General features: G+C 34.6%; 2 pseudogenes; both read right to left on the bottom strand.

The window, feature by feature from the left end:
- Positions 1 to 1,809, bottom strand: part of LOC149207926 (uncharacterized) — a 13,846-nt pseudogene extending 12,037 nt beyond the window's left edge.
- Positions 1,810 to 31,049: 29,240 nt separating this feature from the next.
- Positions 31,050 to 32,563, bottom strand: LOC149207925 (protein ASPARTIC PROTEASE IN GUARD CELL 2 pseudogene; annotated as a pseudogene).
- Positions 32,564 to 72,089: the final 39,526 nt, after the last annotated feature.

The raw sequence follows: 72,089 nt of genomic DNA, 5'->3' as shown, positions 1-72,089 counted from the left end.
CGCCCATTTTTTATCAAAATTCATGTTATAAGTGATTTTCCCTTTATACAAGGAAAAGAGCCATTTTCTCAGGATTGCTATTCGGCGCCCATGCGTAACTCCAGAACAAAGTCAGCAGGCATTCTCCAATCATTTCTTGATCGCTCCAGCCCGAGTAGGCTCCCGACAGCTTTATTTCAGCCTCAGCACAGTCTTGTGCTTCCATTCCTCCCTTTTATGCAACATTTCTTAAGATTTAGCACTGATTTGATCGGCCAGGCGCCGAGACTCCTCCAAGGCCTCTAGGAGCCCGTAGAAAGCCAAATCAATGTTTTTTTTTTGTGCCAAATATGGCAGGCAAGGGCGATTTTGTAGCGGCAAAGTGCATCAGCGGAAGGAAAAGGCCCAGATTCAGTTTAAAAGTGTATCAATGAAGCGGCAAAGAGTAGCAGATAAAGAATATTAGTGGGGAACTTAATGCCAAAGCAAATGAACATTAAAGAGCCTCCATCCAATTCAAAGAAGCAGTAAAAGTCATTTAAAGCTCATCAGAACATATCAATGCGGTATCAAAGCCACATGAGAACAACGCTTCAAGTTCCAAAGCACAGTTATGGCAAGATGGCCAGCGCAGAGCTCAAAGGACACCATATTTACTCATTTTGAATGCGGCTGCCTCCAGCGCAACATTAGATAGATATTTTTTGCATTTATTGCAGGATAAGTTAGGTTAATCAGAGTGATTGCTCGAGATCTTTTATCAGATCTGCTTTGTAGATATTTTTCCTATATATACCACCCTGTGCAATGTTTAAAGGGTTGGTTGGTTGATAACTCCTCACCAGACTTGCGTTGTATTCTTTGAGAGCCTCTATAATCAAAGATTGCTGGAATGCTTGGATGATGAACTGTTTGTTGTGTTTTTAAGGGCTGAAGAGTGAACTATGGAATTCTTGTGCTTCTACATGGCCCAATAAGTGTTTCTTACCTCTGTTTACAGTTTATATGTGTTTATGCCACCATTGTGTCACCATCTAAATAGCAGGAAAGAAGAATAGCTTAGACTTTGCTTAGCAGCACTCTATGCTCAATTTCTGTTATTTCTACATGTTTTCCGCAGAAATAGTTATGAATATGCATACTTAAATGATCATGTTTACACTGTTTCTCTCATTTATGAATGATTGTTTAGGAATCCTTGACTGCTCCTAGATAAAGTTCATTCACCTTCCCTCTGTTAGCTGATGAAAGATTCTTAGTTGCCTTTCATCTCTGACCTTCATTCCATCTTTATTCCAGCTTGATATTGTTCCATGTGTAGCTATCCTGCTCTGTATTCCTCTTGTGACCAAGAAAACGCACCAGCAGCCCTTATCCTTGACTCCATGCCCAATGGTTTGAACTTCTCACACTTTGCAGTCCAATTCCGTTTGAAAGCATCAGCCTTCCCACCAAAACTCAAACAAAACCCAAAGAACACCATAACTAGCCTAAAATCACCCTTAAACAAAGCTATATTATAAAGAGAGAGCCCTCTCTGATTGCAGGTAGGCTAGGACCTGCAATCCAAAGATTGGTTTGTGGTTACCTCGGCCGTATCCCTTAAGGAGCCAAGGGACAACCTGAGTGATAACAACGTCGAAACCTCTTCTTTTGTACCGTAGTTGTCACGATTTCAAGTTGATATTCGAGGTTTTACAGTTCATTCAGAGACAAAGACTCCAAATCCTCTCCCGTCATATGTCTGATAAGCCTACATAACCCTACAAGCTCAATGTCATCCTTGAGAACACAACCACCCGTAAATGAATTAATTTGATCATCTGCCATTCATATATTTCTCAATCCTCTTTATTTCTATCTTACACATGTATTGAGGAATAGTCAAATGGATATTTATGGAATAGTCAAACATATAAACATATGTAGAGATTGGATATATATGGAATAGTCAAAGTTTATAGATGGAATTGGATGTAAGAATCGGTGACAACCTGGAGGGCGTTACAATCAATTATCGAACACAAATCATCATGTATTCGCCTCTGGACCCTGGACTGAATAAGCTTTACAGCTAGTTGCAATTGCAATTTGCATGGCTTCAGGTGCCCAATTTAAATGGAAAGGGTGAAATAATTATGGACCAACAAGACTTTTAAGGTTTACATGGCAAGACTTTTAATGTTTACATGGCTAAGTTAATAGAGATCTCTTTTTTGACCACCTCAAAATTCTCATGGCTTGAGGGATTATATATGAACCTTCCATTTTAAACAAATAGTTATGATACCCGCTGCCAAACATAGACTTCTTCTATTTGAAGGAAGAGAACATTCCAATGATTTGTCAATTCAATAATAAATGAATATCCATAAAAATTGCTGCCGAGTCAAGGACGTTTGTTTCTACCTTTGGATCCGACAAGTTACTATATTGGAAAAACAGTTCTAACTAGAAAGAGAATTTACTGTTGTGGATGCATGGCTGGCCTATCCCAGGCTGTGGTTAACTCCAGACTTTGCATGTGAATGTTGTTCATGCCTCTAATTCCCAAACCTTCAAACTGCTCAACTGCTCTCTAATTTTCTGAATAAGAGTGTTTCTCTTTTTACTATTTTTATTTTCTGAATAAGAGTGTTTCTCTTTTTACTATTTTTAAAGATCAAGAGGTGATTAATTTAATTAAAATTGTTTTTTTTTTTTTTTAAATAAGTCAATTGTTTAAATTTGGGATATATTGGGTAAGATTGGAAGCTTCTCTATTTACCAACCAGTCTAGATCCATCACTCGAGTTGGATGGTGAATAGAATTTGAAAAACTCATATAAAACAGGGAAAAATAGATATTAAACGTCATGCGATGGGCAGTTTAAAAACAAAACAATAAAAAACAATTTATTGATGAGCAGGGGGACTCGTCAAATTTAACCCCTGCTCGGGAGTCGTAGACTGGAACAGTGTATTGTGAGACTATTGCCATTTTTTACTGGTTGGTGGCGTATTGAATCAAGCGTAATGAAAATCTGCTCAGCGGTGCTGAAGATCTACTCAGGGTACCCGCAATATATATATATATATATATATATATAGATAGATAGATATATATATATATATATATATATATATATATAGATATAGATATATATATATATATATATATATATATATATATATATATATATATCTATATCTATATCTATATCTATATCTATATCTATATATATAGATATATAGATATATATATATATATATATATATATATATATAGATATAGATATAGATATAGATATAGATATAGATATAGATATATATATATATATATATATATATATATATATATATATATATATATATATATATATATATATATATATATATATATATACATATACATATACGCGCCAGTCATTATTACAGCTTTTTAAGTTATTAGCAAGCGTGTTAATTTTTGAAATAACCTGTATTTAACGGCCAAAAACAATGAAAACGTGTAAACAGACGTTAATTTTAAAGCCTTATAGCTAGCATTGCGACGGTCTTTGTGGTGGCGGTGGCGGCGGCGATCAAGGCGGAAGGGGCAGAAAATTCCTCCGTATTGCGATGCCCATCCATGGTGCCTCGGTATGATGACTGATGCATGCGGCTACATTTAGATGGCCATCAATATCAAAAGGAGACAAAGGATGGGTACTATCATGTTACTTAGTCTATAGCATGGTAAATATTGCTTGCCTTGAAATTCCAAACCTGATGGGATCCACCTGCGAGTAGCACTCGCTGCACGGTTAGCACTGGATCTAGACCACGTCACTACCCATGTCGAGCACCATGAATTGCTCCCTTGTCGGCGTCCCAACACCTATGCGAGTAAAGTACTCTCCGCTCCCCTACGTCATCCCCGACGCGACCTCGCTCCTGAACTCGGCAGTGACCTCAGCCACGTTCTCATAACTCCCTGTCGGGTTCTTCTTCAATCTGAGTTTTCTCTCTATCCGTTACTCAAGCGCACGGACCCGTCTAGCATCCCGCCTTAGTTTTTCCTCCAACCGGCGCTCGTAGGATGCTGTAGCATTGGCAGCGTCCTTGACCAAAAGACTATCCCTGTGCATCACTTGCACACTCCAGGCTATCCTTCTCGGCTTCGTCTCTCCTTTTTCATATTCAACTTCGACCGGCGCGGGCTGTTAGGATTATGACAGTGATTCTATATGCGCAATAAAAACTTAAAGAATCGTAAAACTGGAATAAACTTTTATGCCCAGTAAAAATGCAAACACAAATATGATTCTTTACATTCAGAATTAATTTCTTTAAAGAATCAAAATGAAGGTTTAATGCCCAGTAAAAATAAATTACCTCCAGCCATTGATAACGCTCTTGCTGCAAACCAAAACTTTCCTATTACGCTTCCACAATCCACTTGCTTTCTTGACTGAAAACAGCGCTCCAGCTTCAATCCAAAGTCATTCAAATGAGGAGCAGCAATTGCTGCCTTGTTTTATCCACGCCTAAAAATATCGTAACACAATCTTCATCCAAGAAAAAAGAATACAGAAAGTCTGAAGGCACTTCCAAGCTCTGCTCTCTCAACTTGATGGTGTAAAAACTGAAGGGAATTGAGATGCTAGCTTGGGGACCAAAAAGATAAATTTATAGCCAAGCTTCCATCAAGCTTCTGATGGCTATGTGTCAGGTGTTCCACAGATCAAGGTAGAGAACTCTAGATGGAGTAATGGACCACTTCAGAAGCTCCCAACAAGAAAATTAATTAAATGCAGTTGATTTCCTTAATTTAAGGAAATTACTGCAGTTGGTTTCCAGAAATTAAGGAAAGACTGCAGTTGGCTTCCATAATTGTAGGCAGCAGTTGGTAAAAAAAATTAAAGGAGCTTAACATTCTCCCACTTGGTCCATACTTCCAAACTTAATGTCTCAACTTAAAACCCATTGATAATCTGTATTAAGTAATAGATACATGAATCATGGCGATAAGTCCTCTAATGACGAGTGTTATCTTCCATGTATTACTATGTAGTTATTCTTATTATAATTTATGTGGCAACAATTTCTTAATGAATAAACCTTATGTTTATTCTTGGTCCTTCTTAAATGAATTTTCTCAAATCAACTTAAGGTGCACATAAATATGAGAAAAAACATCACAATAATTAAGAATTTCATTAAAATAACATTGTCCATACAATGAGAAACTACATAATGGAACCAAGTCCCATATTCATTACATGATCCTTGAATTTAAACGGTGGCATGCCCTTAGTCAAAGGATCGACGATCATCAACTCAGTGCTAACATGCTCAATGACCACTTTCTTTTCTTGAACACGTTCCCTTATAGCTAAATACTTAATGTCGATGTGTTTATTTCGACTCCCACTTTTGTTGTTTTTAGCCATAAAACAACAGCTGAATTGTCGCAATATATTCTCAATGGCTTAGAAATAGAATCCATAATTCTAAGCCCAGAAATGAAACTCTTAAGCCATAAACCATGTAAAGTAGCCTCAAAACAGGAGACGAATTCGGCTTCCACAGTGGAAGTGGCAATCAAGGTCTGCTTGGCACTCCTCCATGATACAGCGCCACCGGCCATCATAAAAATGTAACCTGATGTTGATTTGCGTGAATCAACACATCCAGCAAAGTCAGAATCTGAGTAATTCCAAGTTTTCCGTCCGTCTATACATAAGCATGTAGTCTTTGGTTCCTTGAAGGTACCTCATTACTTTATTTTCAGCTCTCCAGTGGTCTAAACCTGGATTACTCTGATATCGTCCCAACATTCCCACAACAAATGCAATGTCAGGTCTTATGCAGACTTGAGCATGCATTAGGCTTCCGACAGCAGAAGCATATGGAATGTTCTTCATTTGTTCCCTTTCAAAGTCGTTCTTCGGGCATTGGTTCAAATTGAACCTATCACCCTTCACAATGGGAGCTACACTTGGTGAACAATCCTTCATCTGAAATCTCTCTAAAATTTTATTAATATAGGTTTCTTGTGACAGACCCAAGATGCCTCGAAATCTGTCTCTATGGATCTTAATGCCAATGACATAAGATGCCTCACCCATATCCTTCATATCAAAATTTTTAGAGAGGAATTGTTTCACCTCATGTAGCAAACCCTTATCATTGGTTGCTAGCAAAATGTCATCCACATATAAAACAAGAAAACAAATTTTACTCCCACTAACTTTCAGGTATATACATTGATCCATAATGTTTTCTACAAAACCGAAAGAAGAAATTACATTATGGAATTTCAAATACCATTGGCGGGATGCTTGTTTTAAACCATATAATGAATTCTTGAGCTTGCAAACCAATTGCTCACCATCACTAGAGGGGAATCCTTCAGGTTGTTTCATGTAAACCTCCTCCTCTAGATCTCCATTAAGAAAAGCCATTTTCACATCCATTTGTTGCAACTCCAAGTCAAAATGGGCTACTAATGCCATAATAACGTGCAAGGAATCTTTCTTAGATACAGGAGAAAAAGTCTCCGTGTAGTCAATTCCTTCTTTCTGAGTGAATCCCTTAGTAACAAGTCTTGCCTTGTATCTCTCAATGTTGCCCAATGAGTCTTTCTTTGTCTTAAAGACCCATTTACATCCAATGGCTTTTGCACCATCAGGCAACTCAACAAGATCCTAGACTTTGTTACTCTTTATGGAATTCATCTCTTCCTTCATGGCATTGTACCATAGTTCTGATTCTTTGCAACTCATGGCTTGTGAAAATGACTCAGGATCATTTTCGACTCCAATGTTGTAGTCAGATTCTTGTAGATACACAACATAATCATTAGGAATTGCTGATCTCTTTGGTCTAGTAGATCTTCTTAATGTTGTACCATCATCTTCCTGAGAAGTATGTGGTTCAACTTGTTGTTCAAAAGTTCTTGGCGACTTTTGAACTCCTTGATCCACTGGAATATTGTCAGCAGCTTGTGGAATTTCAACAATTGGTTGTTCAACACCAGTTTGTACTTGAGGGGTGCTATGAAAAATAACCAATCTATCACTTGAAGTGGAAGGTTGAGATTCTGAATGATCCTTCTCAGAAACTATGTTTCTGGTTTGATCGCTCCCACTGATCAAGTCATTTTCAAGAAACTTTGCATTTCTTGATTCCACAATCCTAGTGCTGTGAGATGGACAATAAAATTTGTAACCTTTAGACCTTTTAGCATATCCAGTGAAATACTCTCTAATGGTCCTTGGGTTCAGCTTCTTCTCTTGTGGATTATAAATTCTCACTTCAGACAGGCATCCCCAAACGCACATATGTCGCAAACTCGGTTTCCAACCTTTCCATAATTCAAATGGCGTTTTAGGAACCGCCTTGGTTGGAACTCGGTTTAATATATACACTGCAGTCTTAAGTGCTTCAGTCCACAAGGATTTAGGAAGATTGGAGCTGCTAAGCATACTCCGCACCAGGTCCAATAAAGTTTGGTTTCTTCTTTCTGCTACACCATTCTGGTCGGGTGAACCAGGCATGGTGTATTGGGCAACAATCCCATGCTCTTGAAGAAATTTAGCGAATGGCCCAGGTGCTTGTCCATCTTCTGTGTATCTACCATAATATTCTTCACCTCTATCTGATCTCACGATCTTAATTTGCTTGCCGCATTGTTTCTCTACTTCAACCTTAAAGATCTTAAAGGAATCTAATGCTTCGCTCTTTTTATGAAGCATGTAGAGATACATATATTGTGAGTAATCATCTATAAAGGAGATGAAATATCTCTGACCATGTGAGTCCATGTGTGGACTACATATATCAGTATGTATGATCTCTTATATGTCCGAACTCATATTGGCACCTTTCTTTGACTTGTTGGTCTGATTTCCCTTTATGCAGTCCACACAAGTCTCAAAATCAGTAAAATCCAAAGTATTAAGTACCCCTTCATTTACCAATCTTTTAATTCTTTCTATGGAGATATGACCTAGTCTCCGGTGCCATAATTTAGATGAATCTTCATTAATAACACATCTTTATTGCCAGTGTGAACATACATTGAATCATAAGTGACATTGTTTTGTAAATTAATGCAGTAGAGACCATTAGACAAAATACCATTCCCAACATAATCAGATTTATAAAATACACCGAAAGATTTTTCTAAAAAGTTTAAGGAATATCCAAAAGGTACAAGCCTTGAAACTGAAATCAAGTTTCTAGAAAAACTTGGAACATAAAAGGTCTTCTCTAATTCTAAAACAAAGCCACTACTTAAAGTTAAATAACATGTTCCTATAGCTTCCACATGCGAGCCCATTTTGTTTCCTGATAAGATGCTTTGCTCACTTCCCACTGGCTTCCTTAGGTTTTGCAAACCCTGCAAGGAATTCGAAATGTGAATTGTTGATCCAGAATCAATCCACCATGTGTTAATATTAACATTAACCATATTAGATTCATAACAAACAAATGAGATCAAATTACCTTTGTCCGCAAGCCATTTCTGAAATTTGGCGCATTCCTTCTTCATGTGTCCCTTCTTTTTACAGAAGAAGCACTTGGAATCCTTCTTGATATTGGCTTGGGGAGGTACTTTACCTTTCCCTTTCCGATTGACTTGAGATTTGCCCTTTCCACGCGTTGCCAGCATTGCACTTTCTCCCAGTTCCATCACCAGTCTCTCTTCCTCTTGAACACACATGGTCATGAGTTCATTAATTGACCATTTATCCTTATGTGTGTTGTATGAGATTTTGAAAGGTCCATATTGGTGTGGAAGGGTGTTCAGGATGTAGTGCACTAGGAAAGACTATGATATTTCAACCTCGAGTTTCTTCAATTGAGCCACAGTGTCCCTCATCTGCATGATGTGCTCACGCACACCTTTCACACTGGTGAGCCTTAGGGATGAGAACTTCATGATTAGGGTGCTTGCTAGTGTCTTGTCTGAAGTGACGAATTGATCATCAATGGCTTTCAACAAGTCTCAGACCTTTTCATGCTGATCAATGGAACCACGAATACCAGCTGAAATTTTAGTCTTAATGAACATCATGCTTAGACGATTGGATCGCTCCCATCATTCATAAAGCATGATGTCCACTGCAGTGCTAGTATTAGTGAGTGTCGGTGGTTCATCTTTCCTAATAGCATAGTCTATGTCCATCCACCCCAAATGAAGGAGAATCCTCTCCTTCCAAACCTTATAGTTATCTCCCTTAAGTTCAGGGATATCACAACGAATTTCAGAGAAATTTGCAGGTTGTACAACTGCATCAAAATTAAAAATCACATGCTTATGTTAAAATTTAGGCTTAATAAAATTTCATGTTTTACCAATGTAAATCATTCTCAAAATTGAATCTAATGACACAAAAATTGCCTGTGAGCTAAATTTTTAATTCAAGCAGATTTAATTATTCATAGTTTTGAACTTTATGATAAAACTATTAATTCATAATTCCTGTGGGTAAATTATGAAATTTTATCCTAATTAATTACATAAATATAATAAAAATTCTTGTGGGATAAAATTTATTATATTTAGTATAATTAATTACAATTTAATGTCTAAATAATCTTTATGTGATCCTAACCAAACATAATATATAATTTTATTTAATTAGAGATGTTGTGGCTATTCTCTAATTAATTAAAATTATATGGATCACTAGACATTATTTCTTATAAATTGCATAAACAAAAATATACACAATAATTCACATTTCATACTAAGTGAAATCACATATACACATTTTAATATGAAGCAATTTAAAAAATGTGAAAAGCCAAAACAATTACCGCGCTCATGAAACACTTAAAAATTTACTTATAAAATTATAAACAAATCTTTAACCAGAGTAAAAATAATGTTTCGTGAAAAGAATAAGTCAAAACGATATTTTTAAATAAACTCCATATTACTCTATACTAATATAACCAGAACTATAGCCCCAAGGGATAGGTCAAATGGTCGAGTTCCCGTTGCTAAAGCACTTTCCTAGTTTGGGAGGTCACGGGGTCAAATCTCCTCGACGCCCTCGGGATTAGGCCTGTTAAGATTGGCCGACGGGCAGATCCCTTCGGGTGGATCTGCCCCGATATTTTCTCGTGGATGTAGCGGCCACTCAGTGACCGTGAACCACAGCTTTAAAAAAAAAATATAACCAGAACTATAAGTGACATTCCTTCTTGTTAGCCTAAAGTCTAGAAAGTTTTATGCATGAATGAATAATTTTTATTTCTATTTTTTAAATATTACTGTCAGACGTTTAAACCGTCCATCCAATGGGGAGAAGAAAGTCCCACGGTTTCCATCACATGTCGACTTGCGTTATATTGACCCAAACAAAATGAAGGTCGGGGTTAACGTAACCTCAGCTACTTTATTGAAATAATTGTAATCCAATTGAGTTTATAACCCAAATAGATGGTCCTCAAAATTTAATGTTGTAAGGGGATGTCAAATACCATCTTGTTTTGACAATAATCAGTTTTCTGATCCACATATTGTAATATGCTAAAAAGCTTAAAAAATTGTCGATTCCATTAACTATCAGTTTTACTGTAAATTAAGGCAATAAATCCTCACAAGATTAAATTTGCATACAAGAGAACTATATGAGTAAAACTGCGATAAATATTAGTATTACTCCAAATGACAGCAAGAATTCCTTTCTAAAATAAATAAACCTTAAATTCCTTTTTAATGAAAACCATTAAAATAGTTGATATTTTGGGGAAACGTATTGTTCTTAGTCCACATAAACTTCATGGAGACCAAAAAAACTAATGCGAAAATTAAAATATGCACTAATTTATCCCCAAACTCATTGTCGAGGGTTACACACTGTAACTAACCACAGCAACTGTCTTTGTTTTTTATTTGAGAAATAAACTATTTCTATGCCAAGAATATCTTCTTTAAATAGTGCTGGTGCAATGCTTGGGGATAAGAATCAATGAACCTCACAAATTCCAGCCCATTCACAGTACACATATTGTTCAAACTTCAACCCCAACACGAAAGACAGATGTAAGGAATGAAGCAATCTAAAAACGTAGCATGCGCAGCGTTTTTTTTTTTTTTGTTCACTAGTTTGAATCTAATTACATGGGCTCCAGCATTAACAACAAGCATAAGGCGCGCAAAAACTTGAGGATGAATCCTAAACTACACAACACTGAAAAATCCCACAATTTCCTTTCGTTATTTTCAGTTTAGCACACAGCAGAGTAGACATACCATCAGAAACCAGGCGCTACTCACATACAGACACCCTGCTGCTTACATGTAGCACTAAGCTGGCCCAAAAAGGGATTGTACGTCATGGTCAGCAATGCCAACAGTGTAAAAGACCATAACAAGCCACGTTGCCACATTAAAAAGAACATCACGGAAAAATATTTTTGAGCATGGACTGTGATTTCCGTTATCATAACAACATAATTTTGGTAAGCAGAACACACCAAGGCAGAGATAAATGTTACACTCCGATACCAATGTTAGGATTATGACAGTGATTCTATATGCGGAATAAAAACTTAAAGAATCACAAAACTGGAATAAACTTTTATGCCCAGTAAAAATGCAAACACAAATACGATTCTTTACATTCGGAATTAATTTCTTTAAAGAATCAAAATGAAGGTTTAATGTCCAGTAAAAATAAATTACCTCCAGCCATTGATAATGCTCTTGCTGCAAACCAAAACTTTCCTATTACACTTCCACAGTCCACTTGCTTTCTTGACTGAAAACAACGCTCCAGCTTCAATCCAAAGTCATTCAAATGAGGAGCGGCAACTGCTGCCTTGTTTTATCCACGCCTAAAAATATCATAACACAATCTTCATCCAAGCAAAAAGAATACAGAAAGTCTGAAGGCACTTCCAAGTTCTGCTCTCTCAGCTTGATGGTGTAAAAACTAAAGGGAATTGAGATGCTAGCTTGGGGACCAAACAGATAAATTTATAGCCAAGCTTCCATCAAGCTTCTGATGGCTATGTGTCAGGTGTTCCACAGATAGAGGTAGAGAACTCCAGATGGAGTAATGGACCACTTCAGAAGCTTCCAACAAGAAAATTAATTAACTGCAGTTGATTTCCTTAATTTAAGGAAATTACTGCAGTTGGTTTCCAGAAATTAAGGAAAGATTGCAGTTGGCTTCAATAATTATATTGTAGGCAGCAGTTGGTAAAAAAAATTAATGGAGCTTAACACGGGCTCCATATTGGTCTCAACGAGCCAAAGCTGCGACATCCAGAGAATGATATTCCGACAGCTCTGGGGCAGAAATCGGTCTCGACTCTACAGATTGGAGGAACAAAAGCAACTGTATACACAACAGGGAAAAATACAGAAGTAAAGGGACTGGGAGTCGAGGCAACTCCATCTCCTTGTCATTTGTATGCGCGATAATGTAAGAATGGAAAGCTGTAAGAGTGAAGATAACTGAGCGTGAGCGAGTGTGTCAGATCTGTGACAGGTGAATAAACGAATTACAAGACTGCGGTGATCATAGACCCGAGATATGAGGAATTACGTTAGAAACACTTCAATTACAATTCCTTTCTTCACCCTCCCACTTCAATTACATTATAATACTAATGGGTGTAGTTTACATGCTCAAATTTTATAGGGAGTTTGCATCTAACTGTTGAATTGAGGCTTCGGTATTAATATTTGAATTGAGCTTCTGTGATGCATAATATTTGAAAAAATAAATTCGGTGAAAATCACATGTAGACAGACATTTGTTGACGCGTTTCGAACCAACTAATGTGGTTCATCGTCAGGACAAGTTGAAGAAACAGATCCAGCTTAGCATGATAAATAGTTTGAACTTAACATGATAAATAGTCTGAGCAGAGTCTCCAACGGCTAAATTGGAGTCTAGCCATTAGTCAATTTAGCCTTTGAGACTCTGCTCAGACTATTTATCATGCTAAGCTGGATCTGTTTCTTCAACTTGTCCTGACGATGAACCACACTAGTTGATTCGAAACGCGTCGACAAATGTCTATCTACATGTGATTTTCGTCGAAGTTATTCTTTCAAACATCAGTATAAAAAAAAATTTGAGTAATTTAAATTTAAAATAAATATTATTTAAAAGAAAGATTCATGAATCAATATATTATATTTTTTCACTATTTTATAATAATTCTTTTTCACTATTTTATACTAAAGAATTATTGAATTCCATGTTTTTTATGCCTAAAATTATTGGAATTTTTGAATTCCATGTTTTTAATGCCTAAAATTATTGAGTTACCAAAAGTTACTGTTAAAAAAAATATAATATTGTAAATGAACATTAATTTTAACTGTAATATTGAAAAGTGCGTCATTTTTTTTTAATATATTGTTATATAAATAAACTATAATAATATTTAGAAAAAAATGTATACATTAATATAAATATGATAAGATTTATTACTGACTCGACAATTTTGGGAAAAGCTATTATTAAAAGGAAATTTATTAGAGTATGGGAAATGTATATTAATTGTAATATTAGTGTTAGGAGCAAAGTTATATTTTTCAAATATTTTCTAATATTTGTATGGAAAAAGTATATTAATTTTTAAAAGAAAAATATATATTGATATTAACATAGTAAAATTAATTGTTTTATTTTATTTTATTTTTATTGTGAATATTATTATTATTTTTTTAAATTATTGAAATTTTTCATAAGAAATTTGGATATTTCATTCCCATTGTTATTAACCAAACCAAATTAGGATACTTAGATTTATGAAAAAATAATCTTTTTATTAATTATGATGTTAATGTCTTTGTAAAGATGTGGTCTTCGATTCAAATGTCATTTAAACTGAAATCAGAGTGTCACAAAGATAATTGTAGGTGGTTAGAAATCTGATTATGCTCTCCAAAATAAGTATAAAAATGAACAACATCCTAAGATATGAAAATATCTATTTCAATATATTATTTATGATTCTTATATTTTGTATGGTTGTCAAATTTGAGGTTGTAATATTGTTTATGAGATTAAAAATACGATGAAGGAGAAAACATTTCAAAAATTATTATTTTGAATTAAAATTTAATTCTCTTTATCTCATTTCTTTAATTAAAAATGGATATATTTTCATAATGTGTAAAATTATAATTAAATATTTAAATTATAAATATAAATTTCTCTAATTCAACAATGACGAGGTGGATATTAGTTCTATCATATATTTAATAGTAAGCGGAACTATTTTTTCAACATCATAATATTTTCAAAATGAAATATATTTAATATAAAAACTATTGGTAATTAATAAACTTATTTGTGATATAGGAGAGGTTGTTAAGGAAAATAATTTTTTTTTAATTTTTATTGAAACTTACTCAATATCATAAATTAAATGATTTTAAATATCTTCTCACTTATAAAAATCTAAATATCTAAATAGCTTCACTAATATTATGATTTTATTATTGAAAAATATTAATGATCTACTAATATTGCCATTACTTAATAATATTTGTTTTTCATATATTAATAAATTAATATCATAATTTAAATATTTTGTTCAAATATAGCTATTACTTGGAAATTATGTCTCTACATTGCTCTCTATTTAAGCCTTTGCCATGGTCTGCCTCTTCATCTGGTCCTAATGATGAACCACACTTGTTGGTTCGAAATGTGTAGGCCAAAAATTTCTCTTATGTGATTTCTACGGAAAGGCTTTGCTTAATTGATCTAATCATAATTAAAATGAATCTTAATAATTGTGATACTTTCATTTTCTTTGTTAAATCCATAGTTGCAGTGTAAACTCTCCTAAAGAAAAACTAATTGGTTTTTCCATTGTAAAGACTATGGGATTTCTAGTGTTTTTCCATTGTAAAGAGCATGGGAGGTGGAATGAAATATTCTAAATTGTAGTGATATAGTCCTAGGAGCATGGGAAATGGAAAAATCATTAGCTGGGGATGAATCTCCTAAAGTGGAACCTTGTACAAGCTCCCTCAATCACTACTAAACTTCCACATGCCACATATTCCCAAGTCTATAGTGATAAAAAAATAGATTTTATTATTATTATAAAAAGAAAATTAAAACCAAAAAAGATAACCTACATATAAATTTGACCTACCATGGATAACATACCATTAAATTATTTTGTTATGTTTGATGACCCACATTATGTGAGTGAGTCTCGGTAAGTACAAGCTCCCTCAATCACTACTAAACTTCCACATGCCACATATTCCCAAGTCTATAGTGATAAAAAAATAGATTTTATTATTATTATTATTATTATAAAAGGAAAATTAAAACCAAAAAAGATAACCTACATATAAATTTGACCTACCATGGATAACATACCATTAAATTATTTTGTTATGTTTGATGACCCACATTATGTGAGTGAGTCTCAGTAAGTGTGAGGGGTGGCGTTCTATGTTGAGAAGTGATTTATAGGTAAGCTTATAATCTCATTTTGACTAGAGGGGTACATAGAAAGGTTATTATGTATTTTCAATAATGTGCATTCACTTATTATGATTAATTTTATTTCTTATTTTTATAATTTATTATTATTATTATTATTATTATTATTATTTTAATTTGGTTTATTGTATTTTTCTATTATGTTATAAATTTATTTGGTGATTATAGGTGCCACAAAAAATACATAAATAAATATAAATAGTTATTATTTTCATTTTTCAAAATTGAATTTGGGTAGGGAGGATAACAATCATTCCTCCCAAGAAACATAGTTATAATTAGATTTATTTTATTTGAATCATTCATATCACATGTTATATATAAGCACTCTACATGTATATTATTCATTTCTTGTAAAAATATATATAGATTTCAATTTAGGAATTTTTGATAGTGTACATCCATCTTTAATGTTAAAAAAATATTGTTATGATGGGCAACTTTATTTTTCATTCTCATAAATCTCAATTCTTTCAATAAAGTTTCTTTTCGATTTCTATTATGTTGTAAATGCATTTGGTTACTATAGGTGTGATCAAAGATGCATAAGTAAATATAGTTAATTATCATTTTCATTTGTCAAAGATAAAATTGTATAGGGAGGATAACAATGATTCCTCTCAATAAGCATAGTTATAATTGGACTTTTTTATTTAAATAATTCAAAGCACATGATATATTTAAGGATTTTACATGTTTATTTTTCTTTTTTTTGGTGAAAAGATCTAGATATGGGCTTCTAATATCTTGTTTTTTCTTAATTCTAATAAGTTCAAGGTTGTAGTTTGGTTGTGGTTTCTCAATAAGGTTGAGGTGATAATCGTGTTGTGGTTTGATATACTCCTTTCCATTTATGAGAGGGTTGTTTAACATAAATTAGACCTCAAGAGAATTTCAGCCTTTTGGACCTCCATTGTATCAATTATAATAAGTATTTTGTCCAAAATTAAGAAGGTAAATCTCCAATTTCTAAGGCCAGTTTCACACAATATAAAAATTAATTTAGTTAATTGGAGTCAGGTGTCTACTCCAAAATTGTAGTAGGGTTGGCGCAAAAAAAATATCTTTCTTTTTGTGAAGGTGTTGGTAGCTAGAAGTCTCTGGAGACTCACACATAATGAAGTGCTCTCAAGAAGAGTGATAAAACCAAACTATTCACAAAATTGGTGAATTGAATATTGGTATAAGTGTTCTAGGAAGTACTTGAAAGCTTCTATCAAGTGGGAGGATTTGGTTGAACCATTTCCTCTTATTGGTGACTAGGTGTTTTGGAGAATTGGTAATGGCCAAAAAGTTAAGATTACAAAAGACCCTTTGATAGGAGTTAAGGAAAACCTCAATCTCTTTTGGGCTTTGATCTACCTTTTAAATGAAAACGAGATTTATTTTTTAGAATATGTTAATGCCTAGTCCCCTCATGTGAGTGGTCATGCAGGTTAGAAGTTGGTGGACATCCTTGGCCTAATGGAAATTGAAGCAAATGAGTGGAATCAATATGTTGACATGCTAGATTCAAAATTTATTACCTTAAAGGAAGATGAGTTCGATATTATTCTTGGATCTACCTTGGTGCAAATCATAGTTCTTTGATGATGTGTAGTAGTAGTGGAGCTCTCTTTGGAAGTTGCATGCTCCATTGAAATGCAACCTATGTTTATGGATTTATTTGAACAACAATTTTCTAGCCTAGGACAATGGTCTAAAAAGGGGATGGTTTGGTTCTATTCATTACGCATTGTACAAGTTCCATGAGGATTCCTCCTCTCATCTCTTTAGTTCATTTCCTTACACTGTTAAAGTGTTTTTTTTGTGGGAGTTCAAGCAAAATTCCTTTCACTCTTAGTGAGTGCATGTGGGAATGTATTCTAGATGAGTTTGTTTCTCTAGTTGAAGGTTTCCTAGGAAGTTTTCTGTTTTTCATTTGATGGGATATGAACACTAGCATTTTTGTAAGTTCTAAAATTCCTCTAGAAGTTACAACGGGTTATGATTATTATATTAGTTATGGAACATATGGTTGATCCAAAAAGTAAGATGCCATGGTTCCATGTCATACTTACTTAGGTGGAGGAAATCCCCTAGGAACTTTTTTATGGTTTGAACTAGGGTTGTCCTCCAATTTGGAGGGTAAGAGTGATCCTATTTCTCTCTCACTCTCACTATTTTCACATAATATATGCTCTGGGTAAGGAATCTTAAAAAAAGGTTAAAATTTTGGACTTTTGGACTTTTCTTGAACTTACCATGATAAAGGAATAAAAAAAATTCAAGTTCTTGGTGGCTTTTAGTTTGCTATTTAATAGGATTATAAGAGCATTTCAATGGAAAATTTTCTTCGTGTCTCTTTGTTGCAGATCATACCATAACCTTTCATTTTATTTTTTATTTCTTTTCTTTCAAGCATATATACAAGGAATTAACCCTGAAGGTTGATGAGCTTTCTAAAAACAACTTTTTCACTTCCTTAGGCTCGGTAATTGATGGAGAATTCCACATGTTTGTGAGCCTCAAGTTATAGCCATTTCTTTTTTCTTTAATTTTCGTAATGGTTGTAAAGTCAAATTTTTATTTGAAGCTAATTGATAAATTTTTCCCACCATAATTAAGGGGATGATATTATAAGTGGCTTTGTTTTATCGTATGGCCGGCTTTTAGTTTTTTTCTAAGGGATTATGGGCTAGTTTTTTTACTACGAGTAATCAACATGACATTATTTGAAAGTTATAAGTCCTAGCTACTCATTTCTAGACTATAACATACATATTCATCTTTTAAATATAATAATTTCTTCCATGGAAGAAATAATTTATAAAATAATTTATATTAAAATATAATATATTATATCAATTTATTAATAAATTCAAATTAATTAATAAAAGTTAATGATATGGGAAGAAATTTTTCACATTTTCTAATTATTAATTATTATTAAAGAAATTAAGTAAAAGAATAAATTACATATATTAATAAAAAATGTAATGATGATGACGATATTAATGATTAATGTTTAAAATTGAATGTGATTTATGGAAGATATTACTTGAATTTTTTTTATAGATTAATTATTATTAAAAATATTAAGTACAATAATACATTAAATATATTAATAAAAAATGTAATGGTAAATTATGATGATAGTAATGAATAATGTCTAAAATTGAATATGGTTTATCATAAGAGATTACTTGGAATATTTTAGAATTTTATTTTTATGCTAAAATATTATTAAAAAAAACATTCCAAATTTACCAAGTTGAGTTAAAAGATTAAGAAATATGATAATATGACATATATTTTGAAATTTAAATTTAATATAAGTATAAATTAAATAATTTTAAAAAGTATACTTTTAATTTTCTATCTTTATAAAATCACAAAAATAACAAATTCCATCCTAAAACAATACTATAAAACCATTAAAATTAAATAAATTAACCATAATAATAATTTTTAAATAAAAATAAATTAACCATAATAATAATTTTTAAATAAAATAATTATAACTAAATTTTTAAATGAAACCGTATAAAGTATCTATGTTTTAATATTATCATCATAATTAATATCACGGTCAATTGAACACAGAATTAATTCTTACTTATAAAAACATATTTAAGGATTGTTAGTAAATTTTCTTCATTTTTATATTTATTAATTTACAATAGTCCCAATAAGTGCATTTTCATCGTTGTCATGTGTATAAATTTACAGAAGTGCGAATGTCACAATTTATTGAGTTGCTTCCATCATGGAGACCGATGATTTGTCATTGTCATTTTATATTGCACTTTCCGTCGATCGTTTTATATTGAAATTAACTAAATTAATAGGCACTTTACATCGATCGTTTTCTATTGAAATTAATTAAATTAAAATTTTAATATATTGGCAAAGGACGGCATCAAACGCAAACAAATCCGCAAACATGAATCTCATCAGACGCAATTCTCTGTTTCATGTAAAAGATTGAACTTTGAAACATTGTCAAAAAAATCAAAATATTAATCCATCAAATTCTTTTAGAGCAAAGAAAGAGCAAAGAAACACGCAGAACTCCCAAACCTGAAAAAAGATTGTTAATATTCGATTATTAAGTGATTTCATGCAACGCTATATGTTAAGTCATTGGTTCAATTCTTAGCCCTTGATGTAACCTCACCAATATTATATATATTACTTCTAATTATAATAGAGACAAGAAAAAATAAAATATATATTAATAGTAATTAAAAAAAATTAAAACATTAGAGTTTAAATCCAATGTTATTTTAAAAAAAGTTTGTATAATAAAATTATAAATTTCCAAGTTAATATATATTTTGTACTTAAATAAATATGAAAATTAAATTAAAAATTGTTTTTTTAATAATATTTATATTTCATAATTTGAACTATTTTTTTTCTTTAGTATTCCATCTTTTTTCCATTCAGCTTGGGCGATAATGATGGTTTTTCCAGTGGCCAGCAATATTCCTAAATTCTTTTGGTTTTTCCAGTGGCCAACAATCTTCCTAAATTCTTTTATATCCATCTGCCATCGGGGTATATGAGGAGAATGAATAGCTTTCCAATGACAAAGATCAGGATTGACCACATGCCTCATCTTCATTTGGATAGAAGGGTTTTCCATAAACAGGTTGTTTCTCTTAGTTCTAGATCCATATCCAAATCTAAACCGAGCGGCATACCCTTCCCTTCACACAATTCCATCAGTTTAAGTAGCACCCAAGCTGGCAATGTCAAATACACCTACGTTTGCACTTATTCATTGCAGTGAAGCTCTCAAAACGTCAAAAATCGGTTGCAGTGAAGCTCCCGAAAAGATCCAAAGTACCTATTAAAGCTCCCAACGATTTTGGAACGTTTCCAATCAACTCCCAAGTCAAAAATCGGTTGCAGTGAAGCTCCTGAAAAGATCCAAAGTACCTATTAAAGCTCCCAACGATTTTGGAACGTTTCCAATCAACTCCCAAGCTCCCAAGAACAAGAAAGATTCGAATACGTACTCTCCAATGCCCAGGAACAGTACCCGTGTAACTATGCTTTAACCGCATCGGAATTACAAACTAGAACATTGTGACCACCCTTTAATATCTATGCCTAGATATCTTTCCCACATAACGTGTTCAACACAATTGTTACTCTCTCCCGTCACTGCTAAAAAATTAAATTGTCCATAGCTTCTCTCCTAATTGTCCATAGTTTTAATTATATTAATGTTTCTTTCTTGTGAGACGGATTGTTTCAATTAAGAAATGAAATCTAGGGGGCTTTTAAAAGTTATTATAGAAAGGTGAACCATTTTAAAATATCTTAAAGCATTTGTGGAGGAGGAAGTTGTGTGAAGGTTGTTGTGGAGAGGAAGTTTCCATTGAATAAGCATAAGCAGAGGAAGCATGTAAAGGTGGTTATGCAGAGATACATATGTGGAGAAAAATGTATGCAAAAGACATTGTGTGAAGGAAGCATTTGCCCAATGCAAATACAAACGCTTAATCAATTAATTAACTATACCCATAAAAGTATAAACTATACTGCATTATAGCAAACACTTAATCAATTAATTAACCATAACCGTAACCGTAGAAGCGTGAACTGCTCTGCATTACAACGATTATTATACTTAATTGGAAAAAAAATAAATTACATTTATTATTTCTCTGATGGCAAGAACTCTTTTTAAATCTAAATTAAGTACATGAACATCATTAATTATAATTAATTCCTAATCTTATTTTATATGCAATAAGGAATTAGCTACAATTTTATATAATATTCTTAAGATTTCGACTAGGAAAAGCTCTTTGATGTCTCATCAATGAAGCTAGACTTTTTATTCTAATTTATCTTACTTTTGGGCCTTATTACATTACATACAACTATCTTTTCACATAGCTTATAAGTACATGGAACTAGAAAAACATAAATAACTGTACGAATCCATATATCAAAATAAATTCTTCTTCAAACGAAGATATTTTACACGGGGTGGTGCCAAAAAAATATTATTACCCAAAATAAAGCATTACCGAAACAAAAATAAAAAAGCAAAAATGTAAATAACCATGAAATGACATGTGGCTTTATGGATTTATTCCATTAAAAGACAAAAGAGGACCACACACATAGGCACAAGTTATTTAAATTTACATTGCAAAGATATAGGCACAAGCTATATAAATTTCGCACCACGTGGCTTTTCACCTTATCTCTTCCACGCCCACGGTTCCATCGACCACATATGACCTAGACCTAAGCCTTGTCCCGAGCCCCCTTTTCCTCAAGCGCTTACCTTACACCTTTGCTTTGTTTCTATGGAAGGTTCCAGAACCTTGGGTAGGGGGTAAGCATAAGCCCTCAGCTCCCTTTCGCTTGTGGTCTTGTAGGTGTAAGGTGACTAGGGGCCAGGGGCGTAGCCCCGACCCCATTCCCCAATGGTCAAACATTGAAAGTTTAAATAGAGTTGGTGAGCTATAGAGGTTAAGAAACACCCGCAACACGTTGGTAAGGCACTCCTCTGTTTGGAAATAGGTCTCATTTTTTATCGCCACGAAGGTCAGTTCGGGCTATAACAAAATTTTAGTCAACCCCCGAGGTGCCACGTGGCAGCCCGTGATTGGACCACATGGCACCCTATAATGGGTCTGACACAATGAACCTTCAACCAATCATGAACTGATAATTCAAACCAATCCAGTGAGGCCACTTGGCAGCCTTCCATTGGCTTAGAAAATAAAGCCATCTTTCCCAGTCAGTACTCCTGCACTTCAACCTGCCAAAATTTTGCCTGTTTGGGAAAACGACCAGAATGTGATATCTGGAGCATATGGTATCAATTTTGATCAATTCAAGTTGCGTTGGATTTAGGTCGAAGAGATCTATGTTTTGGCGCTAGTTTTGAGCACTTTTAAGCACTTTCATTTTTTAGCACTTTACTGATCCCTTGGATCACTCCTCCCCACTGGAAGCTTTTGGACTTCCGAAAGCCTATTTTCAATCAAAAAAAAGATGAGGGTACAGTTCCCTCACTGTTCCAATCTCAATCCATTAGGATTTGGTTGAATTTGTACCTTTGATCCCCACACGAAGGTACTCCACGTTCCCTGTTCTTGAAGTTCTTGTTATTTTGTCAAGGATAGTATCTTGCTGTAATTATTCAAGATATTCAAGAGATAAAAATTCTATTGCAAGAATCTGAACATTCTCTCCTTGATCTTCAATCAAAGGAGGCTTATCCAATTTCAAGTTCTCTTCACTTTGAAACTCTTCTTTGCTGATGCAAAGCCTTACTTCATCTCCAACCTAAAAAATCTGGTCAACACGATGCTTATCATGTCTAGCCTTGTACTTGGCTTAACTCTTCACAAAATTTTATTGTACCAACTGATTCACCAACTGAATTTGTAATGGTTGATTAAGATCTAACACAAAAATTGATATTGTAATGATTTTACCTTTCACTACATTGAAGGCTTTGTGCTGCTTGCCTCCCCATTGAGAGACATGCTTCACCCTTGTCAAAGCATGCAATGAAGCTAGCTTTGTCTTAGAAGTGGTTTTCCATGTATCACCTTCAGCAAGTCTTATTTGATGGAAACAACTTCGCAAGTTCAACTTAGTGAAATAAACAACATTCTTTAACTGATTAAACAAATAATCAGTGTGAGGAAGAGGATAACATTTCTTCACCATGATTTTGTTCAAAGCTCCAAAATCCACACACTGTGATCGTCATCGCCATGTACCATCCTTCTTTAGAGCCAACACATTAGGAGACCCACAAGGATGTGTACTAGACCTAATGTCCCCTTTTTCAGGTAGCTCTTGCATCTGCTTCTTGATATCTGCATTCTCTAACACTGGCATTTTGTTCATACCAATGTTCAAAAGTGATGCATCCTACTGCAGTTGAACTTCATGTTGTTTTCCTCTTTCATGGGGCAACATGCTAGACTCCTGAAACATCTTATCACGTGTTAACAACCTCAACTAAATCATGTTTGAATTTTACACCACATACTTGGAAAGCTTCAGATTCATCAACATCTTTGTGTTTGATCATTAATAATGCAAAATTTTGACTATCATTTACAAGCTTCTTCATTTGTCCAACATTCACAAATTCAACTTCTTGTGATGTGCTCTAACAATATACTCAATCCCATTTTTAAACAAATGGGACTTGTTCTCATGGTGATGAAAGATGGATTTCCTATCATATATATATGGGCTTCGCAAAACAATCTCACATATGTCAAGTGTTACTACATTAAGTTCTACCTCATCATTAAAATTTGTAGTGATAGTGAACTTAAGTATGCATTTTATTGTCACTTGCAATTTGGCATTGTCACATACCCAACCCAAACAATAAGGTTTAGGATGAGGAATGGTTTCCAAATTTAGTTTATTGACAATAGCCTCTGAAATAAGATTGGCTTGGGATCCATTATCAAAGATAGTATCTACTTTATTATGTTTTGTTATGACCCTAATATGGAAAAGCTCAATTCTTTCTTTTTAATTTTGAGTTTCAATGGGCTTTCTAGAAGAACTAGTACTTGTAATAGAATCCTTACCTCTCAATCCCATGGCTGTGATTTTTGTCTCATCTCCAAAATCAAATCCTAGATCTTGTTGAGTTATTGCAACAATATTTTCCTTCTCATTGTTGTTAAAAATTTTGGATCTCAACTTGGGCTAAAGTTTCCAACAATGGTCTTCATCATGGCATTCTTTTGAACATTGTGTACATGTGATTTTTTCTCCTTCTTTCTTGATTGAAGCATTCTTTTTATCCTTGCCTTTCAATGTCTCCTATCCTTTGTCTCCAAAATTAAATGGATTCTCACTAGTCTCCTGAGGAACATTTTTCCCTCTTGCTTCTAAATGAGTTGCCTGTACAAATACTTCATCTATCTTTGTAGGGTTAAACATAAGAATTGTATGCTTCAAGTAACTATGTAAACCACCTATGTATTTAAGGAGTGTGTCTTGAGAGGATAAAGCTACACCCAAAATAAGAGCTCTTCTTCTAAACTCTTGGGTATAACTTTGAACACTCATACCTTCTGCTTGTCTAAAATTTTTCCAGTCCATTATTGCTTTTTTGCATGTATGATAATGGATAAAATTGTCTTCTTAATGCAATGAAAAAATAATTCCAAGAGGAAATAATATTACCACTTTTCTTGAGATCCTCTTGAGTTTTGGCCTCCCACCAAATGAGTGTTGCACTTTCCAACCTTAAAGAATCAAGCTGAAATTTAGTGGAATCATCATCAATTTGTTGAATCCTGCAATAGAATTCAAGATGATGAACCCAATTATCCAATTTCTCAGCATCTACTTCCCCTTTGTACATAGGCAATTCAAATTTTACATAAAGATTTACCAAAAGAGTTTTACCATGTCCCTTTGGAGTTCCTTGAGGAGTATATGAAGGGGTTGAAGTAGTAGAAGATGAGGGTGAAGATGGTGGTGAAGAAAAAGGTGGAGGTGGAGGTTTGTCACCATATCCTCCATTACCTTTTGGAGGGTTTGAGCTCTCTCCTTGCAACCTTGTATTCCTCTCTTCATATAGAACTTTCACCATTTCCGAAAATTCAAAGAAAGATATTCTAAAATTTCTCTCATCCTCAGACATCCCTTCATGACCTTCTTCATGTGCCATGATTGGTGAAGCTTGAGATATGTGTGGCTTCCTTGAACCCACTTGAGGATTTGGCTCTACAAGCACTCCTTGTCCTCTTTTTAGCTTCAAACTTGTAAGCATTAGAAAACAATTGCAAACAAAATAAAACCTTCAAAATAACCTTGAGCTTTGATACCAAACTGATTTGTATTACAAACTTGAAGGTTTATTGAAAATTTGCAAGTAAATTTTATGTCTTTTAGGAAATGGATCAATTTGCAAAAGTACATAAATTAATGGTTTTTAAACTCAGTTTTCAACATAAAAACAGAGAAAAATATACCATACACAACAACACAAGACAACAAAATGATAAAGGAGTTCACCCCTCCTGGGCTACATCTCCTGATTCAGCTTCCAATGTTTGGCCTCTTTCATTAAGTGCTCAAATATGTGATCTCATGGATTTACAATACTCAGAATGTAAAAATAATGTCTCAAATGGCTCCAGAACAGTAAAAAACCCAAATTTGGGCTCTTGTTGGGCTCAATTTGGCTAAAATATGAGAAAGTTATGCTCTAGAGAAGTTTTGCTGCTGACTGCCCTACAAACTGGAATTTCCTGCTAACTGTTCTACGAATTCTGCCTTTTCAAGAACCACTAAGCGACATTTTCGCATTGTTTCGGGTGCAACATGTTGAATGCTTTAAAAGCCCAATTACCCCTATGGCAGAAAATTTGGGCCCCATGGGCCATACACCCGAGGATTGCGTCCAACCGCCCGCCCTCGTTGGCATAACTCCCGATAGGGGCAGGCGGTTGGTCCCATATATTTTTATATGCAAGCATTATTTTCTAATATTCCTACATTTTAATTTATATTATTGCTTTGCAAACCTTTTCTTAACAAAATAATATTCTTGTCATGTTTTATTTAATAAATAATTTTAATCCTTGAAATTCTTCATTTAATTTTTAGTTATTTAACTCATCTTTTTCAATTAAATAATTTAATGATGGATCCTCTTTATCTAATTTTTAGTTTATTTTATTTTATTTTATTTCTTTATAGTTTTTTATTGTTACAAATATGCTTTTGTAACATGAACATGTTTTTTTATATATTTTGAAATTTGCTAGCAACTTTTAAGTAGGTTCATTATTTGAATGGAGATTTTGTTTTTATTAGTATTTGCTAGAATTTATGAACTTTCTTGATTTGCATGCAAATTTTCTATATATTTTCCTTCTCCATAAGCATTTTTTTTTTCCCTTTTCATGTATGGACTACTTAATTTAATTTAATTTGCAAGCAATTTTTAATTTTCTTTAGATGTAAAAGAATTTTCTCATCATTAAAGTGTTTCTATGAAAAACATTTATTGTTTGTAGTTTGCTACATATGGTAAATTTTATATGGATGATATATCTAGCAAAACAGGTTTCTTTAGACCACGGGGGGCTTCATTGACAAAGCAATACCATATCATGTGCATTCATATTGGGGCATAAAAAATGAAGAAAAAGTGAAATAATATATTGAGCATATAATAGGGGGGTAAAGGGTTTTTATATGTTGTATGACAATATGTGCATTATAAGGTATTGTTTATAGAATACATTGGGCACGCAGAGGAAAAAAACAAGTGGGTTGGAGAAATAGAGGTTCAGGAGTGTTGTGGGAGTATCGAGAGTGGGAAGGAGAAAGAAAAAACTATGGTAATATTAGGTCCGTAGTAGATTAATATTAAAACCTATGGCCCTAGTGTTGACATGCAATTCATGGTAATGTTAAATTCTTAAAATTAAAAGTGACATTCTCCTTTATTTTTCATTTTCATAATTTTACTTAAATTTTTAACATTACCATAAATGACTCACGGTGTTTGAGAGTGGTTCAGACCTCATTAGATTTCATATGGATAAAGTAGAATTTTATATCTCACTCAAAATCCAATAGACTTATTAGTTTTTCAAGATTTCAGGATTGGGGGGCATTGAAATGTTTCCATTAGATTTTGTCATGTACTAGGGTATGGAACTTTTATTTATTCAAGAGAACCAAGGCCTCTGTTTACCTTGATGTTAGTGAAATTAGTTGTCAAATTCCTCTATCATGACCCTACTAAAAATGTACCCGTCACTCAAACAAAATCTTGACTTGACATGCTACATTTTTTCTATCTTATGTTAATTCTTAGAGGGTGATATTAATGACAAAGATCTCAAGATAGGAAATGATTTTGATGATATGTAGGTATTTATTGTAGCATGAAATTTTTGAATGTTAGAGGCCATCGAGAGCCTATTTTTTGATGTATTTTTGGTTCAGAGATGGATTGCACTCTATGTTATTTTGGTTATGTGCACCCTTACATGCTATATATATGAGAACTTGTAATTTGTGGACTTATGGTTGATGAAGATTATAACTACTAGATGAATGATGTTATATGGTTTAGTCCATGTTTTTATGTTTTTTTATCACAAATTCATCATTCTACATGCTTTTGTTGACATATATGCATCAAAATATATATTATATAAAATTTACTCCCAAAATCACTCCCATCCTGGGAGCTTTTGAAACTCTCACTCCCGCTCCTGCTTTAACTCCCACTTCTCGTTTCTACTCCCACTTTCTACTCCCACTCCTTCTCCAAGTAGCCTTGCTCTAGAATAAACATGCATCACATTACTAACACCTCTATGATCTATGCCTAATGTGTGTTTTAATATTTTTGACCTATTGCTCAGTTATTGATGCTCCCAATGATGAGGCAATAGAGAAGACAACAAATAAGGCACCTTCACCCTTTCCTTAGATTAGTGATGAATAAGTTGAATGAAAGTGAAGGAGATAGTGATACCGCCTAGTGCTTGGTAGAGGGTACATGCATGCCACAGGATATAGTGAAATAAACTATTGTTTGGAATAGGGTGCATGCATGCTAAGGGCACACATGTCACACATTCAATTAATTCCAGTTTAGATGTTGTTTCAAATTTAGTAATTTCAGTTTTGGATAGAGTTTTTCTATTATTAGAGATTTTATTTTGTTATTTTTAGCATGCATGATCTATTCTTACTAAGAGGGTGCAGATCCTTAGTCAATTAGAATACTTATGCATGAGAAATTCCCATCTTAGGTAGAAGACATAAATCTCAAGGAAGGGATGCATGCTTGCATGCTCCAGTTCGTCTTTTGATGGATACACACTTACTTGGCACTATTACCATGCAACTATGGTACACTATGTGATCATATTAGGGATATGATTTGACAAAGTCCAAGTAGATAGGATTTTGCATGTGTCCATATTCATTGTATTTTCTCTCCTCTTCTTATTCTATAAGTGAGATGAAAGGTGTGCCATTGTGTTGATTATCAAGGTTTTGTTTTGAACTGTTCTAGTGTACCGTTTTCAGTATTAAATAGAAGATATATGCAATTGAGAGTTCAAATCTATGTATTTTCCATTCAAAATTTCCACAGTATGTAATTGTAAATCAACTAACTTATATCCACCTCTTTTTTATTGAAATTTTCAAGTTTTCAGCTACATAGTATTTAGGTTATTCTTTCTAGGTGCAGAATCTCCTTACCATTATTAATGAAAATAAAGAGATATGAATATGAAGGGGTATAAAAATGTTAATGAAAAAATGGATATCTACAATATCTAGTGAAATTAGGGGCTTTTTAAATTGGGAAGGCGTTTTGGGTTTGTATTGGTAGGGGGTTAAATAATGTTATTTTTAGAGGTATTTTCCAATATGTAGTAAAATTAAGGGTATTGTTTAGTATGCCACGAACGCACGTGCTATGTTAGAGTTTCATTAAGTGAAACTCCTGTGCCTTAGACCTTCTGTGCTTGTCACTCTAGAACGGGTGTTGGAAAAATACACTCTCGAGACTAGAATGAACGCAACATCTATTGTGGAAAATTTGGAAAATGATAGAAACTATGCTAGAGTAATTAGATCAAGAGAAGGAATCACAAATGGATTACTAAAGTTGTTTCAAGATGAAGGAATTATTTCCTCTATGTACCATGCATAAAAATAGAGCCAAGATGGCCAAAGTAGGTCTTGTCCCTCATTTGATTGAGATTCTTCCAAGTGTGGACACAAACATGGTAGAGTAATCTTTGGTGTTTTTGGAGGCACTATCCATCATTTCAGAAGGCTAGTCTTCCATATTTGGCCATGCTCTAACCATACCCATTATTGTTAGAAGTTTGTCAGTTGTGTCTGATATTGCAATGGATTATGCAATTGGGTTTATATAGGGAATCTGCTTCAATTCTGTAGATGAAGAACTCCTAAGAAAAGTTTTGAAGATGGGCACCCTTGAGAGACTTATTTTTTTTGTTGTAGATGGAGTGTTCACCAAGGATAAAGTAGAAAGCTAACGAGCTCATTGGGATCCTTTATTGCCCCAAACTAGAATAGTTATTGCCATGATTTTAGCTAGAATTATTCCTACAACATTCTTTCTTATAATTTTCTTACAATAATCGTTATATTAAAACACAATAGCTTAAGCAACATTGTAACCCCAATTTGGGATATGTTTAGAGAGGAGTTCTTCGAGTTCTATATATCTTAAACATTAATAATATAATGTAAATAATGTAAAATACTATATTTTTATCATTGCATCATTGTTTCTAGTAGCTAAGCTTTGGTTTTAACAACCATGTTTGTAGAGTGCATGGAATATCTAGCTTGACATTATTATAAGTGATACAATTTCATTAGGTGGTCTATTCTTTTTTGGGAATTTACATTTTTTTTTAAATAAAAAAATAAGGATAGTTTAGATTTATCTAAGAGTATTGTTAGTTGTGTATATAAATCAAGGATTTCTAAATTTCTATTTTCATTCTTCAAGTTACACATTTTTAGATTTACAAATGGTAAATAAGTATTTTGGTGACTATCTACCTTTTTTAACCATTTAAAATATCACTTCTATTAGATACAAATTTAAATTTAAGATATGACTTGTATTAGATGCAAATTTATGCGTTCCATTATTCTCTTAATGGTCACATGATTTCCTCGAAAAAAAATTATGTACAATAATGTTGAAAATTGAAAATTAGGTTGTTGGAAATAGAAATAGTACAACTAAATAAATAATAATGTTTCTACTAGTATCAAAATTGATAATTTTTATTTCACTTTAATTTTTTCATTTATATAAACTTTAGCCTTTTCATTTATATAAAATTAACGAGCATGGTGTTTGTTTCATCTAGCATCACTTCTTCCTTTCTTTCCAAAAGATCTAGCTTTTTTTTATAGCATATATCCACATTTAATGTTTTGATAATTACCTTTATTTATTATTTTCATAAATTTATTTTTTTTCAATTTAATTTATTATCTATTTTTATTATGTTGTAGATATATTTAGTTATTATGTTGTAGATATATTTAGTTATTATAGATGTGATAAAAGATGTAAATAAATAAAGATAATTATTATTTTCATTTGCTAAAATTAAATTTGTGTAAGGAAGATAACCATTATACCTTTTGATATTATAAGTGTAATAAAAGATATATAAATAAATAAAAATAATTATTATTTTCATTTGCCAAAACTAAATTTGTGCAGGAAAGATGACCATTATTCCTATATTGATCTTCCTAACAACACAAAAAAGTTCAACATTTTGAAACTACTCGTGCCAGCCAGACCAAAGCTTCTGCTTTTTGAAAGGGACTGGCGCCTTAAAATCAACAGAAGCAATTGGCTTTACAACCTAATAATCACATTCCTGCCCGAACGAACGAAAACTTGCAGACTGGATTTGGGCTGTAACATCGTTTTACGATAAATTACGGACGAGACAAATCTAAATTAATGTAACGCATGCGTTTGCGGACATATAAATCTTTATTAGGAAATTTTATTTAATAGTATGTTGCAGACTAAGCAGGGTGTTATAGAGCCATTATCAACACTGGTGGGGAGCGAAACCAATGAGAGATTTGGCGGAATCGAAGGAAACACGAACGCCCTGCTGCTGAATATTCCCCATGATGGAGAGATCTGAGGTGGCTGGCGCAAAGGCAAAGCAAAATGTGCCCGTGAGATCCACGGGTATCATATAGTTTTTAGCCGGAAGAATTAAAGTCGCCCCGTCGGAAAAATGGAACCCCACGGTTGGAACCATCACGTATGCTCGGCCCGACAGATCGTAGCAGGTGTCGAGGATGGAGACGCCGTCGGCTCTCGGAAGTTGTCGAGTGCCCGCGACGAAGGCGTCCCTCGCGGCATCGTAGGCGGCTGTCGGAAGGCGCGTGACGGCGGTGCCGGAGTCGATGATGAACCCTCCGCGACCCGATGCTTCGTCGATGCGGAAGACTTCAGGTGGAACGGAGTCGAGGAGCGCGCCACCGACACTGATCGTCACGAGGGAGACATAGTAGAAAGTTGGAAGAACGGGATTCGTCAGCAGGGTCGTAAAAATCGACTCGACCGGAACGGATTCCGGGCCGAATTCGAGAGTACTCGAGGATTCTGACGACCGGTCGACAAGGCAGTAGGAGAAGGCGCGTCCCGTCTGGGTGCCAAGCTGCCAGGGGAAGGAGAGCGGCCCCGCTCCTAGGCCGAGCAACCCGGCGGCCCCAGTGAAGAGACCGACGTTGTCGTGGCCGCAGCCAATGGCGACATTGCGGACAGACGTGGCGCCGAATGTCAACATTTCGGTGGCGAAGCTGCCGATGGTGTAAGAGCCGTCGCCGTAAGAGACCTTGTATTTGCAGCCGCCACCATGGCAATTGTAGGCACCGAGTTGGCTACAGACGGCGGAGTCACAGCCGACTGTGGAGAAGGTAGCGGAGAAAGCGGGGTTGAATATGGGATCCACCTGCGAGTAGCACTGGCTGCACGGTTCGCACTGAATCCAGATCACGTCGCTGCCCGTGTCGAGCACCATGAATTGCTCCCTTATCGGCGTCCCAACACCTATACGAGTAAAGTATTCACCGCTCCCCTGCGTCAACCCCGACACGACCTCGCTCCCGAACTCGGCAGTGATCTCAGCCACGTTCTCATAGCTCCCCGCCGGGTTCTTCTTCAATCTGAGTTTCCTCTCTATCCGTTGCTCAATCGCACGGACCCGTCTGGCGTCCCGCCTCAGCTTTTCCTCCAACCGGCGCTCGTAGGACGCTGTAACGTTGGCGGCGTCCTTGACCAAAAGACTATCCCTGTGCACCACATGTACGCTCCAGGCTGTCCCTCTCCGCTTCGTCTCTCCTTTTTCATCTTCAACTCCGCCCGGCGCGGGCGCCATCTTGGTCTCAATGAGCCAAGCCGCGACATCCAGAGAATGATACTCCGGCAGCTCCGCGGCAGAAATCGGTGTCGACTCTGCAGATTGGAGGAACAAAAGCAACCGTATACACAACAGGAACAAATACGGAACTAAAGAGACTGGAATTCGAGGCAACTCCATCTCCTCAGGGAGTGTGTCAGATCTGTGACAGATAATAAACGAATTACGAGAATGTGGATCTTTTTAATGCGGTGATCAGGGACCCGAGATATGAGGAATTACATTAGAAAGGAGTTCGTTCCTTTCTGCACTTCAATTGCAATTCCTTTCTTTATCCTCCCACTCCTTGGCCTGGAATTAATGGTTGATTATCCCTGGAATTTATCGTTGTCACCTCCTGAATTCGGGTCCTTACCTTCCACTTTCCGAACCCAGCCATTCCTTTGTCGTTTCTTTTGCAAATTATAATTATCGGTCTATGTCATTGCCACCCCATGTTTGTAGCTAACACATTCACCTAACATTGGGAGAAAAAAACGTTTAAACGACTAAGTTGATTCGGAAAAATAAATAAGACAGAATTAAATGGTCTGATGGGACAAATAATAACTATTGCTCAACTCAATGTGATATCTGGAATGTTCAATGTGTTTCACAGTGGTGCTACATTTAATGATACAAATTTATTGGGCGAAGGCCGTAATCACTTCACAAGTCGAGACAAATATTTCTGTCTCGCATTAAGTAGTGGTTTGAAAAAGCGTAATAGGTTGGGCTAAAAAATATTTGGTGAGAGATACATATTTTCCTGTAGCGACGTCAACCACACGATGTGGCTTCCCTCGTCTGGTTAATTCAGACACATTCTTAATCAGGTGCTTTGCGTACTCAATTCTCAATGATTTGCCATGCGTATGAATAACGTACATCAATAACTAATCATTTATATAATAAATTATAGAAAAAATAACGTGCATCACTTGCTAATCTTTTACGTATCTAATTGGATTAACAAAATTCGAGAAGTTTATGAGTTTTTGTTTAAGTTGTAGATTGGCTTAAAATATTATTATTTTTATTATATGAAATTACTCATAGGAAATATTTTTTATTAATAATTTGAATTTAAAATAAAATTATCTTAGAATAAGAATAAAAATGTTATCGGCCTGGAGTATGCCGTAAAACTGCTTCTGCTTGGCTAAGAGTGGAGTATGCCGTAAAACTGCTTCTGCTTGGCTAAGAGCTCGTCTTCCTCGGACGTAAGGAAACAGGTTAACGGCCCAAGACCCAGAGGCATCTGGCAGGAGTGAGAGCCTGCTCCCGATTACGGACCACCAGCAGGGTTATGCCAGGTGGCGTGGTTTTCCTATTTAACAGTGATGAGTCAAACCCAGCATTCGCGGATAGCAGCCAGAGATGGCTGTCCTCACTGTTGGTTTGACACCTGAGTTGATAGGTTTTACCACCTTCGGAAAAAAAAGAATAAAAATGTTAAGGGATAGTTTAATTGGTGGATTTTTTGGGGTTAAGTCTCACCATATAAGTTTACGGGTAGGTTAGGCTCAACCAAATAAGTTGGATAAACCAACGGGTAGGTTAGCCTAACCAGAGGATAAATTTGTAGATTTCTTTGAGTGGATCTGCTCTTGATTATTACCTATAAAAGGGAACCACAATTGAAAAAAACAATAAAAATGATAAAGATAAGATTGATTCACATATTAACATAATATAGTTTCATCTTTTTATACTTTGAATTATTGAATTTCACTTTTTTATGCTTTCAAATATTGAGTTTTAAATATTAAAGGGAAAGCTCTTAAAATTCAGATGAAAATTATTAGGGAAAAAATAATACGATAAATAAATACTAATTTTAATTTTAATATTAAAAAGAGTGTCATATTTTTTCCAACCCTTCTATATATTTATAGAAATAAAATATAATAATATTTAGAAAGAAGAATTATACGTTAATATGGATATGACAGGATTCATTATTGGTGTTATTATTTTCATTATAATTTTTTTTTTTTTCATAAAAGATTTAATTTTTTTTACTGAATCAATATGTTATAAATTTTCACTTTTCCACTTTTAGAGTTATTGGACGTTAGAGATAGAAAGGAAAATTTAGTTTATTTTTTAAATTTTAGGGAAAATGTTATGGATAAAAGGAAATTTAGCATAGTATGGAAAATGAATACTAATTATAGTATATGTGTGAGAATGAGTGGCATATTTCATCTATTTTTCTGAATATTTATACAAATAAAGTATACCAAATTTTAGATATAAACACATACATTGAGATGCATACAATAGAATTCATGATTTTTTTTCTTATAATGGATGATATCATTTTCTTTAAAAAAATTATTATTGAAGTTTTTCCTAAGATATTTAAAGATTTCATTACCATTATTATTAACTAAACTAAATAAAAATGATGATACTTAGATTTTTGAAAAACAATTGTCCTCCAATTAGCTATGATGATAATGCCCTTGTATAGACGTTGTCTCAGTACTTATATGTTGGTTTCAATTGTTATTTAAAGTAGGATCATAATGTTACAAAGAGAATAGTGGATTGTTAGAAAACTTATTAGGCTCTCCAAAGTAAATATAAAAACAATCAACTATTTAATATATGAAAAAATTACTTAATACATATTTATCATAGAATTTTCATTGTTGTCAAGTTTGGAGTTGTAATATTCTTTATGAGATTAAAACAAGATTAGTAGATTGAAAAATATTTCCAACCTTATCATTTTAAATTAAAATTTAACGGGGCATACCTCATTTCTTTACTTAAAAGTAGATGCACTTTCATAAAGTGTAAAAGCCTAATTAAATGTTTATTATAATATAAAATCCTCTAATTCAACAAAGATAGGGTGGATAGTAGTTTTTTCATAATGACCTACCATATATTTAAAAGTATGTGAATTAGAGATATTGAGGTTTTTCTTAACTATTGAAAGATAAAAAAAACCAAATTTTTTATATTTACAATATTAAATCTCCAATTAATATGATGTAGAAATACTATACGCATAAATATTATTTGAATAGTCATGACTATTTTTTGAACATCATAATTTTTTCAAAATAAAACTTGTTTAACTTCAAAAGTCTTTTGAGGTTAATGAATTTATTTGTGATAAAAAAAGGTTGATGAAGAAAATTATTTCCCTTTAAATTTTGATTCCTCTAATAATCTGAAACATAACTTTACTCGATTTTATAAATTATTTGGTTTTAAAATTTTTCTTACTTATAAAAGTCTAAATGACTTCACTAAGGTTGAAAACCTTGCTCTTGGAAAAAATATCATTGATGTAATCATAATGAAAGAATCTGTGACTTATATGAATATTAATAATTGCGGTACTTTCATTTTCTCTGTTAAATCCATAGTTGCGTAATAAACACTCCTATCCATAAACTCATTTCAAAGTGTTCTATCATTGTAAAGAGTATAGGAGGCAAAGTGGAACATTCTAAATTGTGGTGATAAGCATAGGAAATGGTTTCGGAGCAGCCATAGTGAGAAATCATTAGTTTGGGAATCAATCCCCAAAAGTGGGACACTATACAAGCTCCCTCATTACTAGGGAGATTTCACATGGCACATATTCCCAAGTATGCAGGGATATAATCTAACAATTGTTTATTACTTTTGACATCAAAACGACAACTAAAACCATGAATAATATACAATTAAGTTATTTTGGTATGTTTGATGATCCATGTTATGTGAGTGACCTCTGTGAGCGTAGGTGTTCTATGCTAAGAGATGATTTATAGGCCTCCAATTTGACTAGAGGGATACATAAAAGTTTGTTACGTATTTTTGATAGTGTGCATCCACATCTAGTGTTAAAAAATATTGTTATGATGGTTAATTTTATTTTTCATTTTCATATATTTTATTTTTCAATTTAGTTTATTATGTCTTTATATTATGCTGTAAATGTATTTGGCTATTGTATATGTGATAAAAAAACACATAAATAAATATAGTTAATTATTATTTTTATTTGTCAAAATTGAACTTGTGTAGGGAGGATAATTATCATTCCTCCCAATAAACATAGTTATAATTGGACTTATTTAATTGAATTATTCAAATCACATGTTATATTTAAGGATTCTACATGTCTTTTATTCCTTTCCTGCGAAAAGATCTAGATGGGTATTTTCGATAGTGTGCATCCAAATATAATGTTAAAAAATATTGTTATGATGATTAACTTTATTTTTCATTTTCATAAATTTAAATTTTTTAATTTAGTTTATTGTCTATTTCTATTATGTTGTAAACACATTTGGTTACTATAAGTGCGATAAAAGATACATAAATAAATATATATTATTATTATTTTCATTTGTCAAAATTGAACTTGTGAAGGGAGGATAACAATCATTCCTCCCAACAAACATAGTTATATTGGAATTTTTTTATTTGAAATGTTCGAATAATATGTTATATTCATGGATTTTACATGTTTTATTTTCATTTCTTCTGAAAAATATAGATCTTGGCTATATATCTTGGTTTTTTTCATTAGCTTAATGGGTTCATAGTTGTAGGTTAGTTGTGGATTCTCAATGAGGTTGAGGTGAGAATTGTGTTGAGGGTTAGTAGACTCCTTTCCATTGATGGGAGGGTGGTTCTACATAAATTGGATCTTGAGAGGATTTTGATCTTTTAGACCTCCATCGTCTCAAATATAATAAGTATTTTGTCCGAGGTCAGGCTCACATAATATGGGGCTTAATTTTGTTAAGTCGATTCAGTTGGATACTCCAAAATTTTAGGGGGATTGGGGTATAAAGATATCTTTATTTTTGTGACGATGTTAGCTAGAAGTTTGTGGAGGCTTACTCATAATGAAGCCCCATCAAGAAATGTGATGAAACCCAAGTGTTCACAAAATTAGTCAATCAAATATTGGTAGAGGTGTTCTAGGAATCCATCAAAAGGTTCTATCATGTTGAAGGATTTGGCCAAATATTTTCCTATTGTTCATGAATAGGTGTTTTGAAGTATTGGTAATGGAAAAATAGTTAAGATCAAGTAGGATCCTTGGATAGGAGTTAAGGAAATTTTCAGGCTCTTTGGGGTTTTGATATAATCTCTAAATGAAGGTCGGATTCATTGTTTAGAATATGCTAAAGTCTAGTACCGTCAAGTGAGTGGTCATGTAGGTTGGAAGTTGGTGGAGATATTTGGCTTGATTGGAAGAGAATGTGACAATCCCTATAGCTAACCCTATGGTAAATATCATTATGAATTTTAATTCACATAAATTATGTGGAATTGTAACACGTTGATAGGCTGAGAAGTAGACACAGATTCAGAGGATTGAGGAAGAGGATATTTATTGTAAACCCAAACCTTACATTTATTTCATCACCTAAATATTTGTTGGTTTAATGAAACTATTATGAAATCATTGAAAGGAGGAGATGGGCCTCCTGAGCGGAGGAAGAGTCAACATACTTACTCCCCTGAATCTTGCTAATAGGGTCAACATGCAAGAAAAAATTTGGGCAAGAAAATCTTGGTGTGGAGATAAGAGGGGATCATTTGTTGATCATTATCATCATGAGTTGATCATTGGAGGTCGAGCATTTGAGGATGGGGGCGAGTTATTGGATGGATGATCATGTATTGAGAAAGAGTGACCAAAAATAGTAGGAAGAAAACAAAGTGACTCTAGTAGTTGGTGTGGCTACATAGAAGACTCAGACTCTTTGAGAACCTGTGTTCTACACTCATGAAATAAATTCCCTGAGTTTACAAAGGCCTATGTTATACTTGTGTATGTCGTTATCTATTTTTTTACTATGGCCAATGCAGGTGCATGTCTGAGGTGTGTCACAGAGAGTTCAATGGATTAGTGAATCTTAGGTTCTTGTTGAGTTGGTAAACCCATAAGGGATCACTAATAGACCACCTGAATAATGGTTTTCCTTAGGGATGATAAACCACTGGGAAATTGTTTGGTTGCAAAACAACTGGCTAGGTTGAGGCACTTTGGCACTAGATGGGGCTAATAAACACCAGGTGTAGCCTTGGGGTTGATAGTGCTTAGGTTACAACCCACTGATAAACTACCTAGATGAGTATGCTCTTTAGTCATACCATAGCTAATCCAATTAATAAACCTCCCATTGTGCTTATGTCACCCATCTCCAAATATAAAATGCGATGATTTGTGTCTTTATTGATACCTATTAGTTGTTGCGTGATTAGTTGAGGTCACTATGGTGTTTTAGTGGGGAGTTGTAGAGAGATATCACATGATAAATAGACCCTTTCCATGTATGAATAGTTGAGAAATCCTGAAAATTTACCTCCTCAAACTCTGAATCCAACTCAAGGGTGGTCGAGTGTAAGAAAGATTGTAGTGAAATTAGTCTATGGTTGGGTGGAGAGTTGACGTCCACTCTTATTTACTATTCATTTGAAGATAATAAGATAAGTTGTTTACTTGTGTACTTGGTGCATTGAAAACATGAGTATTATTATGCTGCCATATATATGTGTGTGTGTGTGCGTGTTTGTAACATAGAGGACTATGTTATTCTTGTCTATCTATGGTCAGATGCTTTATGTATATGTATAACTCTCATGATTAAGAGGGGCCTGGGAGGAATTTTTGTTAGTTATTACATTCATGAAGAATAAATCTATTCTTTTAATCATGTCTAACCGCATAATGTTGTTGACTAATCTATTATAATGTGTGAATTCAATTAGTTGGAGAGCTATAAATATTTCAGCTCTCGTCATTTTTGAGACCGTGAATGTCTTTTCTGAGTAGGACTGAGTATAATGCATCACATGGTATATTAGTCAAATCTCATCAATAGGGATCCATTCAATGAGAAAGTGAAGTCAACGTTTGGTTGAGGGGGTTGGTTGTTACACTACCAGATGTTCATGGAAAGAGGCTAGGCACAAGTTGACATTGGGGAAAGCTAACATAGTTTCACTTTAATTCTACTAAATGGAACTCGAATTTTATGGTCAATTGAGGTTCAAGTTGAGTCGATGAGTGTAACACCCTGGGATCAAAAGTTCATGTAATAAAGTTAATAAATGAAAAAATAATACCAAGGTCATGGGACACGTATTCCAAGATGAATGTTGGGTAAAACATAGTGATGGGGTATCATTGGTGATTAATTAATGGCTAAGGAAATTGGAAAAAGGTAAAGTGGAATTAATTGGAATTTACTATGAAAATAATGTAAAATAAGAGAAAGGAGGGTGAAAGGTCACATAATTTCATGTGAGGGAAATTTAAGGAGAAATTGATGAAATTGAAGAAAATAGAGACCTCAATGATAAAAAGGCTTTTGAGGATTAGTTCGTAACTTTTGTTTGTTTAGATTTTGTCAGTTCAGTTTTGGATCTCTCTCTCTATTCCCTCATTCTCTCATACTCTTGCACACTTATAGTTTTCTTGGAGCACTCTTGGAGCATTTTGGAATACTTTGGATTTAAAGAAAGAAGGAAATGAAAATCAGGAAAGCACGAGGGAACAAGTGGATCAACAACTACAACTAGATTGCTTTGCGGGTAACAGGTTACATGTGTAGTTTCCTTGCTGATTTATGGATGCATTGTATATGCATGTGATTATTTGGTTATGGTCCATCATACAGGCATGGAGGATTGCCTAGATTGACAATGGCTTTAGCTTGCCTTGTCATTTCCTGGATAGCCATGGTCTGTGGGTTTTTCCACTTGATTATTTTCTGGTTGGTTCTCATAATTCCTTATGGTTGTGGGTTGGAAAAAATTCTCTGGAGCCCTCAAAAATCTTGGGTTCAATTACTAGTCCTAGAGCCTAGATTGGACAAAAGCTCTGAAGCCCTTCGTGGGTTAAGTCACTAGCACTAGATATGGGTTGGACAAATGATTTGGAGCCCTGGAAGGTTGTGGGTTGAGTTACTAGTTCCTAAAGCCTTGGACAACTTGGGTAGAGACCGATCTGGTTGGAGTTGGTGATGTCTGGCCGTGAGGTGGAATCATTGGTTACAGGTTGAGGTGGTTTGGCCTCTGGAATCCGTAGTTTTATTCTTCTTGGTTTATTCCATGAGATACCACACTCATTCTTAGAATATGATGTGAGTGTGATTGGATGAAAGAGATATTTGTTTAAGCCCAATCCATGGTTGGGTGGTACGTGGAAGTCCCTGACTTGGTTGGCTTTTGCATATGTTAGTAAGAGCTCTTTTCCTATTGTATTTTATGAGTACTTGTACTTGAGATTATGTGGCTTTTATGGCTGTTCTATCATTCTTTATATGTTGTTCTAGTTAATATGTTGGTTATATGATGTATATTATCTATGGCTCTTGATATATTCTGATTAGTTGATAAATAGTTAATGAATGCATGAACTAATAGATGTTATTACAACCATTATGAGAGGGAACTAGACCTTATTGGTGATCCTCAAATAAGTTTCAGACCCCTATGTTTATATATGCATTCATGACCTGTAGATTACATGTTTGCTACATGTTTAATGAAATTACTATCATGGTTAGACTTGGATATGTCAAGTATTTCATCAAGTTTTGTATGAATGGATTTTTCTTGATGTCAAATATCATTCTAGGAAGTCTGACTGATTTCTTAGAAGTGGTATGGAGGCTGACCTAGAATTTAGGCTCAGAATCTAGGACCACACCCTCTGAATTAGATAAATTGGGTTGCAACCACATGGATGCAGTGTTGTGCATGCAGTTAGAGGCTCCTAATCACATGGCTGCTTTGTTGTGGTTACGGGCCCATGGCTGAGAAAGAAAGGCATAGATCAGGGTTTGGCTACTTGGGGTGGTTGTTCAACCTCTGAGTGACTTGTAGCCCTTGTAGGATGTGGTGAGTTTTCAGTTTATTGTCAATAGTCGGACCCACTTCCATAATTAGATCTAGGAAGTTGCGTCAGGTCATAGTAGCTCCTCCTTTCATCTTTACCCCGACAAGCTTGTGAATTTGGGTAAATGTGGGAGGGGTGTTTACAGGTTGGTATCACATCAGGTTATCTTCTCTTTGGGTGATATCTAATACCAAAAGTTTGGTACTAGATCTCCCAGGTTCAAGAACTTGGATTGGATGGGCAAAATGTGTTGTAATCCATGCATGTCCATTGTCTATGTGTTTGTTATGAATGCATTGTGAGAGTCATTTTTGTAGCAATTTCGTCATGTATAAGTTGGTGATGATGATGTTGATATGATGGACATGTTGATTTTATTATATATACATGTGTCATGCTAATTCATATTGATTGTGGAGACGAGATAACCTCCCCTGAATTTCACTGAGGTATCTTTGATCATGTTTATATTTGGTTATCTGACATGGTATGTTTTTAGGAAGTAGAGGATCAAAGATGACAACAAAAATGGTGGCATACAGTTCATGTGACTCTTCCTATAGATCATATGAACAACATGGTGATGATTACTCCCCTAACATAGCAGGGACATTAGGAATTTTCAAAGCATAGATCAAAATTTGTAAGGAAGATAATGACAAAATCATTCAGTCTGAGGAAAGACTTTCTAAGGCTCAGGAGAAGCAAGTAGAGGTTAATATAGTCATCCTTCAGAGTCTATCAAATTTGTAGAGACAAGGACCGCTTAGGATCAGCCATGGACATGAGCAAAGAACTAATGGGGTATATGGTAGTAGGTCTCAATCAATATACAAGTTTGATAGGGATGTTACAATCAGAGATGGTAGGTTCTTGGACACACCTGAGAGGAGTGGTAATGACCATGGATTTATTCTAGTTCTGGTTCAGAGAAACAACATCGTCATCACTATCACCATCTGTATAGGAGGAGTGAGAAGAAGTACTTGCTAGAGGAGTTCAAGAAAGAAAAGCCTCCTACATTTGATGGAGAAATGAAGAAGTCACAGGATGTAGAAGCTTGGTTACTTAGGATGAATATTTTTTTCAAATTGCATGGTTACTTGGAGAATATGAAAGTTGAGATAACTACTTTTAGTCTTAAACGAAAAACAAACATCTCGTGGGAAGATGTAAAGAATTTCAGAGGAATTTAGGAAGAGGATTTGACTTAGAGTGAGTTCAAGAGACTTTTCAGGAAGAAGTATCTCATTGAGATATATTATGATGATAGGGAAAAGGAATTCTAAGAGTTGAAGATGGGATCTATGACCGATGAAGAATATACAGGCAAATTCTTGGAGTTGTTGAGATATGTGCCTTATCTTAAAGAGGAGAAAGCAAAGATTCAAAGATTCATCAATGGGTTGTCGGTATCATTCAAAGACAAAATTGAGTTTGATGAGCCTAGATCACTGAAGGAAGCCATAAAAAATTGAAAGCATTGTTATGAACAATTGAAGAGCAAGATTGAGTCTAAGTAGGATTGGAAAGGTAATGAGAAGAATAAAGGAAAGTGGGCTGAGAAAAGAGTTCATCATTGGGTAAGATCTTGTGCATTTGAGCTGAACAGTATGTCTACATTAACGCATCTAAATGTGCTTCCATTGGGGTCATATAGTATGTTGTTGGGTATGGATTGGTTTTACATTCAAAGGACTAAGGTAGATTTCTATGATAAGGCTATTGAGTGTCTAGATGATGATGGAGAGAAGAGAATATTATAGGGTAAGAAGAAACCTACATTAGTGAGGATGGTTACAGCTATGCAGGCCAAGTGCAGTAGTAGTAAATGATGTGTATTGTTTGCAGTTCATATTTCCATTGACAAAGGTAAGGATTTTGAGGATGCTAAAGTCTTAAAGAGGTATCCGATTTTGCAACAGTTTTAGGATGTATTCGCATTAGATATTTCATAGTTACCACCTCACAGGGAACTGGGCTTTTCTATTGAGTTGATTCCAGGAGAAACACCAACATATAAGGCACCTTACAGGATGAGCACTCCGGAGTTAGTGGAACTGAAGTTACAATTGAAGGAAATGCTTGACAAGGGATACATAAGGCTAAGTGTGTCACCTTGGGGTGCACCTATGTTGTTTTTGAAAAAGAAGGATGCTACTCTCAGGTTGTGCATTAATTACAGGCAGTTGAATAAGGTGAAAATCAAGAATAGGTACCCTTTGCCACGAATTGATGACTAATTTGACCAGTTGAAGGGAGCATCAATGTTCTAGAAGATCAACTTGAGATCAAGATATCATCAAGTACACATCAAAGAAAAGGACATCTACAAGACTTTTGTCTAGACCAAGTATGGGCATTATGAGTTTATTATGGTTCCTTTTGGTTTGACTCATTCTCCAGCTACTTTCATGTGTTTGATAAATAATGTTGCATCCTTATCTAAACAAGTTTATGATTGTAGTCATTGATGGCATATTGATATATTCTAAGAATGATGAAGAAAATGTTGAACACTTAGAAACAATGTTGAGATTACTAAAAGAACATCAGTTGTATGCCAAGATATGTAAATGTAGTTTCTTTTAGAAAAAGTTACATTATTTGCGACATGTTGTTTCCAAGGAAGGCATATTAGTGGATCTAGAAAAGATCAAAGCTATCATGGAATGGGCAACTCCTAGAAATGTGGATGAGGTCAGATCATTTATGGGATTAGTAAGTTACTCATTAGAGGAATTTTGAGGTCTAAAATGGGCCTCCTAAGAAAAATGTACAACCAAAATAAACTTTACAAGAACTAATAAGATTCAAGAGGATGATGTCAACCATGGGGGATGATTAACCATTTTTGGAGTAAAAAAGTAAAAGGATTAGAAAATAATAAAACTACCTTTTCAACTTATCTCCCTAATATTTTAATCAAATTTCAAGCAGGAGTACTCGTTGGATGCATAATTTAATTCCTTGTCCAAGGAGTACCCATGCTGCATACTTTCAATGGACCCTGCTACACGAAAATGAGAAATACATGAAAAAACATGATTGCAATCATGTTTTTCATGTATTTCTCATTTTTTGTGTAGCAGGGTCCATAAAAAATATGTAATATGGGTACTCCTTAGATGAGGAATCAAATAATGCATCCAATGTGTGTTTCCACTTGAAATTTGAGTAAACACATAGGGAGATAAGTTGAAAATATGACTTGAAAAAATAGCTTTTTTCTTTTTTCCCTCTAAAATTTGATGATATAATCAAATCTTATTTTATTATTTCTACTACTATTTTATAATTTCCTTGGGAGGCCCATTTTAGACCTCAAAATTCCCCTAATGATAGGAGGTTCATTAGGAATTTCTCATGGATTTCCTATCTTATTACATCCTTGCAGAGAAAGGGAAGGAAATTTGAATGAAGAGAGGAATGTGTAGCAAGTTTTGAGAAGTTGAAACAGTTGCTTACAAATGCTTCAGTATTGAAGATTTCAAATCTAGAAAAAGAGTGTGTGGTATGTACAGATTCTTGCAAGAGAGCACTTGGTGGATTTACGATGTAGGAAGGCCAGTAATATGCTACACCTCAAAAAATCTAAATGAGCACGACCATAACTATGTGATGCATGATCTTGAGTTGGCAATGATCATCCATGCATTAAATATGTGGAGACGATATCTTCTTGGTAGGGGGTTCATTTTGATGGGTGATCACAGTGGGATAAAATACTTGTTTGACCAGTCTAATCTAAATTCTAAGAAAGATAGATGGTTGGCCACACTCAGTGAGTTTGACTTTGAGATCAGGTATATTAAGGGAAAAAGGAACAGGGTTGCAGATGCTCTTAGCAGGAGAGTGTAGGTAAATCACAATGCAGATGTGAGTTCATATGGGATAGATTTACAAGATCATATCTTGCAGGTAGGACAACGAGATGACAGGTACCAACAACTTAGGAACAAGTTACAATAGCAGGGTACAGGTGACCAGGATGTGGACTATCATCTCATGGTAGATGCTTTGGTCAGATTTAGGGACAGGATATATGTGCCAGACAAAAATGAGCTCAAGAAATATATCTTGTGAGAATTTCATGTCAAGCCATATTCAAGTCATCTGAGATATCAAAATACATTGACAACGATTAAGAGGTTCTACCATTGGTCAAATTTGAAGAAAGAGGTGGTGGATTTTGTCGCTAGGTGTTTGGATTTTCAACAAGTAAAGCATAGTGTAATCATCCACGTGGTTTATTGAAGTGGATTTTGATTCCAGAGTGGAAATGGGAGGTTATTTCCATGGATTTCATTATAGTTTTTCCGATTACATATATGAAGCATGGTTTTATGACGGTTGTGATTGACAGGTTGACAAAGGTGGCTCACTTCATTCGAGTGAAGTCTATGAATTCAACTAGTGAGGTAGCTTAGGTCTTCATCAGGGAGATAGAGAGATTGCATGGTATTCCTAGGAAGATTGTGTCAGACAGAGATGCCAAGTTCACTTCCAGGTTTTGGAAGGAATTGTTTGCAGGCTTTGGTACATAGTTAGCCTTCAATACAACTTATCATCTACAGACAGATGGACAAATAGAGAGGGTTAACAGGATTTTGGAGGACATGTTGAGGATGTATGTTATGCACCAACAAAGGAGGTGGGAGGAGTATATTCCACTGGTTGATTTTTCTTATAATAATGGGTATCAACAGTCACTAACGACGAGTTTGTTTGAGGCACTTTATGGGTGAAGTTGTAATACTCCTATCAGTTGGAGTGATCCAAAGAATTGGGTATTGATTGGACCAGACATGTCAGAATAAATGGAACATGAAATGCAGGTTATAAAGAATAATCTAAAGGTAGCACAGGACACACATAAGAGTTATGCATAACAACATAGGGAATTTAAGCAGTTTTAGGTTGGGGAACATGTGTACTTCTCAATCAAGCCTGAGAAGAACTCCTTGTTAGGTAAACTTGACTCAGGATAGAGTTAAAGTTGAACAGGTTAAACAGTGATGGTTTTGGGACACATGGTATTGTGCACCCATAGTATTCTGCCCGTGGTATTATATGTAATGAAGCTTATAAAAGGCTGGAAGGACTTCATTGTAATGCAAGACCTGGAGGTGAGCGGTGAAGGCTCACTTGGTCGGATTGGCCAGGGTTTTGGCCAATGCTAATGAGATCTTATTAGGTTGGGTTTTTCCTTGGATTTGGGGTTTTCCTGGATAAACATTTGTGTTTATGTGTTTATGGTTGTTGCTGGTTATTTTCTTATATATATTCCTCTCAGTAATTCTCAGTAATTATTTATGTTATGCAGTAAATTTCTTAACAACTGGTATCGGAGCCAGATATTGGCTTCAAAGGAATTCTTTGATGCCAGGGGTTTATAGTGCCTGATGAGATCAATGCAGCCTTTTTACAGATTTGGGTTTGAAAATAATGGCGGAACAATCGTACGCAGAAGAACCTCGAGGAGAATATGCGGAAGATAGTGCCATAACTGCCAGGGATCGTAGTGCATTTGCAATATTTACCGGTTTGGAACATGCTGACGAATTGTTCGGGATTCATGCGGCTATTTAAAGAAGGTCAGCAGAAGAAAATTGTTCATGCGACTTCGAAAATTGTTTTCTTTCTGCTATGTGAGGCCACTGGTGCTGGAATCTACGAGGTTCTCATCAGTTTTGCAGTTGGAGTGGTTTGATAGAAGTTTTTTGAGCAAATAAAATTGAGAGAGGATGGATCAGAATCGCAGCAACAACAAACAAAAAAAAAAAAATAATGAAGTCAAAATTATTGCATGTAAATGGGCATACTACTGTAAGACCTGGTAAGGCATGTGTACCCCTCGGTGATCACCGGTAAAGTTTGGGTTAGACCTAGGTGATAGGGGGGATGTCGGGTTAACAATACCCCAGGTAAAAACTCTAAGGGGGGTATGAGCTAGAGTGAGCGAGTTTGTCTCACTTAGCAGGTTTGGCTAGAGTTAGTGAAGGAACCCCAAGTCAAGTTTAAGGGGGGGAATTGTTAGGTAAACTTGACTCAGGATAGAGTCAAAGTTGACCAGGTTAAACAGTGATGGTTTTGGGGCACATGGTATTGTGCACCCATAGTATTCTGCCCGTGGTATTATATGTAATGAAGTTTATAAAAGGCTGGAAGGACTTCATTGTAATGCAAGACCTGGAGGTGAGCGATGAAGGCTCACTTGGTCGGATTGGCCAGGGTTTTGGCGAATGCTAATGAGATCTTATTAGGTTGGGTTTTTCCCTGGATTTGGGGTTTTCCCGGATAAACATTTGTGTTTATGTGTTTATGGTTGTTGTTGGTTATTTTCTTATATATATTCCTCTCAGTGATTCTCAGTAATTATTTATGTTATGCAGTAAAATTTCTTAACAACTCCTCTCAGTAATTATTTATGTTATGCAGTAAATTTCTTAACACTCCTCGAGGATTGGGTCATGTGCTAAGTTGGCACCTCGGTATTGCGGGCCTTTTGAGATCCTTGAGAGGATTGGACCAGTGGCCTATAGACTTGCATTGTCTTCGGTAGTGAAAGTAAATGATGTTTTCCATGTGTTATTGCTTAAGACATATGTGAAAGATGTTGATCATGTGATTGATTGGTTTATATTGTATATGGAGCCAGAAGGAGAATTCTAGTCAAAACCTCAATGTATTTTATAGAGAAATATGCTCATGCTCTGAAATTGAGCAATCGATCAAGTTAAAGTGCAGTGGAGGCACTTTGGGCCCAATGAAGCTACATGAGAGATGACTAATCAAATGCGGCCTATATATCCTTCATTGTTTTCCAGTTGAGGCAAAGGAGTTTTGGTATATATGTAGGGTTGTTATTGTAAATACTGCATCGAGATGTGTTATAATGATCCATGGTCACATTCAATAGGATCCCATATTAACCCAAATCCATTAACCTTGGATTATAACATAACCGTAGTTCCCTTGACCAGATATACAAAATACCATGGGAAAAAAACCATCATGCCTAAAACCATGTGTGAAAACCATGCACAAAACCATTGGTAGGTTTTTCCATCTACTATAGAGTCCAAAAAAATTTCCCTAGGGCACTACCTCTGACCCTGTAGAGGGGGGCTACCGCCTCCCTCAAACCCCCCAAAAGGGGGGGATACCACCCCCCCGCTGCACCTGGCACAATGAAGGAGAGGTTGGTCACCCCCCGACTTCAATATTGGGGCTAATCATGGGAAAAATATAACACACACCCAACATTGGATTTCCATGATGACTGCTCAATAGCCAACATGAGACCCATTACTTGTAGACCCAGGTTGTTGGGGCACCCAATTCATGCGAGGTTACCAACCAACAATGTGGTGGCTTTTTCATTACTTACGTGTATAAAGATGTCGACGTAGGGTAGGGGTGCCTAAAGAGCGTGGGACATATTCAATGTTGTTATCCTAGACCGACATTATGACGGTTTTATTCAACTATATGCATTAATATTACTGATTGTTTACCTAGACAAAGGCTTCAACTCACTGTTAGCATTAAGTTTTCATTAGCCCATACTAGGGGCTTGAATAGTCATGTCAAGTGTGTCTCAAGTAAATTACTTGTGTTATGTCAGCTAGTCATGGTAAGTTGACTCGTTGGGTTACTTCAACTAATCGTGTCTAGTCATGGTAAGTCAATTGGTTGGGACATTTCAACTGATCCTGTATGGTCATAGTAAGTTAATTGGGTGGGTCATTTTAATTGATCCTATCTAGTTATGAAAAGATGGTTGTTTGTCATAATTCCAATGGTTTTGTTTGGTTTAGTAGTTGGGTAATTTCGAAAAGAACTTGACTAGTTGAGTATGGTGGTGTAATCCAAAGTTAATTCCACAAGCTTTGAAGAAGTAGGAATTTTATAACCCCATTTCCATAATGAGACCATGGATCTTAGGTTAGGATAAAGTAACACCTCCCATTCAACCTAGAAGGAACTAGGGGGGGTGGAAGGAGGTGTTACAAAGAAGCAGAGGAATGGATGCAATATGTAGAGGTTTAAAATTTATTGACTTTGAAGATGAGGTTGATATTGTTTGTGGGTTTAGCTTGGTGCATCATAATTATTTGATTATGTGTAGTAGTAGTGAAGCTCTCTTTGGAAGTTGCATTCCCCATTGAAATGAAGCATATGTTTATGGCTTGCTTTGAACAAAAATTTTCTAGTCTAGTACAATAGTCTAAAGAGGGGATGGGTTGATCCTAGTCATCACCCATTATGCAAGTCCCATGAGAATTCCTCATCTCATCTCTTTATTTCATTTCCTTACACTGTTAATCTGTTTTGTTTGCAAGATTTCAATAAAAATTCCTTTTACTCTTAGTGAGTGTATGTTGGAATGTATTTTATATAAGGTTGTTTCTATAGTTGAATATTCCTGGGTGTTTTTTTTTGTTCTTCATTGGACGAGATAAGAACTCTATCATTTTTGTAAGCTCTGAAATTCCCCTAGAAGGTACAACAACAATTATTATATTAGCTACGAACATCTGGTTGAGCCCAAATTTAAGATGCCATGGTTCCCTATCATACATTCTTAGGTGAAGGAATTCCCTAGGAAATTTTTGATTGTCCAAGCTAGGGCCATCCTCTAATTTGTGGTGTAAGAGTGGTCCTATTTCTCTCTTAGTCTCACTATTTTCATGTAAGATATTTGTTGAGTAAGGGATCTAACAATAAGGTTAAATTTATGGCTTTTTGGACTTTCCTTGAGCTTGCACATGGTAAAGGCATCAAAAGGCTTCAAGTTCATGGTGAATTTTAACTTGTTATTTAATAAGATTATATGAGAAATTTGCTTCTTGTCTCTCCATTACAGATCATACCATGACCTTTCACGTCTTTTTATTGCCTTTATTTTAAGCATATATACAAGGAATTAAACTTGAGGGATAATGACCTTTCTAAAGAATCTTTTTTTACTTCCTTAGGTTCCTTTGGGATGATAGAATTAATCAATGGAGAATTCCATGAGTTTATGAATCTCAAGTTAAAGTCATTGCTTTTTATTTCTGTTTTGTAATAGTTTTAATGTCAAAGTTTGATTTGAAACTAATTGATCAAATTTTTCCTCCATAATGAGGGTGATGATATTATAAGTGGCCTTATTTTATTGTATGGTTAGCTTGTAGTATTTTTCTAAGGGCCTATGGTCTATTTTTATGACTAAGAACAATCGATATATCATTAGGTGAAGGTTGTAAGGCCTAGTCGGTCTTTTTATACTATAACATGTATATTCATCTTTTGAATATAATTATTTTGTTCCATGGAAAAAAATAGTTTAAAAAGTATTCACAAATTAATTGCTATTAATCTATAATTCATTAAATCAATTTATTAATAGATTCAAATGAATTAAGAAAAATTAATGATATAGGAAAAAATCCCTTACATTTTCATTGATAAATTATTATTAGAGAAATTAAGTACAATAATAAATTAAATATATTAATAAAAAAATGTAACGATAATGACAATGGAAATAATTAATGTTTACTAAGATTAAATATGATTTATCATAATATTTGGAATTCTTTAAAATTTTATTTCTATACTAAAAAAATATTAAAAAAAACATTCCAAAATCATTAAAAAAAATTCTTTAAATTCAATAATAAAGAAAATTGGTAATATAACATATGTTTAAAAAAATGAAATTAATGTGAATATCAATCGAACCATTTAAAAAAAATGTGATTTTAATTTATTTATTTGAAAATATTATAAAACTATTATAATAAAATGAAATACCAATAATAATAAATTTTAAATAAAATATTGCGAAACAAACTTTTAAATGAAACACTATAAAGTAACTATGCTTTAATATTATCATCTTAATTAACATCACGATCAATGGACCGGAAAAGCCATTCTTAATTTTAAAAACACATTTAAAAATTACTACTTGATTTTATTTAAAAATTACTATTTGATTTTATATAACATTAGTGTATTTTCTTCATTTATTAAGAAGAGTTTCGGTGTAAATTATATGAAAAAACTTATGTTGACGTGTTTCGAATCAACTAGTGTGGTTCATCGTCAGGACAAGTTGAGGAGTCAGATCATGGCTGCCAATTATATAGGGAGAGCAAATCATCCAAACGACTAGGTTGACTAGGTTGACCATCAACAGCTATCTAAAACGGCTAGATTAAAAATAATATTAAAATATTAATAAGTCAAAGGTAATAGAATAATTAACTAATTGTAATATATAAGTTATTATATTTTATTTTATTAATATATTTTTCATAGGTTAATAAATTAATTTAATTAATTTATAATTTATTTAATCATATAACCACTGGGGAAAAGTAAAGGTTTTTTTATAAATAGAATGTTATACTATTTTATTTTATTTATATATTAAATTACCTAATTCTAATTTATTTAATCAATAGAATTGTTAGGGAGGAGTAAGGGGGATTTATATATTAGAAATAAATTTACTTATTTATTTATTTATATCTATTTTTTTTTTTAATCCCAAGGGATAAGTAAAGGGTTTTTGATAAATTATGAATTAATGGAATAAATTATTTATGAGTATTGGTTAATTTTTTATTTTTATTTATTTTTATTATATGGTAAAGGTAGAAACTTAGTAACAAATAGGATTAATAATATTAATAAAATTTTTGATAAGGAAATAGTAATAAAAATTAGAACGAGTTTCAATTTCTTAATACAATAGGGACAAGAATAGGACAATAAGTAAAAAACTTAACTAAAAGGAGAAACCCTAGGAGGAAGGACAAGACAACTCTAAGGAGAAGGAACCGAGAAAATATGAGGAAACCTTGTCAAGACTAAGAAGAAAGGGCAGGGATCCAGCAACGACTGATCTTCCAGCCATCATCTCTATTGAGATTGTTAGGCCTTTTTTCAATTTCAATCGCTTCCCTGAATTTATGGTGATGGAACTGCGCAACCTTGGTAATAACCTTGGCCTCCTCAATACAAACATGATGTTGGATTTCAGAGATCTGTGGTTAGAGCTTTTTGAATTTTTGACCGGAGAATCCACAGTAATAGAGTTTTTACACCAACGTTTCAAATCCCAAATGGGATCCATCATCAGGGTAAAGAGAAAGATGATAAAAGAAGAGTCAGATGGAGGAAATAAATACTCAAGAGGGATGAATATTAGAGGCAAAGCACAGGTCGGCCAGAAAGATTTATAATGAAACCTAATTTTAATTTTAATTTTTATAAATTAATATTATTTATTTAATATCTTTAAGACAAAATCTTAAACTAAAATCTAAATTAATATTAATATCTAAAGAACTAATATGTATATTAATATTAATATCAAAAAACTTTATATAACCTAAAATCTATATTGATATTAAAAACTAAAAACTAATATATATATTAATATTGATATCATAAATCCTAATAAATAACATTAATAATTGTATAACCTAATGACTATATAACTTAATATTGATGAAACATGATTACTATATAATTTAATATTTATATAACCTAAAGTCTATACAACTTAATATATATATTAGAATTAAAATCAAAAAAGCCTAATACCTATATCAATATCTAAAAACTAATATATATATTAATATTAATATATATGACTATTTAGCCTAATGACTATATAACTTAATGACTAAATATGACTATATAACTTAATATTAATATATATGAATATATAACTAATATTAATATATATGACAATATAACTTAATATTTTATAAAACTTGACCACTATAAAACTTAAAATTTTTATATAACCTAAAATCTATATAACTTAATATATGTATTAGTAAAAGTTTAATATCTATATCAAAATCTAAATAAATTAATATTAGTATAAACTAAATTCTATATTAATTCAATATTAAAATCTAGACTATATTAGAACATACATTAATTTAGAACATATATTAATGCCTAAATCCAACCTTGTAGTTATATTAATAATTTAGAACAAACATGATGCTTGGTCTTTTCCGCATGCTCTGCTAATGCTGAAGACTTGGTTCTCCCATGTCTTAGGTCGGCTACATGTTCATTTATCCTTTGATGGATGGAGCGCCCAGTTTCCCCGATATAGGGGGTCCCACAAGAACAGGGGATCAAGTAGACACCCTTCATGTCCTTAGGGTCAATGGGATCTTTCACCGATCGGAGGGATTTACGAATGGTGTTGAGGGGCCTAAAGGTTGAGGGAATATTATACTTCTTAAGGATCTGAGCAATCTTGTCCGTGGTTCCCTGGACATAGGGAAGATGGACACCTAGCAGGCGTTCTTTAGGTTCTTTTTTAATAACCAAATTTTTAGAGGCTTTAAGGAAAGCCTTCTGACCTAGGTGCCTACTATAGCCATTCTCCACAAAGACATTAAGGAGATGGGATTTTTCCTTATCGAAGCTCTTATTATTTGAAATCCTAAGGGCACAAGTAGCGAGGGTGTTAAGAACCCCCAATTTTTGAGTGGGCAAATGACGGGAATCGGCATTAAGATACTGCTCAGTATGCATTTTCTTCCGGAACACTGAGTGGGAGAGGGAACCGTCCTTATTTATTGAGTTGCTTCCATGTTGTTGACCGACAATTTTTCCTTGTCATTTTGTAATGCACTTTCGGTGGATCGTTTTATATTGAAATTAATTAAATTAAAATTCTAATTTTTTTAAATATTTATTTTAATTTTTTTATAAAGATTTAATTTCTTTTTGGGTTGGGAGTATGTCTTAAAATTATTTTTGTTTGGTTAAGAGTTCATTTTTCTTAGACATAAGGAAACAGGTTAACGACACAAGACCCAAAGGTATCTGGCAGGAATGAGTTCTTGCCCCCTTACGGACCACCAAGAAGTTATTCCAGGTGGCATGGTTTTCCTTGAATAACGATGATGAGTTAACCTGCATTCGCAGTTAGTAACTAGAGATAGTTATCCTCACTGTTAGTTTGACAACTAAATTATGATATATTTTCCTACCTATATAAAAAGATTTAAATCTTTCGCCTGCATTTATATATATATCTATTTGGTAAAGAACATATGAATTATTATTAATAGTAGGTGACTTCATGAATAGAGGCAATGATTGTATAACATGACTCCATGAAGAGAGGTAATGATTGTATAACGTAAATTGTTATGGAAAATATTTTTTTTTTCATTAATATTCATATTCTTAAAAATATATTTAAATATATTTTTTTACCAACAAAAATCATATTAGTCTAACCAAATTGTTAATTTTTAATGGTGTTGGAAGATTGTTTTTGGCCAATAATATGTCAATTGAAATTTTTATTTTTAGTAATAAAAGTTTATATATATCAAAGTTAGTGGTGCATGTTTGCATTTTCTTTTTGGTTCCCAACAAAATCACTCTCTCCTTATTGTAGATGTTTTTTTTGTATGGATGATTTATAGTTTGTTTATTTTTGTATGTTGTGGAAAATTTTTGTTTTTCTTATCACTTTTCATTGTGGATGATTTTTTGTTTATACATATTTGACTAATTTTCTTTCCTAATGTTATTTATCTTTCCTTACTATGGATTCTGTGTCTTTTATCTTATTAGATTAGTCTATTTTTTTGCCATAATTTTTCTCTCTATGTTTGGGATGCTTTTTCATTTGTACTTGATTGACATAGATTTTCTTTAGTGTCTCTTAGCATGGTTTGTCTCCCCATATTTTTGATGCTTTGTAATTTTTACTTGTTTAACATAACTTCTTCTCTTTGTGATCTACACATATTTGTGTTGCTTCTGCATTTTTACTCAGTCTCTCCTTGCTTCCCTCGAGACTACTTCTTTGTTTTAGTTGTCCATGTTTGGGTCTCTCCTCGTTTGACATGAAATCACTTATTAATTTTTCTATGTACCCCTCTCCTTGTTTCAAGGCTCAACATTGTCTACTTAGTATGGTCACTATCTGTAAACTACTATAATTCATTCTCTATGAAAAGAAGAAGAGGAAGATTTTTTTATCATTATAATTTTAAAATAAAATATGATTATTATATGAGCACATAACAAATACCAGATAGTATATTTTGTAGGAAAAAGTTTAAAGAAAATGACATAGTTGAAAAAAAGGATGCATTTTGCATAGGCTTTATGTGCCCTAACAATATCATGTCCCCATTTTTAACCACTAATTAATTGTAATTTATTATGTTTAGCATTGTCTTATTTCAACATGAATATTTCATTACATGTGAAGTTGAACTGGACAAGTCAAAACACTGTATGTATCTAAATTTTCAATTAATGAAAAATCTAAACAATTGAATGAGTCAAAAACACTTATAGGGGTCATTTCACCATAGTGGGGAATAATGTGGGAGGAAAGAATGGGGTTCTACATGCCTATTATATCCCAAGCCACCTTTCTATATCAATTTTGTGAATTTCCCTTTATTTTTCTTTTATTGACAAGCCAAGCCGATCATTTAATGGGTCTAAGGAGGTTGGTGGAGGTTGCCACCTCCCAAAATTATGAAGGCATTGGCTGGTAGTTGAGAGAGTCCTCTCAATAAAAAATCTAATGAATGGGTTTACTACATTCCTAAGGGAATGTGGAAGACAAAAATTTCAAGGGAGAAGGAAAATTGTAATTTGGTTGGGTTGCATGTTAGAATGGTGAAGGGGAGTAGAATTTCCATGTTGGAAAGGAACCAAATGGTGAGTAATTTGACTAGTGATGGAACCTAGTCAACAACCCTTGGTTTTATACCTTAATCCATGTGGGAAAATTATGAAAAATATATTGAGTGTTAGCAATGATCAAAGCTTTGGTAAGTCTAAATGATAAGGAAAATGAAGAGGACCTTGCAGTTTTTAAGTTTATGTGGTTCAAGTTGTTTATTGATGAAGGATATCCACAAATGTGAGTATTTTCATGAATGTTTCGGAGCCACCAACTAGGTCCATTATTAATACATGAGAACGGATAAAGATTAGGAGTGAACTAAATAGTTAGCTAACCACTGAATAGTGTAGTCTGAAACCCTATAGCTAGCTAGAGATAGAATGTAGCTGAGTTAGAATGATTTCAGAGTTTATGTTGCACATGAATGCATTTGGGAATGGAACACTTGTCATTGAAGGATTTCAATAAGTAAAGATATGTAGCTCTTCTTCTCATTTTAATTCTCATATTTTCAAGTAAATGAACTTCCCAAATTTGCAGGGAAGTTCGTCTACATGAAAATTTGAGAATTAAAATTTTAAGAAGAGTTGCATATCTCAAATTCTTGAGATCCTGCAGGGACAAGCATGTCATTCCAAAATGTGTTAGCATGTAGCATTAACCTAAAATCATTATAACTCAACTGCATGTTGTCTCTAATCAACTATAAGGTTCCAAGTTATGTTGTTCTTGGTGGCTAGTTAAATATTAATTCTACCCCTGCTCTTTTTTCTTTGTCATGTTTAACAATGGACTTGGTTGGTGGCTCTAAAATTTCAATGAAAATACTCACATCTATGGATCTTCCTTCCTTAATAAATAAATTCAACCACACAAACTTAAAAATTGCAATCACATCTCGATATGCAAGGGGTATTCATGGGGAAGTTCATTTACTTGAAAATATGAGAATTAAAATTAGAAGAAGAGTTGAGGATATTGAATTCTTAAAATCCTATAGGGACAAGTGTGTCATTCTCAAATGCATTAATGTTCAACATAAACTCCAAAAAATTTCTAACTCAACTACATTCTCTCTCTAGCCAGGTATAATGTTTCAGATTGCACTATTTTTTGTGGCTAGTTAACTATCCATTATGTCCTTGCTCTTCATTCTTTCTCATGTGTTGAAAATAGACCTAGTTTTTGGATCTGAAATGTAAATACTCGCATCCATGGATATTCCTTCCTCAATAAACAATTCCAACCACAAAAACTTAAAAATTGCAATCACAACCTAATATGGAAGGTGCATTCATAAGGAAGTTCATTTACTTGAAAACACAAGAATTAAAATTAGAAGAAGAGTTGTGGATCTTTACTTCTTAAAATCCTATAGTGACAAGTGTGTCATTCCCAAATGTATTAGTGTGAAACATAAACTTTGCAATCATTCAAAACCAGTGACATTCTATCTCTAGTCAACCATAAGGTTTTCAAACTACGATATTCTTGGTGGCTAGTTAACTATTTATTCCACCCATGCTCTTCATTATTTCTCATGTATTTACAATGGAACTAGTTGGTGGATCTGAAACATCAATGAAAATAATCACATCTATGGATACTGCTTCCTAAAAAAACAACTCCAACCATAAAAACTTAAAAATTGCAACTATAGCTCGATATGGAAGAGAAATTCATAGGGAATCTTATTTACTTAAAAATATGAGAATTGAAATTAGAAGAAGAGTTGTGGATCTTTACTTCTAGAAATTTTGTAGGGACACATGTGTCATTCTCAAATGTGTTACTATGTAGCATAAACTCTGAAATTATTCTAACTTAGCTACTTTTTGTCTCTAGTCGACTATAGGGTCTCAAACTATGTTATTCTTGGTGGCTAGTTAACTATTTATTCTTCCCCATCTCTTCATTTTTTCTCATGTATTGACAATAGACCTACTTGGTATCTCCAAAACATCAATAATAATATGTGTTAATGTGGTAACAGTGGAGTTGGAGTGGTATTAACATGCAGGGGAGGAAGTGTTATGTATATAAGTATTGACTCTGCTATATGTTAGGCCACGCAATGTATGTATTACAGTGAGGATGGGTGGTTTGAGCGAGGATGGGTGATTTTGAAAGAAACTGGGGTGCAGAACAATAGAGGTGGTATGTGGTGTGGGAGGCCTGGTGGTATCTAGGTAGATTCATATAACTGTGCAATTAGAGTCGTATCAGAACGATGGTATATATGATAAAGCACAATTTTATTAACTGTGTTGTATTAACTGTGTGGCCCAATGCATGTTCGTTCTGCAAATGGAAATAAATATATGATGACATTTATTGATGACTACACCAGAATGTGTTGGGTTTATTTCTTGAAGAACAAATATGACACTTTTCAAACATTCAAGAACTTTCATGCATGTATTCAAAATGATGCACAATATCATATTGGCTCTATTCACACTGATAATGGAAAAGAATAAACTTCAAATGAATTTGAAAATTATCTTCACTAGCATGGTATCAAACATCAAACAATTATGCCTTATAACCCCTATCAGAATGGAATATTTGAAATAATGAACAAGACAATCTTAAATATGGTACATTCCATGATGTTTTTCAAGAATGTAGAATTGATGTTTTGGGTTGATGCAGTTCTATGTGTTGTGTATATAAAGAATATGTGTCCATCTAATGCTATTAGAAATGAGATTCCTTATGAAATATGGTATGGACACATTCCTTTGGTAAAGCATCTCAGGGTTTTTGGTTCCACCTGTTATGCCTTGATACATAAGAAACAAAGAAACAAACTTGGCGCAAGGAGTTGTATGTGTATCTTCTTGGGGTATTCAAATACCTCTAAAGCATACCGTCTCTATGATGAATTTAATAAGAAGTTTGTAGTGTCTAGAGATGTGTCTTTCTTGAATCTTCCAATGCTGACAATTTTGTTGAGAGGCAACTTGATTACTTAGATAGATTCGAACATGCCAAGTCTTTTCAATAATTTGATAATGAGATTCCACATCTTGAAGGGGGGATTCCTATACTGGATCAATGTATGGAATATTATTCTAAAACACTCTCTCCCCCACACTACAAGAAAAAAGGTCATTGGTGAGGGTCATGCCTATGACGGACCTTTAAGGTCCATCGTCAATGTCACATATGGTGACGGTCTTTAAAAAAGCGTTGTTGTAAGTGTATATAGTGATGGTCCTTTAAGGTTTGTCACCATAGCCATTTTCAATCACACTTTTGGTGAGGGTCATTAAAGGCTCGTCACTAATTTTCTCTATGGTGACACTTTTGGTGAGGGTCGTTAAAGGCCCATCACTAATTCTCTCTTTGGTGACACTTCTAGTGACAATCTTTTATTGACCACCACCAATGATCTTTTTGGTTACTTTTGGTGACGGTCAATAAATGTTCGTCGTCATTGATCATTTCAATGATTTTTTGATGACACTTCATGCCTGTGATAGACCTTTAAGGTCCATCACCAATGTCACATATGGTGACGGTCTTTGAAAAATTGTTGTTGTAAGTGTATATAGTGATGGTCCTTTAAGGTTTGTCACCAAAGCCATTTTCAATGACACTTTTGGTGAGGGTCGTTAATGGCTTGTCACTAATTCTCTCTTTGGTGACACTTTTGGTGAGGGTCATTAAAGGCCCATCACTAATTCTCTCTTTGGTGAAACTTCTAGTGACGATCTTTTATTGACCCTCACCAATGCTCTTTTTGGTTACTTTTAGTAACAGTAAAAAAATGTCTGTCATCATTGATCATTCCAATGAGTTTTTGATGATGCTATGTACCTATTACTATATTTTTTTGTCAAAATATAACAATTTAAGACCATTGTTGTGGAGTCTTTTTCATTATGTGTCCAAGGTCATAGTGGTTATAATAGTCAATCAATTTTTTAAGAAGTAATTAGTGTGTATCATTTCCCTCAAGTCATAAGAATATAGTCTTCCTATGAGTCAACACATGATTCATATCTATTAGGTTTATTATCTAGCAAATTTTCTTTAAATAAAGTTCCACTAGGGTGTGTAGGAACTATATTATTTAATACATAATGAAGCTCTGTCAATTCAATTAATGAGAGAGACCTAACACTCCTCAACACTCATGGCACACCTTAACATGCTTTGGAATAGTATACTAACATTCCTTGGCACCTCACATGTCTTGGAACATCTTTGTACCTAGAAAATCTTGCCATGAGTAGGACGCCCAAGAACATTTTGGCATGCCATAGCATAGCATAGCACTCCCCTATCATGTGTTGGCATTCCCTGTAATCCATAGCATGCCCTGTAATTTCTTGGCATAATATTTCATTGAAACACATTAGCACTTGGCACACATTGGTACTTGGCATGTATTGGAACATATTATTAGTGTGCCTAGCATGCCCCTTTTGAAAAAGATAAAGTCCTGACTTATTAACCCTCTTATGTGTTCATTTCCTTGAATTTTATCTTGGTTATTCCTTTTGTTGCCTTGAAACTCCTTGACACATATTGGCATACTCTGGCACCTTGCACATCCTAGCATGTCTTAGCACCTGGCATGCCTTGGCATTATTTGGCACATGTTAGCACACCTTGGAACTACCTAGCACACTCTAGCACTTCTTGACATTCACTGATATTCCCTGGCATGCCTTACCCATGCTTAGAATACCTTTTCACTCCCTCCTTGGCATGACAGCTAGCATTGTTTGACACTCCCCGACACACCCTCATATTCATTCACTTCCATGCATTTTTACCTAGTGCTCCCGTGTGTTGTCCTAGTAGTCCCTAACACTCCTCAGCATGCATTGGCACTCTCTAGCACACCTTAGCACTCATAAGTGAAGAATTAAACTTGTAACCAATGTTACCAGACTTGGAATAGATAATAAATCAGCGAGGCAAAAGAGCTAAGATTTTTAATCAGATTAGGGAAAATCGGCAAAAATTCGGCAAAAAATCAGTGAATTCAATAAATAAAAATATACACATATATTGAATTAAAAAAACATTTTGCATTGACATTCAGTAAAGCCATGTCTAAACAATTAATAATATCAATAGATGTCCAAAATATCATGAACGAATAAGCATCTCATATATGTTATGAGTCCAAACATGATCCAAAGTACCGAGTCATGACTCCTAACTAGTGACTACATAGAACTAGAAGCAACGCCTTCTAAAAGTTTACAAACAATTGCATACTAATTTGAAAAAAATTAGTAACTAAGATTCTAAGACTCTTAAGAGTGTTAGAAGCGATTCCTCCCACTCTTTCACATGCTCGACCCTTAAAGTTCTTCAAGTCATGTAGGCTTAAAAGAGGAGCCTCCTCTAATTGGACCCAATCTACTACATTTGTAGTTTGCAATTCTATCTCTTCAAGGTCTATTGGTGAATGATCCAAACATATAATTATCATGAAACATTGAAATGTGAATTTAAGTTTGACTTTGAAATTTAAAGTTTAAACTTTAAATTGCAAATCAGATTATGAAACCTTCAAATTCAAGCTCTCACCTAGTATTTGCTTGTTGCAAAGTAGTAGATTGTAATGGAAAAATACAAGGTCATTTAAGCACTTTTATGTCAATTGGTTGCACTTCTTAGAATTTATTCTCTCAAACATGCTCCAGTTGCACTCAAAACCTAAAGCACTGCATGCCTGGTTTAAGATTCGAATGGCAAATCACTTCAAATCTAGTGTATCACTACAAAAGTTTTGCCACCAAATACCTAGCAAGTGGCAAGGGTTCGTGAGTAGACGTACTAAATACTAAATAGTAAAATATTAAAAATACAACAAAATTTAATAAAACATTTAACATACAAAATAAAATTTAAACAAATATAATGAATTGATGAAACCTTCAAGCCTCAAAGGGTACCTGAAAACATCTTAGACCTTTTTCGTATAACACTAGTATAGGCAAATAATTTAGCTGGTGCTCTATAATCCTATAGTTTGGAAAAGACACGACATTGAAATTTTTGATCAGGGAAGCACCTTTCCATGCATGTCATAAGTCCTCTGCGAACCTCCCCATCCTCATTAAATTTTCTCTTATCATAAAAAATACTGTGGGTTTAAGAAGTACCTAGAAAAATGTAAGGGGGAATGCAATTTCCTATCCCAACGTGCATCAATAATGTCCCAAAGAGGAATATACTTTGCCTCCTCATCCCAATATCTTCTTTTGATGGCCTCCATTGTGAGATCCATCGCCTCATAAATGTAACCCATAGTGGGTTTGTCCCCATCAACCATCTTGAAAGTTAAAGCTTTCGAATTTATATAAATATGACACCTTGAAAATAAAAAGAAGATTGAAATGAAATTTAAAACATGAAAAAGTTAAAAGAATTGAATTACCTGAGAACTCTAACAAGGGATTCCATCACAACAATAATCTCTTTGGCATCTTTCTAGAAACCGTCATTAAACACATGTGAAACAACTTCAATGCCTTCAAGGGTCTTGGAATGTTTAGATGCCATCCACTCAGGTCCCAAGAACATCCTCTTCAGATTTATCTTTTGCTCAACCACAAATTACAAAGATACAAAATTTGTTGCAAGTCTAGTCACTGCAGGTCAAGCAATTTCTTTACCTTCAGTGTATTTTATCATGGTGTTTTGGAAAATAGTGTGGTTGTATAGGTATTTGGTTATGGATTTTTCCTTCTCCACAACCTCATGTATCCAATGAATCTTACCAATGTCCTCAAGCATTAAATCTATGCAATGGGCAACACAATAGGTCCAAAAAATAGTGGGGTGCCTAATCTCAAAAAGTCTACTAGCAGCCATATAATTAGCTGCATTGTCGGTGACAATTTGTACAACATGTTCTTCTCCCACTTCTTGAACAAATTCCTCCATCATTTCAAAAACAAGTTGTGCAGTCTTAACCTTGTTTGAGGAATCAACTGATGTGAGAAACATTGTACCTACTGGACAAGATACAAGGAGATTTATTAAAGTTCTATTCCTCTGATCTGTCCATCCATCACTCATGATGGTGCACCCTATTTCTACCCATGATGAACGAAACTCAGATAGCACAAGCATGACATCTTCAACACTTTCTAATAGCAAATTTGTCCTAATGCTCTCTAATGAAGGGGCTTTGAACCCTGGACCTGCAACAACAACTGCATCAATCATAGCTTGCCAATAAGGACTTATGGCATAGTGGAAAGGTATGTCAGAATAGTACCAAAAGTTAGCAATGGCCTTCCTTTCCTGACTATGGATATTTTTTTCCAACCAGTGGTATCCAAGGTAGGTTGGGAATCGGGTTTTGTGCGGGGAGAAAAAAAGGTGTTTATGTTTCCACCTCCAATGTTGAATGCAGGAGGATTCATTTGGCCTTGAGTTTGACTTGGACTTGGAGGCATGTGTGGGAAATTTGGGAACTGCATTGAGGATTCAATAGAGGGAGATGAAAATGGGGTAGTGGAAGAAAAATTGTCAACTCCAGGAGTTCCTATTTTTTATTTCTTTTCTTTCTTTGCATTATGCTGACTCAACATATCAATGGCCAAGGTTGCTTAGTGTTTGACATTTTCGTCAACATTTTTGCAGAGACCTATATCATGGTCGGGTATTTGTGCAAGGTGGTACTTGAATCTATAAATGCCTCCACTACATTTCGCTTTTCAAAATTTACAAAGGAGCTTGGGGTCTCCAAGAATCTTCTCATAATAAGCCCAAGAAAAGTCATTCTCCCTCGACATTGTTTTTTTTTTGGACTTGTGTTTAAATTGCGACTTTTGTTTAGATTTGGAGTTGTGCCTTCTATTTAATTTGGCTCCTGTAAAAGACAATAAAAAATTAAAATTAAACATGCCATATATAACTTCGCAAAAAAGAGGGTTGGTTTTAAAGGATATGAGGTTTTGTTAAGGATCAAAGAGGAATATGTCCAACAACACAAGCACATTTCGACCTAATATATCATTATGACCTTGAAACACAATTAGGTATATATGAGGAAATGCTACCTAAAGGAAATATTATCAAAATATATTTCATTGTAATCTTGAATTTGCAAGTTCGTTTAGCATAAGACAACTAAACCAATACATCAATAACAGATTCAGGAAGAACAAAAATACCCAAAGTTGTGAATGCATGGTTAAAGCCTTTGGAGTCGGAAAGACATCGACCAAGGAAGGAATGATTGATGACTTGGCTTGAGGTTGGTATGAAACCATTTCTTAGTGCATTTTTTAAATCTATTTAAGCCCCATTTATAGGGTTGAAAAGTCATAACCAAAGGAATACACCGAACATTCGATTGCTAAACAATGAAACTTGAAACTTGCCATTGAAAACGACATTGAAACATCAATAAAGTAATATACCTATTATTTAAGACAAGTGCCAATGTACCTCGATTGTTGAACAGTGAAGTAGCTAAGCCTGAAGGTAACACACGCTGAAGGTGACGCGCGATTGCCCGAGGGTCGATAGGGAGTATGGATAGAGCACACGCTGGCGACTACCCGATATGGAGTCTGGACTTATGCTCACACTGGCGGTTCCTTGATATGGAGTCTAGACTGTGTAATAGTGAGTAGTGATTGATTACTGAAGGTATCAATGTATGAGTTGCGGGCCTAAGAAATGGAAAATAAATTTTGGAACAACCGACGTTTAGTTTTTAGCAATGTGGCATACCTAAACTTGAAAAACTCATGCTCGTTGAGTCAAGGCCGAAAATCGAATAAATCAAAATTAATCGCAAGAATCTGCTTTAATCTAAAAGTCGCATGTCAAACTTGCATTGACCACAAGTTAAACTTGGTCAACATGAGTTTGAATCACAAAGATTTGGATCGGACCATATGGAGAGCGACCAGACTCCGACTAGTGATTAATCGCGATTGATCGGTGAGTCCTATTTCACTGCTTGTAATTAAAATCTGAACTAAAAATAGGAGATCTTACAATTGAACCTAATTGTGAATTTTCTAAACTGAAATTGGCCCATCGGCATCGTTTCTATTTGCGTCTGGGTGCGTCAACGGAAGAGATTCATTTTAAATCAGGTTCATGGAGAAAATCTTTTATGGAAGATGTTTGTTTTATGTCGAGGAAGACATAGTAATATTTTTTATTAAATTTGAATAACAATAGTATCTACTCAGTATCTCCCGTATCTCATTATTTTATCTCCTGTAACTCATATATAAAGTGGGTTAATAGTGGACATGTAGAATCAAGCTCCACTCCTTTTAATAAAAATTTCTAGATGCAAACCTTTGTGTCACTTGCGCCGCAAATCCTTTGCTGTAGAGTGTGGAGTTAACAACTACCTCTGCGTGACAAAAGCTACACATACCTTTTGACTTGGTTTTTTCAGCTTTTTTCCATTCTTTGTGTGGAGTCTGGGACAACAATCTCCACATACTTTTTTTCCATACCTCTATGTGAGTGTAAGTTTTCACATTTTCTTTGCTTCAACCAATATCAAAAGAATTTGTGAGCTTCTTTCAAGCCATGAATACATGCTTCAATCATGGAAATTAGCAAAGTTTCTAAAGAAAAAAATAACCATGGAGTTAAACTTTTCCATTTCAAATATGTTAGGATTCTATTGAGTGTTTTTTAGAGATAATTATTAACTGGCCCTGTACTTTTCTTGTTTTCTTAATATAAATTGCATCTCTTATTACATTTATAATCAAGATATTTACATCAAATACTGGATCAAAGGGCCAAGGACTTTTCATAAATGCTTCCTTGTCCAGTAGAAGAATAAATGGTCAACATGTCATCTTGGCTCCAATTTCTTATTAATAATTGTTCTGAAAAATGACTACTCTTGTTTGAATCTAGAACTATGTTTAAGCTTTGAAAATGGATTTTCCTCCAAATTGATCTTGGAAAGGTCCTTATTAATGGCTTGTATGTTGAAAAGTATAGCAGAGCTCCCTTTTGAAAATCCTGATCATCCCATTGTCACCAAGAGCTCATGCTTTTTCCCAAATTGGACCCAAAACAACATTGAGTACTTAATTATGATCCAACCTGAGAAATTTTGATTGACACTGCAACTCAAGAGCTATTCAATTTAAAGTGCGCTAATATGATTCATCATTCTTTCATTGAGTATATTCTTTTTGAATTTTTCATTTGTGCTTTTAGTATGTGGTACTGACCTTTCTTCATGTGAAAGGGTTTTTATTCTTGGACTATGACAATGCTGGTAAGATTTAGGCCTTTTGTAGTATTTGTACCACATGATCATTTTTGCAAGATGTATGTCCTGTGTGGGAAGAAATAAGAATTTAGTTATTACCTCCTAAACTAAAGCACTGTTTCTTTTATTAGGTGCCATGTAACGTCCTCTACAAATTGAGGACGAATGGGACGTAATATCTTGTCCATCCCTGTAGGCTATAGTCCTCCATAAAGGGGAAAAAGCCCCAAAATACCCATTGTTGGGCAATTTTTGGGGAAACTGGGCTTAAAAAACCCAAATTTGGGGTTTGGAGTAAGGTTTACTCAATCACTTAAGAATATGAAACCCTTCTGGAAAATCTATAAATAAAGAAGGATTGAATTCATTTGGAGCAGCAAGTTTGGATTAATTCATTTGTTTTTGAGCATTAGGTCTGATAGTTTTTTACCCCTTCTATCTCTTGTCAATTTCAGTGGTCAAAGATTCCACCCTAGTTGACATTCCCTTATTAACTCTCTAGTTGGGCACAATGGTCTTTGGCGGTGCAGTGAATTCTGTTCGATATTGGTCTCTTGTCTTTTTCTGGGCACAATATTTTTGTTAAAGGTGAATGAATTTGAAGGATAGTGTGAGATAGCTTAGTTCTGTTTGGAATACACCTCCCTTGAAGGAAGAAACAAAGTTTATGAGTCCTTAATATCTTGTTTTGGGAAAAGCACTTACCTTAGGCAGTGGATTCATTTCTGGCACCTGGAGTAGCGAAACTCTTTGCTTTATTTAGTTTTTTCATGCACAGTTAAAAGGAGCACTTCCCTAGTTATTAATTCTCAACCTTAGCTAAGGAAGCATGTTTGCATATCTCATATCGTATTCAGTAGAGGTATACTTTAATTGTCTTGTCTATCCATGCAAGGAAGGTGCATTAGGATTAGGAGTTAAGAAATTTGAGACATTATTGTACATGTTTCCAGATTCATTGTACCTTCTAGACTAAAGGAAGAGTGAATAGTAGTGTTTGAAATTTTTAGTTATTTCCTGTTTCAAAGAGTAATAAATAGTGTTGTGATTTGAGTTTCAAATCTGTGTACTTGCTGTTAGTTTCTTTAGTAGCATGTGCTTCTCTGTTCAGAACAAGGGGTTTTTCTGCAGTATCTATCCTCCAAAGCTTCTTCAATGCAAACTTAATATCAAATCATGCCCTTGTACTCTAAAGCATCTAAGGTATCACCCTAGAGAAGCTCCAAAGTAGTCTAATGAACTTTGACAGGTCAACTCCAACCCCATGTCACCATACATGTGTTGACATCACTGCTACAAAAATTATTCTGAAGTGTTGCATCCTACACCAATTCCTAAGATGGATGCCCAAAGGGGTACTAGAATGAGGCTCAACCTTCATTGCCACATTTAATACTTTTCAAAGGGACCGATCCCCTTAAACCATACCAATTTTTACACTTTCACAATTTGGCCCTGTTCCTATCAATTTTATATTTTGTATTGAAAAGTCAGCCCTATTTTACCTATTTAACTTTAGGAACAATTATAGGTCAGCTCCAACAAAATGTCAACAAATTTGTGGGTTAGGTTGGCATTTCTCCAAATACTATCACACATGTAGATATAATCACACATTTTCCTTTTTAGATCTTGATTGGTTGAAAAAAAGGGTTCGCTTCTTGCGTAATTATGTCCCATACCTCCACATCAACACTCATAGATAACAATATTCTTAATTCTTCATCTGTGTGCACAGTAAGGTCCCTTTTGGTTGCTATTTTTGATGGAGCAACCTCTGACAATACACCTTTTACCACAGATATGTTGTTGTTGTATAGAAATCTCCAGAGGAGTCTTACACTAGACATATAAATGGCTATTGTATATCACAATAATAAGCATTAACATATGAAGATGCGGAAGACACTAAACTTTGTGCATTCAATCCATTACTTTTTATTTCATGGCATATTTCGTTCTACATAGTAGATGTGTTGTGGAACTTGAGTTTGTTCGCATAAAAAATTCTAAGGCCAAACCTGGATTCTCATTTGTCATGGAAATTCAACATATGCCTTGTTCACCTAAGAACTACTTGTAAATCATATTAGGGTACTCATGTATAATCTCAACTCATCCCACTTAACAAGTTACCAATACAAGGATCATCACATCCAACGTTGGTCTAAAATAATTAAGCAACACAATTTAAATCTTGACATGCCATAGCACCTGACATGTCTTAGAATGCATTGGCACTATGTGGCATGCGTTAACATCCCCTACATTCCTTGGCATGCTTTGACACTCCCTAGCACACCATGGCACTTCCTGACATGCCTTGGTAGTTTAGCATACCTTGGCATTACCTAGCATATAACCTTGTCACTCCCTCCTTAACACACCTAGAACTCATTGAAACTCCCCCTCACACACTCTTACTCGTTCATTTCCATGCATTTTGACCTAGTGCTTCCTTATGTTTCCATGACACCCCTTAACACTCCCTAGCTCACCCTAGCACCTTACACATCTTGGCCTACCACCTGAACACTCTAGCATTCCTTGGAACTACATACTATACCTTGTCACTCTCTCCTTAGCACACCTAGAGATCACTGACACTCTTGGTCACAAACTCTTATTCATTCATTTCCAGGCATTTTTACCTAGTACTCCCTTGTGTTTCCCTAGCACTCCTTATCACTCCTTGACATGTGTTATTACACCCTAACACCTATGACACCTTGGCATGTTGCCCTAGCCTCTAGCATGCCTTAGCACACCTGGAACTCACTGAAACTTCTAATCACAAACTCTTACTTGTTCATTTCCATTCATTTTGACATAGTTCTCCCTTGTTTTTCCCTAGCGCTCCTAGCTAACACTTCCTTGCATGCGTTGGCACATCTTGGCTGCATGTCACCCTAAAACTCTAGCATTCCTTAGCATTGCCAAGCATGCCTTGTAACTCCTCCTTAACACACTTGGAACTCACTGACACTCCATGCCACACACTCTTATTCCTTCATTTCCATGCATTATGACCTAGTGCTACCTTGTGTTTCCCTAACACTCTCTAACACTCCTTGGCACACATTGGCACACCATGGCACTTGTCACACCTTAGTAGGCTTCTCATGTCCAATCTTAACTCATCCCACTTAACAAGTTAGCAAGTCAAGGCTCACATCCAACTGTGCCCATAAAGCAACTAAGCAACATAGTTTCCATCTTAACATGCCATAACATTTGGCACATATAAAAATCTATTGGCACTACATGGCACACATTATCATCCCTACATTCCTTGGCATGATTTTCCACTCCCTAACAGACCCTACCACTCCCTAACATGCCCTGACACTCTACCATGCCTTAGCACTGCCTAACATATACCCTTGTCACTCCCTCCTTAACACAATTGGAACTTTCTAACACTCCCTATCACACACTCTTATCCATTCATTTCCATGCAATTTGAACTAGTTCTCCCTTGTGTTCTCGTGGCACTCGCTGACACACATTGGCACACCCTAGGACTTGGCACATCTTGGCATGTCGCCCTGACACTCTAGCATTCCTTGGAACTACCTAGCATACATTGTCACTCCCTCCTTAGCACACCTAGAATTTGCTGACAATCCCTGTCACACACTTTTATTCATTCATTTCCATGCTTTTGAAACTAGTGCTCCCTTGTTTTTCCTTGACCCTCCATAACTCTCCATGACCTGCATTGGCACACCTTAGCACCTAGCACATCTTGTCATGTTTCCCTGGCCTCTAGAATTCCTTAGCACTGCCTAGCATACCTTGTCACTCCCTCCTTAGCACACCCTGAAATCATTGACACTTCCTGTCACAAACTCTTAATCATTCATTTGCATGCATTATTTTCACCTAGTGCTCCCTTGTGTTTCCCTAACTCTCCCTAACACTTCCTAGCACTATTTGGCACACCTTGGCACCTAGCACATATTGGTTGCATGTTGCTTTGGCACGCTAGAATGACTTAGCGCTGCTTAGCATACCATGTCACTCCCCTCTTACCACACCTGGAACTCATTGACACTCCCTGTCACACACTCTTATTCATTCATTTCCATGCATTTTGACCTAGTGCTCCCTTGTGTTTCCCTAACACTCGCTAACATTGAACGCACATTGGCACACCTAACTGTAATGAGTTTCACTAATATTCAATCCAAAAACCCTTCTTGAGTTTAGCTAGTTACTTGTTCTTCACTAAGATATTAGGGTTAAGTTTATTGTATAGTGTTCAACGTGAAAATATTACTAGGTGTTTTTATCGCATTACTTGGAAGGTGGCTAAGCCACAAGCATGGCGGTAAGGTTCCTGAATCTTGGATTGTATAACTAACCAAAAAATATATGACTATAATATCTTTGGGAAATTGTAGTTCTCTAAAGATATTCATGGTAGTGATTTTTCCATTGGGCTAGACCTGAGAACTTGATTGTTAATTAGATGCAGAGAAGTGGTGTTTGATGCCGTAAATGTCAAATGTACAGTTCAAAAACATGATGGAGGCTTACCTCTGACATCATAATTTAGTTTTTTATCTTCGTGGTGCAAACCCCATGATGTCCAAGTGTGACACTGTTATGAAGCCAACTCAAGAAAAGATAGAAAAGATAGATCAACGCCTTAGAATTCAGCCTCTTCGAGGGGGAAACCTCCTTTACATTACATAAATGAACAATTCTTTGATGATTCAAATGACAAAACCTCCTTTCTATATATAGGAGTCTAAGGAGTCACAATATAATCCAGCCGACCTAACAATAATAATATAAAGCCACAAAAATAACAATAGAGGGATTCTATGGGGCACAGTAATAACAATATGGGAGCAATAGGGGCACAACAATATTAATAAGGGTATAACTACAATAGTAATGGGGTAATCACTAGTATTATAGGGACCCAACATGCCCCTCTCCTTCAAAAAAGTGTTGTCCTCAACGCTTGAGTAGTTCTGGATACTTCTGCATAAAATTCTCATCCTCCCATGTGGAATCTTCAGCGGATAAGTTCTTCCACTTGATAAGATACTCTGAAATTGATCGATTTCGTAGCTGTCGAGTTCTTGTTTCTGTGACTGCTTCCGGTTCCAATATAATTTTTCCTTCCTCGTCAAGTTCTGGCAATATTGTTTGAACTGGGAGCTTGTCGCCTATAACCTTCTTTAAACATGAAACATGGAAAACTGGGTGCAATCGAGAAGCTGCAGGAAGCTCCAATTTGTATGCCATAGTACCAATCTTTTGCAACACCTTGTACGGACCATAATACTTTGGTGATAATTTATTATCCTTCTTAGCTTGCTTGAGGGACATTTGCTTATATGGTTGTAGCCGTAGGAATACCCAATCACCTACATCAAAACTTCTTTCACTGCGATGTTGATCTGCCTGTTGTTTCATTCTATTCTGTGCCAACACGAGGTTATCCTTTAAGAGTTGGAGGACTTGTTGTTGATGTTCGATGTGATGTTCCACTGCCTGAACCTTAGAATTTTCTCTTAAATATGATGTGATGGATGGTGGTTGATACCCATAAAGTGCCATAAATGGGGTCATTTTTGTTGTTGTATGGAAGTGTTATACCACCATTCAGCCAGAGGCAACCATTTGACCCATTGTGTCTGTTTATCAGATACAAAGCAACGAAGATATCCTTCCAAACATTTGTTTACTATCTCAGTTTGCCCATCAGATTGAGGATGATAAGATGAGCTATGAGCTAACTGAGTACCAAGACAAGAAAATAATTCTGTCCAAAAATTTCCAGTGAAAATGGGATCTCTGTCACTTACAATAATCTTTGGGTTTCCATGTA

This window comes from Pinus tabuliformis, chromosome 1_2, assembly GCF_031772625.1.
Source record: "Pinus tabuliformis cultivar Carrire ecotype Pingquan chromosome 1_2, CPIR1, whole genome shotgun sequence".
Classification (NCBI taxonomy): Eukaryota; Viridiplantae; Streptophyta; class Pinopsida; order Pinales; family Pinaceae; genus Pinus; species Pinus tabuliformis.
This window is presented reverse-complemented; position numbering and strand designations above follow the sequence as displayed.